At 45.7% G+C, this 72089-nt stretch overlaps 1 protein-coding gene across 2 annotated transcripts; it reads right to left on the bottom strand.

Moving 5' to 3' along the window:
- Positions 1 to 5347: 5347 nt before the first annotated feature.
- On the bottom strand, positions 5348 to 46638 carry DGKE (diacylglycerol kinase epsilon). 2 transcript variants are annotated; one of them, XR_004540948.1, is made up of 12 exons: positions 45840 to 46637; positions 43411 to 43564; positions 32596 to 32715; positions 30855 to 30998; positions 30501 to 30658; positions 25363 to 25411; positions 22605 to 22718; positions 22194 to 22265; positions 19167 to 19294; positions 11270 to 11381; positions 6831 to 7122; positions 5348 to 5667 (listed from the first exon to the last, which is right to left on the bottom strand). XR_004540948.1 is itself a non-coding variant. In XM_033961925.1 (11 exons), the coding sequence occupies exons 1-11, from the start codon at positions 46310 to 46312 to the stop codon at positions 6916 to 6918; spliced, it is 1731 nt and encodes a 576-aa protein (XP_033817816.1). In that variant the 5' UTR covers positions 46313 to 46638; the 3' UTR covers positions 5348 to 6915. The 2 variants fall into 2 exon arrangements, 1 of the variants encoding a protein (XP_033817816.1); XM_033961925.1 differs by having other exon boundaries at positions 5348 to 7122; positions 45840 to 46638.
- Positions 46639 to 72089: the final 25451 nt, after the last annotated feature.

The raw sequence follows: 72089 nt of genomic DNA on the forward strand, positions 1-72089 counted from the left end.
GTTTTCAGGATTTCCCCAATGAATATGCATGAGCTCTATTAGCATACAATGAAAGCAATGCATGCAAATAGATCTTATGCATATTCATTGAGGAAATCCTGAATACCCGACTGGATTGCAGCCCTCGAGGAGGGACTTTGACACCCCTGGTTTAAAGACAAAGATGATGCTACTTTGTGAAGTCAAACCCAAGTTGCAAGGACTGGATAAAAACTCTGAGCATTCTACAATAAAATTGAAAAGAATGATTTTTATTCTGACACTGGGTAGATCTCAGAGGCCGAGTCAGAGCTTGAATCAAAAATGTATATAGAACATTCCCATGGTCAACATCACTCTACTTGTTTGGTTTGGCAATCCACAACCCCTCAAGACCAGCGATAGAGACAAGCTGCATAGCCTGCTCACAAATTTGTATTGAGAATAAGGGAGGCATTCTGAACCAAAACACACACACATTGAAATTAGCAAGTTATTGAAGCTAAAGAGAACTTCTATCTCCTTAATACTCCCACACGTGTACATTTCTCCCTCTGTATCCGCGGTTGATGTATCTGTGGATTCGCTATTTTTCAGCTGCTGACTATGCCCCCCCCAAATTACATCATGATTAAAGTTCCTACCCAGAAACAGCGCATCATCTCCTCCGCCAGCCACTCTCACAGCACAGAACTGAAGAAGACAGCGAACGAAATGCAAGTGCCGAGTGCTTTGAAAACGGATGCGTCCTTCACGGAGGCCCCAACCTTGCCCCCTCTCATTGTGACACGGAGCGGAAGCAGAGCCTGCACGAAGCCCAGCGATATCGAGAGAGAGCTACTCATATACTTGGTATCCGGCATACTTCCAGGTACTTTGAGCTTTAGTTATTCGCGGTTTCAGTTGCAAAAACATTGGCTGGTACAAAACCCAGCGAATAACAAAGTTAATTGCATTTTTTTCATATTCGCGGCCATGGTCCGCCCGCATCCCCCGCGAATACAGAGGGAAAAGTGTAATTATTTATTGGCAGGACAGCTCTGGGCAAACTGATTGGTCATATCTGATGACAAGTAAACAACTATCTCCTCCTAAATCAAACACAATTGTCCACAAACTAAAAATTATATCTGTATAAAAGAATATATCAGATAGTTTCATCTTTGTGCCTCTGTTTATAAGACCCAGAATGTTTCTGCCAATTGGTTACATCACTGACCGTATATTCGATGGTCTAATCTTGTAAACACTTGAGTTTTCAGAAACGATACAATCAGATGCCACTGTTTTGTGTTTAAAACTTTTGCTATTTGAACAGTTAAAAATTAATTTGAAAGTCTAAATGCCAGGCAGGCCAAATCTACATAACAGAATCAGTGTTCCCTCTAAGCGGGCGGGTGTTGTGAGCAAACTTTTTTCACTGTGAGCTAAAAATATCGGGCGCCAGCAAGTTATGAGCCAAATAAATATGTTGTCAAAGTTGCTGATACATGAGGACGAGGTATTCAAAGGAATTTTAGGCCTACACGCTAAATTAAATAACGTTAAATAATATTTTTAAGAACACAAAACAACGCATTAATTCTTGAAAGTACAAAATTCTTTATTTTTTTTTTTTTTTACCAGAAAAACTCAAATTTATTTTTAAAAAGTCTACAGAAATTGTAGGGATGAAATGATATCTTAATAAATGTTTTACAACAAATGTAGTTATGTCTGTTACATCCATATGTGTAAACTGTAAATTAAAAACAGTCCAGAAGACAATACGTTTGATGCTTTCAATTTCTAGACAATCTATCAATTCCAGCTTCTACACAAAAGTATAAATACATTAAAACAAAATATTGAAAACCATTTTATTGGGCACAAAGTTTGCCTTCAGTGAGAAGAGTTCACTCAATATGTTGTAGAATAATTGTTGTGAAACTGGAATGGAATCAATTCTTCACTCAAGTTAGATATCATCAATATCTTCATCATCATCCCCAATATCATCAAACTGGATTTCATCGTCATCACCGGGGCCAAATGTGTCCGTTTCATTGATTTTAGCATGTTCTGGAAGTTCTCCATAGGCTTTTAGGCTCCAAAATTCTTTATTAAGATTGTTCTCTTCTGCCTTTTTCTGATTTCCAAAAATTGTAAACACTGTCTATGTTTACATTATTTCCTGTGGCTAAATAAAGTTTGATTCTAATTAGGCATTCCAAATGTTCTACTCTTAACTTATTACGAGTCTTTGTCTTTATAGCATTCATCAAGCTAAATCCTCTCTCACAATCGGCACTTGAAGCCTGAAAGGTGCCACACACGTCTAATAGAGCATTTAGTCCACTGAACTGTTTATGCTGCTGAGCAAAATTGTACATTTCCTGAAGCGTTTGTATAGCTCCTGCTTTTACTTTTTCAGCAATAATATATTTGAACTCCGAATATTCTGAAATAAGCTGCCTTTTGAAACAATGTTCATCATCTTTGTTCATTAACAGAAAATAACGGTTAGATAATCGTGAAAATTGTTCGTTTCCAAATGTAAATTCCTCTAAGTTGGACGGATTTGAGATACAGTCTTTGTCGAAAACACGCCAGTCCTCTAATTCATTGTCAGGAAATCTTTTGTCCATATGATCACAAGTTTGTGTAATAAATGTAAGAATATGATCTGTTTTAATTACAGAATTACAAGATGAAATGAGAGTTTCAACATTTTCATTGAAATGTGGTTTTTCTCCCAGATATTGAGATCTGAGTTTCCTTAATTTGGCTTTAGTGAACTGGAATGCATCCAAAGGTGCCAAACAACTCTTCTGAAGAAGCTTACACAGTGATCCAAGCTCCTCAAGAACATCGCAGAGAATAAATAGCGCAACTTTAAATTCCAGATTACTCAATTTAGTAAGGCAGTATTTGTGCACGAGATCATTGTCTTCTTCCACCTGTTCTTGACAATATTCTAACAGGATGTCATAATTTCTAACCACTGCACTTACAGCAAAGTGCCGAGACAGCCACCTAACATCATGTATAGCTTTAAATGAAATGACATCTGAGTCTGCAGCATTAGCAATATCCTCCAGTTTGGCTTTTCGTACGCTCGATCTACTGAAAATCGTATACACGGTGCGTATTAGAGTTTCGATCTCTTTCATGAATGGGATCGTTTTCCATGCAACGTCTATGCCTAGATCTTCGCGGTGAGCTACACAGTGTTGCTCTAGAAGATGAGGAACTGATTGACGTAACTTTGCAGCTACACCATTATGCTTCCCAAGCATGACTGATGCTCCATCGGACGTGAACATGACCATACGACTGAAATCTAAATCGTTCTCACTATAAAACTGCTTTATAGCATCAACTATAGCTGTGCTGTCACAAGCAGTTAGATGTTTGATGCCAGCAAAAACTGTCTCATGAATGTTGCTGCCACTTCTTCTAAATTTAATGTATATTATGAGCATTTTCGAAACAGAAATATCAGTACTTTCATCAATTATTAGGGTATGAAAAGGAGACCTCCGGATTTCTGTAAATGTTTCCCGTTTAACAATGGCATTTATGCAGTCAAGGAACTCGAAAGCATAGTTTTTGCTTCTCCAGCTATCAGGTATTTTTACGTATTTAGCCATGTGATTGTGAATTTCCTGGACGGATAGCATGGACGAATTCAACTTTACCGCTAGCAATATATTATCAATTAAAATGTTAACTTCCTCTGGACTTGATTTATATCTCTGTGCGTATTCGATTCTGTTGTTCCGACTATCGGGAGTTTCTTTCAAGAAATTCATTAGAAAACCTCGGCTTTGATTGTGAAGCTTTTGAACCGCTTCTAAATGAGAATTATGATTCAGATGACGCTTTAAATAATCAATTTTCCACTCAGACCAAGTCTTCCCTGTGCTCCATTCTCCGTTAACACCTGCTTTTCGGCATAGGGAGCAAATTAATGCGTTGTCCGTGTCGCTATATTCGAATATTTCTTTCATCGCCACTGTTTTCCGTCCACTCGCGTGCGGCAACGTGGTGTCAACCAAAAACTCGGTCAGCCATTCCTTCTTAAATTGGCTGCGCTTTTTCTTTGTGCTGCTACCAAACTCTTCATTCTCTTTACGCTTCGACATTTTCGAATGGATGTAAAAATTATTTGACTGAATCTATGGAAGATCGCAAAAGAAAGTTTATGCACATGCTTCAAACGATCGAAACTTGAAAAGAACTTGCTTCATGCATGTATAGATAAACAATGGCGCTCGTGCGGCCTCAGTTTTGTAGCGCATTACTAATTTACTAGTAGTAGTACCGTGTTTCCCCGATGATAAGGCAGGGCCATCAAATAAGACAGCCCCCCCTTTTTAGACAAAAATATAAAATAAGGCACCCCCGCAAATAAGCCACCCACCGATACCTGCGCTTACCCGAATCGAGTGGTACGGTGGGTGACTTCATGTGGTGCCTAGTGCAGGAAATCACTCGCGTCTGCTCTGACCGCCTCTTCCTGCACGAAGTCGGGCCTTATCCAATCAGGAGCTGCATGTCAAAGCAGCTCCTGATTGAATAAGACCCGGCTTCTTGCAAGAAGAGGCGGTCGGAGCGTACGCGAGTCCGGCTGCCTCTCCTTGTTGGCGAGCTGAGCGGACCGTCGGGATCGACCCCCCGCACCCCCTAGGTACGCCTCTGCAAGTCTTGCCTTGCCCGGATTTGCCGCTCTCTTCCGGTGTTACTCCCCCCCCCCACCCGACTCTCCTCTCGCCGCCCTGCCATCTGCCGTACGCCTCTTCCGATCGCCCCCCTCCCTGCTCGCACCCCCACCCCGACGTCCGATTCCTCCCCCAGCCTCCCCTTACCTTTGCGACGCGTTACATGGACTGCCAGCTCGCCTGCCTGCAAGCACGTGTGTGCGCTGTGACGAGAAACTTGTGCGCTGCGATGTAATATTTTGTGCGCCAGCGCACGCCAGCGCAGCTTAGCGGGAACACTGAACAGAATCCAAATCTCGTAACAGAAATACAAAGTCCATACCCAGGTGCTCCCCTGGTTAACTGAAAACTATTTCCCAACATCATTTTTAACTCATTTTCAGCAACATTTCACTGGCTTGATCTCTATACAAAACACAGGCACTGTGAAGTTATTCTGTTCTTTCCCTGAGACATTCCCATTACATTTAAACACACACAGAAGGTACAAACTGCAACAGAGCAGTGCCCTCTCCTGGACAGCTCAGTAAACTGCAGCATTCCCTGCCATCATCATTAACAATTACCACTAAAAAGACTAATAAACTACATTTCAACAATCAGCAAAACAGCTATTTTATATAGCCTTTGAGAAAAAAATCAGTTTACTTTTGGTTTTCAGACAGTTATACTATAACCAATAGAATACTTTATTAATTTACTCTCAGCAGTATGTAAACAGTACAAATTACCATACAGAATAAACAGAACTTGATATATATTGCTGCACTTAATCTAGAGGGAGTAAAAGTCAAGACTGCATGAAAAACATCATATTCTGACAGCATTACACAAAGACAACAATTGCACAGCATCCTACAAAGAAAGTTGTTAGGTTTCCTAGATATGCATATGTGCATTCTTCAACAAGATGGAATTCTTATTCATGGACGTGGCGTAAATAATAGGGAAACCCCACAATGCAGCACAGCAGTCTCATAATAATCTAAAAGACAAATTACAAAGAAACCTTAAAGTTTAGCATGGCAGTAATCAAATGTCAACTGGCTTGTTTGAGGCAACTGTTTCCTTAGCTGGCCTTATTCCTAGGTCTGCTTTCTTCTGTGTCCTAGTACAGATGATTTCTTAATTTTTAGCCATATGATTAGAGTAGGGTACACCCATTGCTCTCTTCTGAGAATCTGCTCTTTAGGGGGCCCTTTATAAAGCTGCAGTAAAAAAATAGCCTTAACACACCCTTAAGCGGTTCTTTCCCACACACTAAGGCCCTCCTTTTATGAAGCCGCGTTAAAGCTTTAAAAAAATAAATAATTACAAAAAGAACACTGGCCGTGGCAGTATTAGCTCTGAGGCTCACAGGAATTCTATGAGTGTTAGAGCTTTTACCGCCACAGCCAGCGATAAAAAAGCCTAATGCAGCTTCATAAAGGGGGGGGGGTGGTGGAGGGTGACTTTCCAGCACAATTGCAAAATGTTGTTGTTTTTTTACTTTTTGCAATTAATGGTCATGTGCTAATATTGTCACTAGTACATGGCCATTTTTGGAAGTTTCCATGTCAGCATGTGCCACTATCCATTTTGTAGACAGTAAGGACTCATTTGGTATCTGTGTGCTAACCAGTTAGCATAATGTAGAAGCACTAACTGGTTAGCGCAGGAATGGCCAAACCCACATCTGATACAATCCCTCGAAACAAACAAAAAAAAAAAGTTTAGTCCACAGTTAGCATGTGCACTTGGAAGTTATGGCAGGACACCTGAGCGTGTCCAACAATGTTCCATTTTTAGGTTCATTAGGCAGCTCAAAGTTCTTTCACGATCATGTGAATTTACAATTTTTGTATAAATGGGAGCTTGACATTTTGATAAACATTACCTATAGCAGAGCATATGCTTCCATCATAATGGTGGACCCTATTACACAGGAGGAACGTTCCAAAAAACTAAGCAAACAAAATAAATCACCAGCATATCCCCACTTAGAACTCAAGTTCTGCTACGGCTACTTAAGAACTATTAATGGAATCTACTGTCAGCTAAGTACACCAGTGCAAAATGTCTACCAAATATTTAATTTCATTTCCAGAGAGATAGACCTGGTTGTCCACCTTTGCCAACCAATCTATGAAACGATAAAGGAATACTCACAGAAATAGAACATTTACTGTGATGACTTATGCTTTTTCCAGAAATCTTAATAGAGGAAGGACAAAGCTTCTAGTTAGTGCTCTGTTCAAGTCTTCGTTTTTTTGTTTTCCTCTTCTGGATGCTTGGTGGGCTCATGCTCAGATATGCTAGAAGTATCATCATCGTCTGTTTGCTCACCCATGTGGTATAACATCAGTGCATGTGTTTTATGAGTTATGGTAATAGTGCATGGTCCCTGTGCCCACGGCTCACCGTCCACCTGCATCGGCATCTTTGAGCTCTTCAAAATCAGCTGCAATAAATAAGAGAAACAATGTTCACAACCAGACAACATTGAATTTCTTGCTAAAGAATGGTTTCAATCCTTTGTTCATATGGAATAAAATATCAGCTTACAAAGCCTGAAAGTATGCCAACGCTAGTCTCTTATCAAGCTGTTTCCAGCCTAACTAGACAAGCAAGGGGGGGGGGCGGGGGGGCGGTCCGCCAGGTCCGGAAAACTGTATCGGGCCGATCAGCCTGTCTCTCCCCTACGTCAATTCTGCCATCGGAGAGGAAGTTTGGGCCAGCCAATCGCTGCCTAGCTGGGCGGAACTTCCTCTCCGATGGCAGAATTGACGTCGGGGAGAGGAAGGCTGGTTGGCCTGACACAGGGAAGACGAGCTTGGGGTGGTAGCGGCTTTAGAAGGTGTCACTGAAAAAATAAAAAATGGAGGCCAGAACTGGGTCACTGAAGGCAGCATGTTTACTTCATTCATGCTGCCGGTGGCCCGAAGAGTTGCATCAGTGCTGCTGGAAAGAACAATGAGCAAGCACCGGATCCTGCCGGGGCGGGAGGGGGGGGGGGGAGGAATAGCATGGGGAGTGTAAGAGAGATGCTGGAATGGGGGGATGGGGAGAAAAGATGCCAGACATCCAAGGGAAACAAAGGAAAGGGTTTAATAGAGATGCCAGACCACGGGAGGGAGGAAGGAAAGGGGGGGGGGGAAGAAAGATTGAATGCACAGTCAGAAGAAGAAAGTGCAACCAGAGACTCACCAGGCAACAAGGTAGAAAAAATGATTTTATTTTAAATTTAGTGATCAAAATGTGTCTGAATTTATATCTGCTCTCTTTATTTTGCACTATGGCCCCCCTTTTACTAAACCACAATAGCGGTTTTTAGCACAGGGAGTCTATGAGCGTCGAGAGCAGCCCTGGGCATTCAGCGCAGCTCCCTGCGCTAAAAACTGCTATTGTGCTTTAGTAAAAAGGGAGGGGGGGTATTTGTCTATTTTTGTATGGTTGTTACTGAGGTGACAGTGCATAGAGTCATCTGCCTTGACCTCTTTGAAAAAACCCCAGAATAGGAATGATAATTAACATTTTCTCAGTGAACACTGTGCTTTGTGTTTTTTTTTTTAAATTTTATTGTTGATAGATCATTTTGACTTGGTCATTTTAAATGTAGCTCGCAAGCCCAAAAAGTGTGGGCACCCCTGAGCTAGAGCATTGAAGTTGCGTGTTTCTGCCGTAACGGTCATCTCTGATGCAACCAGAAGTTGCATCAGAGACAACCTTTACAGCAGCCATATGCAACTACAACACTCCGGCTGCTGTAAGAAGGCAGTTTAGACATCGCCGGCCACAGGGCAGGGAGATTTGTCGGACCGGGTTTGTTGTCCGGGCCGGGGGGGGGGGGGCGGAGAAAGCACCACGAAGGTAAGGAGCAGGGAGGGAGAAAGGAAGAAAAGGTGGGGTGGAGAGGAAAATAGGGTAAAACAGAGGGGGGAGAAGGACGCTGAAAGCACATGGGGAAGACGGAGGGGGGAGAAGTACGCTGAAAGCACATGGGGAAGACAGAGTGGGAAAAAGATGCTGAATGGAAATAGGGAACAGAGTGGGGAGAAGATGCTTAAGGGAAATGAGGAACAAAGAGTGGGGAGAAGATGCTGCAGGAAAAGGGGGAAGAGAGAGTGGGGAGAAGACGCTGAAGGGAAATGAGGAAGAGAGAGTTGGGAGAAGACTCTGGCAGGGAAGAAGACAGAGATGCCAGACTATGGGAGGAGCGGAGGGAAGAAGATGGGTGCCAGACCAATTTGGAAGGAGGGAGAAAGGGAGAGGCACAGTAACAGAGCAAATGGAAGATGCAGAGAGAAGAGGGACAGTGGATGGAAGGAAGAGAGCAACAAGAAGATGAGGAAAGCAGAAATCAGAGAAGACAAAGGTAGAATAAAAATTTTCTATTTATTTATTGCTTTAGGAGACCTGTATCACTGTTTCTGTGGTGTTGCATTGTATGCAGAGTCCAGCTTCTTGCTGGTTCAATTTAACCTTTGTCTATGTATTTCTATTTTATCCCCCCTTATACAAAACTGTGGAGCATTTTTTAGCGCCAGCCGTGGTGGTAGCAGCTCTGATGCTCAGAATTCTATGAGTGTTGGAGCTTTTACCACCTTGGCTAAAATTCACACTACAGTTTTGTAAAAGGAGGAGGGGTTAGTTTGTGATGACATATTCCATACTAGGCGAAGGTGTTTTCTGTGTGTTCGAATGACATGGTTTTCTGTTAGGATTGACAGTGTAGGATTGATATGTACTAGTCTGGCTTGTTTAGTTTTACAATGGGTGTATTGATGTTGTACTGCTCACTGCAGTATGTAAGATGCTGCCTTTTCCTAGGTGCTCATGTGTGACATGTGGCTTGTTACTAAAAATCATGTTTTTTGTAGATGGGGGGGGGGGGTGCCAAAAAATGATGGGCCCCGGGTGTCACATATGCTAGGTACGCCACTGCCGACAGGTCAATATTCAATACAACTATACCCCTGCCGGTCTGGTTTTGACAGATCTAGCTGGATAAAGAACTAAGGCATCCTTTTACTAAAGTTTAGAGTGTGCTAACAGACTTGGCCCACAGGTATAAAATAGGATGTCCAGCATTTAGCACATGTTAATTCTGTTAGTGCGTGCTAAGATTTAGTAAAAGGGCCCCTAAAATGATTAGATGAACATCCTTCAGCTTTACTGTCACAAGTTTCCACGTGCTCTATTTTATGTGGATTATCTTTTTTTCTAGGCTTTAACAAAATTAAAACCTTAGACAAAAAATTGTATGCATCATTTCAAAATTATGCCACCATGTTGAAATATGTGGCGGTGGCGGCAAAAAGGGAGAACAAAATGCTAGGAATGATTAAGAAGGGGATCACGAACAGATCAGAGAAGGTTATCATGCCGTTGTACCGGGCCATGGTGCGCCCTTACCTGGAATACTACGCCCAGCACTGGTCGCCATACATGAAGAAGGACACAGTACTACTCGAAAGGGTCCAGAGAAGAGCAACTAAAATGGTTAAGGGGCTGGAGGAGTTGCCGTACAGTGAGAGATTAGAGAAACTGGGCCTCTTGAAAAGGGGAGAAGGAGAGGGGACATGATCGAAACATTCAAGATACTGAAGGGAATAGACTTAGTAGATAAAGACAGGTAGTTCACCCTCTCCAGGGTAGGGAGAACTCTCTAAGGTTGAATGGGGATAGATTCCGTACAAACGCAAGGAAGTTCTTCTTCACCCAGAGAATGGTGGAAAACTGGAACGCTCTTCTGGAGTCTGTTGTAGGGGAAAACACCCTCCAGGGATTCAAGACAAAGTTAGACAAGTTCCTGCTGAACCAAACGTATGCAGATGAGGCTGGAATCATTTAGAGCACTGGTCTTTGACCCAAGGGCCGCCGCGTGAGCAGACTGCTGGGCAAGATGGACCACTGGTCTGACCCAGCAGTGGCAATTCTTATGTTTTCTGTCCCATTTTAATCAAAATCAAACTGTGAACAAATGTCAGCCAATATAATGTGGCACATCTTTAAATTTATAACAAAACAAAACAAAAAGAATGCATGAAAAGTTATACATGGAAAAGATCAAAACATTCACTTTAGAACAGGGGTGTCAAAGTCCCTCCTCGAGGGCCGTAATCCAGTCGGGTTTTCAGGATTTCCCCAATGAATATGCATTGAAAGCAGTGCATGCACATAGATCTCATGCATATTCATTGGGGAAATCCTGAAAACCCGACTGGATTCCGGCCCTCGAGGACCGACTTTGACACCTGTGATTTAGAATATCAATAGCCTTCAAAACTGTTTCATCAGCAATTTGCTTATAAGTCAAATCTGCTCTTAAGGTTTGAAATCTTTGGGTTGCTCTATACTTGCTGCAACCTTTCAACACACTGGAGCGGCAGGAAGCAGGAGGGAAAAAAGGGATACACTTCTTTGGAATTCATCCTCAATATAGCACCAATTGGAGGTGATATATAGTAAACAATTTTTTTTAAAAATCAGACTGTCGCTTCATTGCCTAGGTAAAGAGCACTTTTACAAAAGAAAATGTATTTTCTCTACTGATAAATACACATCTATGAAAGCTGAACCCGCTGTCACTCTTTAGTACTACATACCCGCACTGTGTGTGCTTGTCCTAGTCGGACAGGGTTTGCCAACTTTATTTGAATCTGAGCACAGTGGAAAGAGCCAAACACGCCAACAACTTCGAGCAGCCCATCGTTATGGCTATATTGGAGGAGGAAAGAATGTATAAAACATACAAATATTAGATTTGCCCCCACGGAAAATGTACTGAAAAACACAAGCCTACTAAATAGCAAATGGAATGCTATAAGGCCCATTGTACATAGAACAAGAGATTACAGGTCGGGACCAACAGCATATTACCAAAGGGCTCCTTTTTCAAAGGTGCGTTAGGGCCTTAATGCGCGGAATAGCGCGCGCTAAAATGCCATGCGGGCTAGACCTTAACGCCAGCACTGAGCTGGCGTTAGTTCTAGAAGCGTAGCGCGATAAAATCCTGTGTGTGCTAAAAACGCTAGCGCATCTTAGTAAAAGGAGCCCAAAGGCTCTACCAACGCACCTGAAGGGTTGCATGGGTATTCGGCAACATGTGCGGGAGCAGCCGCCATTTTACAAATATAAACGCCGAAAAAAAATAAGTGACCGGTGTAAACTCAGCAGGAATTTGCAGCTTCCACGTGTAAGTGGCACTGCCTCTATTCCTTTCTGAACCTTTTTACAAATCTAGATTTGTAAGTGCTACTAAGTAGCGAGGCTGCAAAATTTTATTTTTCTTCATTTTTGAGGGGCTCGTACAGAACTGTGTAAAGCACAGTTAATGTGTGCACGCCTCTGAGCTGGTGCAAAACCTGAAGAGGAATCTTCTCAATGAGTATTAAAATTGGGAATACACATGTAGATTTTTGTTCCCCCCCCCCCCTCTTAAGATGTATCCAAAACACATCCCCACAACTCTGTGAAATCTCAGCTAAATTCCCCATTTACACACACTTGGGTTCTAAAATAAAGGCTTTGTGTGTACAATAATAATGCAGAAAATAGCAAATGGTTGTTTACACAAACATAAAAAAAAAAGAAACCTCTACTGTACGAGTCTGAAATCTGGACATCTATGAACACAAAGCACAGTTACTTACCGTAACAGATGTTATCCAGGGACAGCAGGCAGATATTCTCACATGTGGGTGACGTCATCTACGGAGCCCCGACGCGGACAGCTTTTCAAGCAAACTTGATTGAAGTTTCAAGCTTGCTATGCTGCACCACACATGTGCATGCCTTTTTGCCCACTAGAGGGCGCATCCCCACCTCGTGGTCCTCAGTTCCATAGCCAGCAAAGAAGCCATCGCCGGGGAGGAGGGCGGGTTGTGAGAATATCTGCCTGCTGTCCCTGGATAACACCTGTTACGGTAAGTAACTGTGCCTTATCCCAGGACAAGCAGGCAGCATATTCTCACATGTGGGTGACCTCCAAGCCAACCAAAAAAGGGCAGGTGGGAGGATGGCAATTTAGGAAAACAGGTTAAGCAAAACCGACTGGCCAAACCGGCCGTCGCTCCTAGATAAAGTATCCAGACAGTAGTGGGAGGTGAAAGTATGAACCGAAGACCAAGTGGCAGCCTTACAGATGTCCTCCACAGGTGTAGACTGGAGGAAAGCAACCGAAGCTGCCATAGCCCGGACCTTATGCCCCGTGACTCGACCATGGAGCGTGAGACCAGCCTGAGAGTAGCAAAAAGAGATACAAGCAGCTAACCAATTGGACAAGGTGCGCTTGGAAACAGGACGTCCCAACCGATTAGGGTCAAAGGACAAAAACAGTTGAGGAACCCTCCGATGCAACTGAGTGCGTTGAAGATAAAAAGCCAACGCCCTCTTACAGTCAAGCGTATGAAGCGCCACCTCGCCAGGATGAGAGTGGGGCTTCGGAAAAAACACCGGAAGAACAATGGACTGATTGAGGTGGAAATCAGACACAACCTTAGGCAAAAATTTAGGATGGGTGCGGAGAACCACCTTATCATGATGGAACACAGTAAAAGGCGGGTCCGCAACCAAAGCCTGCAGCTCACTAATTCGCCTAGCGGAAGTAAGCGCAAGCAGAAAGATCACCTTCCAAGTGAGGAACTTGAGATGAGATTTGTCCATAGGCTCAAACGGAGGTTTCATCAGTTGAGCCAGCACTACGTTAAGATCCCAAACTACAGGAGGAGGCTTTATAGGAGGATGAACGTTCAAAAGACCCCTCATGAAACGAGTGACCAGAGGATGAAGGGAGAGAGACCTACCTTCTAGATGCTGATGGAAAGCAGCAATAGCACTGAGATGCATCCGAATGGAAGTCGTCTTCAGACCAGACTGAGATAAATGAAGCAGATAGTCCAGGACCGAAGCCACTGGAACCGAGTTCGGATCAAGACGATGCGAGGAACACCAGGAGGAAAATCTTGTCCATTTCTGGGAATAGCAAAGCCGAGTCGAGACCTTGCGCGAGGCTTCCAAAATCTCCCTGACCGACGGAGAAACCGGAATCGAAGTCAGGGGGAAAGGAACCAAGCCGTCAGATGTAATGACCGAAGATTGGGATGCAACAGCGAACCCCGACTCTGAGACAGCAGAGAGGGAAAAACAGGCAGAAGTAGAGGCTCTCTGACACTGAGTTGAAGAAGCAGGGAGAACCAAGGTTGACGAGGCCAACGAGGCGCAATGAGAATCATCGTGGCTCTGGCGGATTTGAGATGGACCAACGTTCGCAAGATCAGAGGAAACGCATAAAGGAACCTCCCTTCCCAGGCGAGAAGAAAGGCATCGGCCTCGAGACGATCCGTGGAGTACATCCGAGAACAATAGAGCGGGAGCTTGTGAGTCTCCGGAGAGGCAAACAGATCCACCTGATGAGTCCCCCAACGGTTGAAGATCTCGTGTAGGACTCGGGAGTTGAGCGACCATTCGTGCGGCTGCAGGAGGCGACTGAGTTTGTCCGCCAGACAGTTCCGCTACCCCTGAATATAAACCGCCCGCAGGAAGATGTTTCGAGAGACCGCCCACTCCCAGAGGCGAAGGGCCTCTTGGCACAAAGACCAAGAGCCCGTCCCCCCCTGTTTGTTCACATAGTACATTGCCACCTGGTTGTCCGTCCGCACTAGGACTACCTAATCGTGCAGGAGGTGGCAGAAAGCTCGAGCCGCCAGAAAAATGGCGCGAAGCTCCAAGACATTGATGTGACAAAGATGGTCCTCCGCCGACCACAGACCTTGAGTCAGCAAACCGTCCAGATGAGCCCCCCAAGCGTACTTCGAAGAGTCCATGGTCAGGACCTTGTGATGCGAAGGGGCGAGAAAGAGCAAACCCCTGGAAAGATTGGAAGAGTTGGTCCACCAACGGAGCGAGGGTCACAAAGAGGGAGTCACTGTCACAGGGGCGGAGACCGGGTCCCGGTCCCGATGCCATTGTGAGGCCAACGTCCACTGAGGGATCCTCAGGTGCAAGCGGGCAAACGGGGTGACATGAACCGTGGACGCCATGTGGCCCAGCAGAATCATCAGGCGCTGCGCCGATACCGCGGGCTGCAGCGCCACCTGACGGCTGAGGCGAAGCAGGGCCTCCAACCGCGGAGGAGGGAGGAACGAACGGAGTCGAACCGTGTCCAGCACGGCCCCGATGAACTGAAGGGATTGAGCAGGGCACAATTGAGACTTGGGAAAGTTCACCTCGAACCCCAAACGTTGAAGGAAGATGATAGTCTGTTGGGTCGCTAAGATAACCCCCTCCTTGGACGAAGCTTTGATCAGCCAATCGTCCAGGTAGGGAAAGACCTGCATGCCCTTGGAGCGAAGGGCCGCCGCGACCACCACCATGCACTTCGTGAAGACGCGAGGGGATGACGCCAAGCCAAAGGGGAGGACCCGGTATTGAAGGTGCAACTCCCCCACCTGGAACCGTAGAAACTTCCGGAAGGCGGGATGCACCAGGACATGGGTATAAGCTTCCTTTAGATCCAGGGAGCACATCCAGTCCCCCTCGTCCAATAGCGGGTACAGGACTGGTAGAGACAGCATACGGAACTTCTCCCGGACCAGGAACTTGTTGAGCCTCCGGAGGTCCAAAATGGGGCGCAGGTCCCCGGTCTTTTTCGAGACCAGAAAATAACGGGAGTAAAAACCCTTCCCCCGTTGGTCGGGAGGTACCCGCTCCACAGCCCGAAGACTCAACAAGGCCCTGGCTTCCGAGAGGAGAAGGGGAAGTTGAGCCCGGTTGGAAGGACACGCGCCGGGTGGATTGTCCGGAGGGAGTTCCTTGAAGTTGAGGGAGTAACCCTCCGAGACGACTCGGAGAACCCAAGCATCCAAGGTGATGAGAGTCCAGGCGGAATGAAAGGCCCTCAACTGACCCCCGATGGGTAACGGGGTCGAATGCAGCGCGGAGGGGGCCCGCCCCCTTCCGCTCAAGGCGTCAAAAAGACGGCGCAGGCTTAGACAACCCTGGCGCCTGAGGCTTCTGCTGTTGAGCCCTGGCCTGCTGAGGACGCCGCCGGGGCGGAGGCCTAGAGAAAGCCGGCGTAGACTTCTGTGGATAGCGCCGCGGTGGAGGCCGGAACGGTTTCGGGGCTGATGCCTTCGCCTTGGGGCGCACGAGAGAGGCGAAGGAGCGCTCATGTTCGGAAAGGCACTTGGTCGCCGCCTCCAGGGACTCATCGAAGAGCTCCGACCAGGGTAAATTGGCCAGGCGCTCCTGTAGATTAGGATCCATATCTACGATGCGCAACCAGGCAAGCCGGCGCATCGCCACCGCGAACGCGGAGACCCGTGAAGTCAGCTCGAAGGCGTCGTAAATGGCATGGAAAAGGAAAAGGCGCAGCTGGGACAGGGAATCCACGAGCCCGCCAAAGTCCACCTTATGCGAGTCCGGCATGACGCCCTGATAACGAGGCATGGACTTGACCAGATGGCAGAGGTACGAGCTAAATGTAAATGTGTAGTTCAGGATCCTATTAGCCATCATGGAGTTTTGGTAAAGGCGGCGCCCAAACTTATCCAGGGTACGCCCCTCACGCCTGGGTGGAACCGCTGCGGACACCCGAGAAGGCTGAGATTTTTTCAACGACGACTCCACCAGCAAAGACTGGTGGAACAACTGAGCCTTCTCGAACCCCTTACAGGGAACCGTGCGGTATTTAGATTCCATCTTGGAAGGGACAGCCGTCACAGCATAAGGGGAATCCAAATTCCGCAAGAAGGTCTGCAGCAGGACCTTGTTAAAGGTGAGGTGGGGAGACTCCCTGGGAGGAGATGGCAAATCCTGTTCCTCCAGAAACTCTTTGGAATACTGGGACCCCGCCAAAAGATCCAGGTCCAAAGCCTTCCCCATATCCACCACAAACCTCGAAAAGGAAGAGGGCCTCGAGGGAGGGGAAGGAGAGCGAGAGGGCCGCCCCACCAAGAAGGACGGAGAAGCCTCACGTGAGTATCTGGGCTCACGACTCGAACCAGCCTCCGATCCCCATGAAGCCGCCCCGAGGGACCGCGTCGGGGTTGGAGACCTCCGAAGACCCGAGGAGCCCCTCGGGGAAGACCCCGGGGTACCGAAGCCTTTCTCCTCCTCGGGGAGGACTCTCTCGATCCCTTCCCTGCCGGGGAACGTAACAGTCGCGGATTTGACAGGCTGAGTTCCGAAACCCTCAGAGCCTCCGCCTCCCGGGTCGGCGAGGAACGGCCGCGCCGCCGGGGCGACCCACGAGGTCGCTTAGACTTACGGGACCAGCGCTTCGCCCGAGGCCGACCCGAGGACGAAGACCCGCGGGAGGACCCCGCCGAGGATTCAGAGGAAGAAATCCTGCGCACCCGGCGCACCTTGTCCCGAGGTCGCATGCTCCGCACAGGCTGGTCCACGGCCGAGGCCGAGGCTAAGGTCGGGGCCGAGGCAGGGACCCCCACTGGGGCCGAGGTCAGGGTCGCAGAGGGAGCCGAGGTCGGCTGCAGGTGGGCCAGGGCACAGGACAGCTCCGAGGTGATGAGCGCTCGGAGCATGTCTTGGAACACAGGCACGGCCATCATGGCCGGCATGTCCGGTGCCGGCGGGTGCTCCCTCGAGGGCGACCTCGGCATCGAGTATTCCCGCAGAGCACCCGACTTCAACGCCCGGGGCGGGGCCGAGGACGACCCACCCGCCCCCGTCGAGGAGCCCGAGGACGGCTTCTTAGAGGACCCTGGAACAGAGGAAGGAAGCGGGGACTTACCCGGGGCCGACTTCGGAGTCGAAGATGCAGGCTTCGCAGATGAAGATATCCGCGGCGAGGTCGAGGTTGCCGAGACCGAGGTCAAGGCCGGGGCTGAAGCCGAGGCCGACGTCGAGGCCTTCCCCGCCGTGGGGTCAACACTGAAGAGCTCTACCATGCGGGCACGCCGGTGGCGGAGCGCACGAGACTGAAAAGTAGAGCACCTCGAGCAAGAGTCCGTCGGGTGATCCGCACCCAGGCAGACAAGGCACCACCGGTGGGGATCGGTGAAGGAAAGTAACCGATCGCACCGGGTGCACTTCTTAAAGCCCGACAGAGGCTGGGACATGAACGAAAAGAAGGCTGGGAACGAGCGAGGTTCCGCGGCCTCGGCTACTGGGAGCCCCCGGAGCCTGGAAGTATAATTTTTTTTTTTTCCCGACGATTTTTACAACACGAACGAAAGAAAACAACAAACAAAGCACAGCGACCAAGCAAATAAACCCAGGAGCGGTGACAGAAGGCAAATCAGCACGGAGCAAAAACTCAACAGGGCTTCTGGCTCCGCGGAAGAAACAGAACTGAGGACCATGAGGTGGGGATAAGCCCTCTAGTGGGCAAGAAGGCATGCACATGCGTGGTGCAGCATAGCAAGCTTGAAACTTCAATCAAGTTTGCTTGAAAAGCTGTCCGCGTCGGGGCTCCGTAGATGACGTCACCCACATGTGAGAATATGCTGCCTGCTTGTCCTGGGATAAAGGTCCTATGGAAATGAGTCTGTGATCATGGCAAGATTACATTTAGAAAGTCCCCCTTATTTAGTGCCTTTGAGTGAAGAAAAGAATTAGGACTTGTCTACTGCCTTTTTGTAGATCTACAAACACACTCAAAGCAGTTTAGATACAGGTACTTCAAGCATTTTTCCTACCTGTCCCGGTGGGTTCACAATCTATCTAATGTATCTGTGCTGGTGGAAGATTAAATGAAAATTGAAAGGAGAATGAGTTATATTTGTTGTGCATTTAATTTATATAATACAATGAACAAAGAGTTTGAGGAAGAAAGGGTGGGGGGAGGGATAGGTTAATGTAAGATTAATTGTAATATAGAAGAGAGATGTCTAGGTATGTATATGTTTGGATAGATTATTTTGTGGATATGGGGAGGGATGGGAGGTGGGTTGGGGGGAATTAAAATATGTATAATAACGTTGTTTAAGAATGTCAAGTGAGTTATGTGAATCATTTGTAATAATATTGTACACTTGTTGAAAGAAATAAAATGAATAAAGATTAAAAAAAAAAAAAAAAAAGAAAATTGAAAGGAGACAGATTCAGAACGAATGCTAGGAAGTTCTTCTTCACTCAGAGGGTGGTCGACACCTGGAATGCGCTTCCAGAAGGGGTGATAGGACAGAGTTCGATATTGGGCTTCAAAAAGGGATTGGATGATTTCCTGAAGGAGAAGGGGATTGGAGGGTTACTATACAGGATATTAAATGATTAGGGAATAAAAGATTTAGGTAAAGGATCACTTACAGGTCATGGACCTGTAAGGGCACAATGGACCCTTGGTCTGACCCGGCAGAGGCAATGCTTATGTTCTTATGCCCAGGATCACAAGAAGCAGCATGGGTGCTGAGGCTGCAGCTCTAACCAATGTGCTGGTTGGCATTTCAGTAGGGTGGGCTGGTCAAAAGCAGAGTTCTTATTCTGCTAATATTTAATGCTAACCCCTTTTTTTACCCAACAAAAACAAGCTTGCTTTCATACCTTGCTAAGGGGTATGGTTCATCTCCCATTCCTTCCCACAGTCTACATCCACCTCCCCAGAATCCGATATTCAGTATGATGATTCCTTCCAAATTTGGTAGTTGAATTCTCTCACCGTCCAGCTCCAACTTGATGAAAATGGATCACTGATTATTAATCATCATATAACGGCAGCTTACAATTTAAATGTTATTAAACAGAAAATCAGAATATTAAGTTTCATTTCAAATAACCTGATTAGATTAGAGAATATTTATCCTCTTGCAATTCTACTAAAAGTTGTCCACAGGGGATTGTTACTGCCACTGAGAGAATCACTGCAGACGGAAGCTGATGCATACTAGCTTTGCTTCCTTCTTTGCTCTGCCATGCATCCCAACCCAAACGCAAGTTTCCACTGTGGAAAGGCTGGATATGAGAGTTGCTCCAACAGAACTTGAAAGAGCTAGAGTGAAAGGGCAGCGATCAACAGATCTGTTTGCCATTGATGTCTTAACAGTTACCAGCGAATATACGAAGTACTAACCTATCTTTTGAGGGTTGTGCTATTATTCAGAAGACTCATCCTATACTCTACAACCAACGGATTGCAAATTTTAAACACATTACAATACAGACAAAATAAATCAATATATGATTAAGTTATAAGGGGTTATCTTTATTTCTTACTTAAAATTGAGATCAAGCCTTGGGTGAATCTCTTGAGCATTAAGGCGGTAAAAAATAAAATAACAAAATAAAATAAATTAAGGTCAAGCATCAGTTAACATAAAAAGATCCTTCCAATTTTTCCTCATCACTCTGGCCACCAACAACTGGTTTACCTTTTAGTTTAAATCTGTCAGACAAATATCCCCAACAACTGTAAAAATATACATACAACTGACTAACACCTCCCCACACACCTTTTACAAAACCGTAGCGCAGTTTTTAGTGCAAGCTGTGGCGGTAACAGTTCCAACGCTCATAGAATTCTATGAGTGCTGGAGCTGCTAAAACTGTAGCTGGCACAAAAAAAAACGCACTATGGTTTTGTGAAAGGGAGAGGGGGTAAAGTAATATACAGTGGTACCTCGGTTTACGAGTGCACCGGTTTGCGAGTGTTTTGCAAGACGAGCAAAACATTTGCAAAATCGGCGCCTCGGAAACCGAGCGTGCTTCGATTTGCGAGCGCCCCCCCTGCGTACCGGCACCCTCCCCCCCCCCGCGATCCGGCACCCCCCCTGCCGCCATCGGGCACCCCCCGCCGCGACCTGAGGTCCCCCCAACCCACCCGAACCCTCTTCTTACTTTTCTGTAGCCTCCGCAGTGGCACTGGCACCAGCATGTCCTGTGCGTGGTGCCGGTGCCTGAAGATCTGCTTCCTGTGCTGGGCCTGAGAGTTCACGTCGAACGTGAACTCTCAGGCCCGGCACAGGAAGCAGATCTTTAGGCACTGGCACGCACAGGACATGCTGATGCCAGTGCCGCTGCGGAGGCTACAGAAAAGTAAGAAGAGGGTTCGGGTGGGTTGGGGGGACCTCAGGATGCGGCGGGGGGGGGGGGGGTGCCCGATGGCGGCAGCGGGGGGGGGGGAGGGTGCCGGTTTGCGGGGGGCCTTCGGGGGGAGCAATGCCGGTTCTCGTGGGGGGGGAGCAGCGCTGCTAGCCTTGGGGGGGGGGAACCTATCAAAGCGAGTTTCCATTATTTCCTATGGGGAAACTCGCTTTGATAAATGAGCATTTTGGATTACGAGCATGCTCCTGGAACGGATTATGCTCATAATCCAAGGTACCACTGTATTCCTAAACTTCCCCCTTTTATCTTCCCAATGACAATGTACTTACTACACAACAAAAGTGCCCATTGCACTGGAGTTAGAGCAGAGGACTGAAGACCAGTTCATATCCCACGGAAGCTCCTTGTGATCTTGGGAAATTCACTTAACCCTTCATTGTCCTAGGTGCTAACTTAGATTGTGAGTCCTCGAGGGACAGAAAAATACCTACTGTACTTGAATGTACACTGCTTTTCATAACTATTTTGGAAGCAAAAAAACACTATACCTCTAAGAGCTCACCCCCAGACTTTGAGAAATTGTTTTAAATGAGCCAATTCCACTTGTCCCACTATCATTTTCTCCATTCCAAATAGTCCATGCATACGACTTCTTCACATTGTGCATTTATTTATCGATATACTACTTACAGCCTAAGTGGTTTACATTCAGGCACTCAAGCATTTTTCTCTATCTATCCCAGTGAACTCAAACTCTTCATCTAATGTACCTGGGGCAATGGGGGATTAGGTGATTTGCCCAGGGTGGGTCACAAGGAGCAGTGTATGAACCCCCTACCTCAGAGTGCTAAGGCTATAGCTCAAACCACTGTACCACACACTCCCCTATGGGGTGGAGTTTCCTCAATCCATTCGACCAGAACACACCTGTTAGCTACCAAACTCATCTTTCTAACAAAAAAGTCTGTCAGCTACACTGACTAGTAAAAGAGTGTCTGATATCCAGATATACTTGTTTGGTTGGAACCACTTGTTTACCTCTTTTTTTAAACAGTCTCCTTATGACCATTTGATTGCCAAGTACAGGATGAAAGCACTGTCAAGTCTCATACAGATCCAATCTTGGTACCACATAGCATTCTTTTTACTACTTTTCAGGCTGCCATCAACATATCAAAATATGCTTAAAGAAATGTGAACCATACTTAAGTTTGCTTCTTCAACAATTTGGACCAAGAATCTCCATGACACAAAATGAACTAATATTTTTCCTTGGTCATTGCTCCACTGCACCTTTTTAATTCTGTCTAGTTTTACTGCAAGAGTGAACGGAGGCAAAACCCTCACTGAACTGCACACTGACCCTTAAAAAAGACATACTTTTACTCACAGAATGTAATAAACCAAATTTTAGTTGCTGCTATCTTCCAAATAAAACCCAACCACAACGAACGAAGGTTATCAAGGCTAGGAGCCATTCTACTAACTCAGCAACTGAAAGGCCTCAAGAAAAAGAAGCTGGTGCCTTACCTCCACTTTTTTATCAAGGTCCTTGCACTCTTGAACAAGACAATCTTTGGTGCCATAGAAAAGATAAACAGCCTAAGCAAATAAAAAAAAAAAAGCATAAAGGTATAAAAATGAAATACTATGACTTGATATTAATTCACTCATTGGTGCTGTCCTTCAAATTTCAATTTTTCAGAGCAATTTTACCTGCGAGAAATTTTTATAGGATTCCCGCCAACCACTGCAGGGATATTTTCTCACTACTTAGCTTGTAAATTAATTTTTAAAGAACTAGAAATCCTTCATAACCAAACACTATTTCACTGACAGTTTAAACGAACTACAAAGAGATCCTGTAAAGGATGACAATTGTCCTGCTGTAGCTACAGCATTGAGACAGCCTTAAATTTGTTCACACTGATACCAACAAACCTTATTAAAGAGTCTGCTACTGAAGAGAGAGGGAGTCTTCTCACGATGTACATGGAAATTTAAAGCCATAAGAGCATCAGGCCCAACAGAAAAATAATTGTTCATGGATAACACCTGAAAAAATTACAGATAATTGCTTCAGTCATTCTTATGCCTTGACTTTAAGGAACCTAATATGCAAAGTGATATGTCATGGAAAGGTTGTATTATTACTTTTATATTTCTAAATAGTCTGGACATAGGGAAAAAGAAAATTAAACCTAAGAGCTCAACATCGGCTGTATCTGGTCCTATGGACAGACATTTGATATTATCAACCAATAATCCTTCTCAAATACCACTTAATAAGGATTCTCCTAGCTCAGGAGCTTCAATCAGTCCTCTTGAAAGGACTCCTCCCCTTCATCCAGTATCAAGTGATAATAGGAATATAAATCCTATTATTTCCTCCGAATATGTGGTATCCTCCACTCAGACAAATAAATTAGTTTATACTGCAATACCTAAACCATTTGATTTTTCGAGAGCAGTGGAGGATCAACCACTAACGGAGGAAACGCAAGATATTACCCTTAAAGATTTGTGGCTAGGTATTTCTAGGTTTGAAGGGTTTCTCAGGTCAACAGTGAAACAAACAGTGGATTTTTCACAGTCTGTTTCTCATAAGTTTGATAATGTGGATTCCAATTTAGGCTGTTTGGATAAACGATTAAATGTGGTGGAAGCTCAATGTAATACACTTCAAGCTGTCCCAGTATCTGCTGTTAAGGATTCTACGGTGATACATTCTAAAATGGAAGTAATGGAAAATATGTACAGAGGGAGGAATCTTTGCTTGGTCAACTTCCCAGTAACTCATTTATTATCTTCGGAAATCTTAGTAAGGAAATTTCCAATTAATAACTATTATTACGTTCCTCAAAAGAAAAAAGAATCCGCCCAGGAGGTGGACCACTTGGTGACAAATGAAATTAACTTGCCAGAGTTTCTGGAAGATAGTCAGAATGTGATCCAGAGTAGGTCCACTCTGGCGATAACATGCATGAATGAGATAGATAAAATGTTAATAATTAAACTTTATTTTAAAAATAGGTTAACGAAATTTTGTGGGGATTTGGTTAGAATTTTTCCTGATGTCTCTAGAGCTACGCAATAGAGAATGACACGGTGACAAAATTCATCACTGTTCCCGTCCCCGCGGATAACTGCGGGAAATAATCCCATGTCATTTTCTAGTGTCTATTTCAACCTCGGTCCTTCTACACCAGCATTCTTCAAAGCAAAGCTTGCGGGTCAGTGGTTGTGGCCATTCATACTCTGATTCTTTCCTCTCTCCTTAAAGAATGACATGAAGATGGTTTCCCGCGGTTATCCGCAGGGACGGGAAACATAGAAACATAGAAATAGACGGCAGATAAGGGCCACGGCCCATCAAGTCTGCCCACTCTAATGACCCTCCCTATTTATCTTTGCGGATAGATCCCACATGTCTATCCCATCTGGCCTTAAAATCTGGCACGCTGCTGGCCTCAATAACCTGGAGTGGAAGACTATTCCAGCGATCAACTACCCTTTCAGTGAAGAAGAACTTCCTAGTGTCACCGTGCAGTTTCCCGCCCCTGATTTTCCACGGATGCCCCCTTGTTGTCGCGGGACCCTTGAAAAAGAAGATATCTTCCTCCACCTCGATGCGGCCCGTGAGATACTTGTATGTCTCGATCATATCTCCCCTCTCTCTAAGTTCCTCGAGTGAGTAGAGCTGCAACTTCCCTAACCGCTCCTCGTATGGGAGCTCCTTGAGTCCCGAGACCATCCTGGTGGCCATTCTCTGGACCGATTCCAGTCTCAGCACATCCTTGCGGTAATGCGGCCTCCAGAATTGCACACAGTACTCCAGGTGCGGTCTCACCATGGATCTATACAGTAGCATAATGACTTCTGGTTTGCGGCTGACGAAACTCCTGCTTATGCAACCTATGATTTGCCTTGCTTTGGATGAAGCTTGCTCCACTTGGTTTGCAGATTTCATGTCTTCCCTGACAATCACCCCTAAGTCTCTTTCCGCTTCAGTTCTTGTCAGGATCTCGCCATTTAGGGTGTAAACCTTGCATGGATTTCGGCTCCCCAGGTGCATGACTTTGCATTTTTTGGCATTGAAACTGAGTTGCCAGTGATGAATTTTGTCACCATGTCATTCTCTACTACGCAACTAAGAAGGAAATAATTTTTGAAACTAAAAGTTAGAGTTCTAGCTCTAGAGGCATCTTTTTACCTAAAATTTCCATGTAAATGCTTTGTTAAGTTACAAGACATTGAATATGTTTTTTGGGATCCCATTCAATTGCAACAATAATTGAGTTAAATAATAAAGAGGTTTTTAGTTTCACACTGGGAAATAAGAGGATATAATTAAGAATCCCTATAGAGTAAGGAATGGCTTAGGATTCTCGAGGATGAATCCGTGAGGCGTGAATCATTTCTTTAGTTCTTTCTTTATAATTTGTCTATTTGAAATAGTATCTTGTTTCCCTTTGTTATGGGCTTGGAAAGGAATTTTGTATGAATGTTTGAATTTTGTAAAAACTTGTGGAAGATCCTTTTTTTTTTCTTGGTATCGTCTGATGTTGTAATTATTAAATTTATAAATTAAAAAAAAAAAAAAAAAATTACATATAACTGCTTCAGTCACTCTTTAAGGAACCTAACATGTAAAGTGATACGTCATGGAAAGCTGCTACTTAAGATTGCGACATATTACCTTTTTACTCCTCAAACTGTATCCCTTCTTTGCGATCTGAACCTTCCACCTGAAAAAAACCCACAAACCACACATGATAAAAAAACAAACAAAAAAAAAACTTGCTATCTGTGTACAAAACATTCTAATAGGAAATTAAGAATGACCATACTGGGACAGACTGAAGGTCCATCAAGCCCAGCATCCTGTTTCCAAAATTCCCAAGCACTTAGGCTAGATCCCAAGTAGTAAAACAGATTTTATGCTGCTTATCTTAGGAATAAGCAGTGGATTTCCTCAAGCCATCTCAATAATGGCCTATGAATTTCTCTTTTTAGGAAACTATCTAAGCCTTTTTTAAACCCCGCTAAGCTGATTTCACTACATTCTCTGGCAACGAATTCCAGAGTTTAATTATACATTCTGTGAAGAAATATTTTCTCCAGTTTGTTTAAAATCTACTACATAGTAGCTTTATCATATGCTCCCTAGTCCTAGTATTTTTTTGGAAAGAATGAACAAGCGATTCACATCTACCCTTTCCACCTCACTCAGTATTTTATAGATCTCTTATCATATCACCTCTGAACCATCTCTTCTCCAAGCTGAAGAGCTCTAGTCACTTTAGTCTTTCCTCATAAGAAGTCATCCCATTCCTTCACTCTTCTCTGTCCTTTTTCGAATTCCGCTACATCTTTTTTGAAATATGGTGACCAGAATTGCACACAGTATTCAAGGTGTGACCATACCATAGAGCAATACAAGGGCATTATACCATTTTCATCTTTGTGTTCCATTCCTTTCCTGATAATTCCTAACACTCTATTTGCTTTCTGTAGCCGCCGCCACACATTGAGCTGAGGGTTTTAATGTATCTTCAACAATGACACCTAGATCCTTTTCCTGAGCAGTGACTCCTAACACAGAACCCAGCATCATGCAACTATAGTTTGGGTCCCTCTTTCCCACATGCATCACTTTGCACTTGCTCACATTAAACGTCATCTGCCATTTTAACGCTCAGTCTCACAAGGTCCCCTTGTGATCTAAAAATTTTGTATCAGCAAATTTAATTATCTCACTAGTTATTTCCATCTCTAGCTCATTGATAAATATATTAAAAAGCAGTGGACCCAGCACAGACACCTGGGGAACCCCACTATTTATATTTTAAAAAATGCAGGAGAGTAGGTTCTCTTCGATACCAAAAAAAACCATATACCAACTCTATTCTTAAACACTTTAAGAGATGTCGTCTAATAAAGTACCTATAAATACCTAAAGATATTAAAATATAAATAGCGTTATCAGAGACTCACTAAGGCAGGTTCCTAACACAGAGAAAAAGACCTCAGTGTTTCCTGGGGGGTCAATCTTGTATTAAGAAAGCTTATACACATGCATTATATAACCAAAGGGATCTTTTACTTCAATACGCTGAACAGAAACCTGAAAATGATACAATAGTGTGTGTATTAAGACATTCTCAACAAGCACGTTATTTTGGTAAAATTTTAAGGAAGTATTGGAACTGTTTATCCATTCAGGGATATTCAGATAACTACAGCATATTCTAGAAATGGAAAACTACAGGAACTCATTTGTCCTACTAGCAGTGGAGCGCTGAAGTCAACAGTTATACAGAGTGAACAGGATGGGAGGGCAGGACATTTCAAATGTGGGCATTGCTCGATCTGCTCAGTAACAGTGGATTGTATGTCATTTATAAATCCGACTGATAGAAAATAATATTTTCTGAAATCCTTTTCCACATGTGAGACGTGGAGTAATTTATGCAGTGCAATGCCCTTGTAAATTATTATATACTAGTGTTTAAGCCCGTTAGATTAACGGGTGCTAGATGTCTCCTGCTTTTGAACTTGGGCAGGGGCAGAGGCAGAGCCGGGGCGGGAGGGAGTGACGGTGGGAGAGCAATTTCAAAGCCTCAGCAGCGGCGGCTCCTTGACCAATCCGCGCTTACAACGTCCCCACACTTGCGGTCTGGCTGGCTCCCCCACCAAAGCCCTTCGCAGCGGCAGCCCCTCCCGCACCCGTCCCCACGTCCCAAGCCTCTCCGAAGACCGGCTCCCACGAAAATGGTACCCCTCTGTCCAAAGCCGTGGCAGCAGCCTCCCTCAAGACACATTTCAAATCTGACATATTGTAATCACAAAACAGAAAATAAAATTATTTTTCTTACCTTTTGTTGTCTGGTCATTATTCATATCATGTAGGGGTCCCAGGCTATGGTTGGCTTTTGATAACTCGCTTGCCAGGGCCCCTTCTTTCTTCTTCCCTCCCTCCTTCCCGGCAGCTGAAGACAGGCACCTCCCCCCAGTGGTCTGAGACAGGAGGGAGCAGTTAGGAGAGGGTCTGAGGTCAAAGAGGGGCTCAACAGCGCACAACCACCTTTCCTTCCCTCCCTCCATCAAGTGCAGTGCAGCTCCACCAATGTTAAAAGGAGCCGCGTCGAAATCGGAGGCTTGCCACTGCCGTAGCACATTCCCCTCTGCCTTGGTCCCGCTCCTTCTCTGACATATGGGACCGCGGCAAAGGGAACGTGTTACGGTGGCGGCAGGGCTTCAATTTCAAAGCAGCTCCTTTTAACATAGGCGGAGCTGAACTGAAGGGAAGGAACGGTGGGGCCGGGTGAGGAAGGCCGCCTGCTAGGTAGGGGGACAACAATGGCGCTTATGCTCAAGCCCCGCCGCAGCTCCTCTCTCGATCCTGGTGCGGTTCGAGAGAGGAGTCGTGGCGGCGGCTTGAACATAAGCGCGATTGTTGTCCCCCTACCTAGCCGCGAGGCTGCGGCGGGGGTTTCCATGGCAACCCGATCGCGGATCTCAGTGTAGGGCCGGGTCTGGCGGCGCCGTGTAGGGCGGAGGCGGGACCTCAGCACTGCACCGCCGGGCGGCTCACGCCGCCGGCCCCCAGGAGCTCGAGGCCGGTTGCGGACATGCCTGGCATGGCATAAGTGCAGGAGGAGTGATCGGTGGCGCGAGGTAGAGAGCAGGTGATGACAGTGATTGGTGGCGCAAGGTGGAGAGTAGGTGATGACGTAAAACGCGCGCATGCGCACTCGTGTTTTCGGGACGGATCAGGGAATACGTTTTTTTTAGTGCGCAAGCGCGGCCTAGCATTTTATTATATTAGATAGGACAGACTTCAAGACCTTTCAAAACAAGAATTATTGAACATAAATCTTGTCTAACCTGCAATAAACTGGAAGCACCTATGGTACAACATAGTTTGGACTTACACCATTTATTCGATGAGATGCCATGTTGGATAATTGAGAAATTTATTCCAACACAGAAAGGAGGGGACTTTAAATTGTTTTTAAGGCAACGCAAACAGAAATGGATTTTTAAATTGCAAACTTGTATCCTGAAGGGTTTGAATGCCCGTGTAGAATGGCGAGCCTCTTTTTCCGGTTCAAGATCTTTTGCCTTCTGATCCTTTTTGGACAAGTTCGCTTGCCGTTTCCCTCTCTGTTCGACTTAGGTTGACATCAACATGCATCGTTTTAAATCCAGGACAGATGCCGAGTCGCCATCTTTTGATAGAAGACTTTGAAGCAGTAGCTCTTTTTCAAAAGTAATTAGTAGTTTTGCTTTATTAGATGTAGTATTGATTTAATGCACAACTAATTGTGATTTTTTTCCTCAGAAATTCCCCTGATACAGCGTAATGGCGAAACAGGGCCTATCGGGAATAACGAGATAAATCTTTAAATTCAATTGAAAATTGCACCGAGAGAGTGTATTTAAAATTGACAACGGAGGTGTGGTGATCTTTTCCTTATCAGAGGATATAAAGAAGATAAGTGCGGGTTTACTACATGTTTGTCTTAAAGTGTTTTTGAACAATTTATTTTTGAATGATTCTATCAACATAACAATACTGTTAGTAATTTCACGGAGATTTTTTATGACCTATGTTTCCTATGACAACTTAGTATTTGTCATAGTAGTTTCCTGGATTGACCCCCAGGAAACACTGAGGTCTTTTTCTCCGTGTTAGGAACCTATTTATCTTTGAATATATTTAGGTGTTTATATATATTTTTGATATTCTGCTTGTATTGCATTTTTTTGTCTATAAAGTACTCCAGCTGTAAATACTAATACAAGGAGGAAAAAGCCTCAGAACCCTGTCTTCAGACAAATGAAATCTTGCTGAAAGAATAGATAGGGTAAGCACCTCACTGGCTTGTAAAAAACCTCCTTGAACAGTGTTGTTAAATGTTTACCCTATTTAGTATTTCAGCAAGATTTCATCTGTCTGAAAACGGGGTTCTGAGGCTTTTTCCTCCTTGTATTAATATTTGCAGCTGGAGTACTTTATTAGATGACATCTCTTAAGTGTTTAAGAATCGAACCCCACTATTTACCCTTCTTCACTGAGATAATTGACCATTTAAACCTACTTTCTGTTTTCTATCTTCCAACTAGCTCTTAATCCATAATAGGATGTTACCTCCTATCCCATGACTTTCTAATTTCCTCAGAAATCTCTCATGAGGTACTTTGTCCAATGCCTTTTGAAAATACAAATACACAATATCAACTGGTTCACCTTAATCTATCTACCAATTTTTTTTTTTTTAACAGAGTTGAAGATCTCTGCTTAGTTTTTAGACAGTTTTTGTTCTGCTGGATTCTACTGGACTCTTACTTGATGGAAGAATATAGAAACCAATTTATGACTTCCTTTACAAACTGCTAGGGGATGTAGTGCAGTGATCAGGATCCCTTTGGCTATGCTCTATTTTATGAGACAGATTTAAAAATATGGTTTCAATATGCACGAGACGACTTCTGAGGCCCTTTCACAAAGCCACAATAGTGATGCTGCAGCAGTAAACACACCAAAGTCCATTCAATTCCTGTGGTTTTCTGTGTGTTAACTGCGGCAGCATCGATACTGGGGAAATGTAAAAAAGGTCCTTAGCCTTTAAATTCTCTTTTTGCTTTGAGGCAGAAGCAATTCACATTAAGTTCTTTTTAACACCGATTCCATAATGAAACAGCACCATCAGTTTGATGTTTTCATGTGTAAACTAAATCCTTGAAGATCATTCTGTAGGTCCGTATTAATTGAATTCTTTTCTTGAGTTTTCATGAGAAGAATCTTTAACATTAAATTATTCTACTTACCTGTCTAATTTAATTCCATCTGCCTCCATTACATTTCTCAGAATCTGTTCCACTGCAAATTCGCCAGCATAACTTGCCCCCCAGCCTAATGTATTTGCTAAGTCATTGCCAGTTCCCAGAGGCAAGATTGCAACTCGAGGAATGTATCGTTCTTGTCCCTGTAAAATTATAGAAAGATTCTGGGTTGCTTGCATCCTACTGGTTCTGGTATTTCATATTGATAAAAGCAATTCATCAAATACTTTCTACTGAGATAATGATAATGCACTTTGAAAAAAAAAAATGGGTCCATTGTTTAAAGGAATGATAAAGGCTTATACAAATTGCATGATAAGTATCTAAAAACTGGAATACCTTTATCTTCATTTCATCAACGGCATCCAAGACCCAACCTACTGTGCCATCTCCACCACAAACAAGCACTCGGGCTGATTTATCAGGAAGGAAAGTGCAAAGCTGTAGAGCTTTGTAGGGGGAAATTCTGCTCAAATCAAAAACCTATAAAGAGGAAGGCGTGAACTAGTTCAGTATAACTTATTTAAGAAAACTAAAACGTATCCCAATTTGGAATGCAAGAACTTTCCAACTAGCTTTAAACATCATTAACACATACCAACTGCACTGCATTTTGATCTTCATATCTCAGCATGAATTATAAACAATTTGACAGACCAAATGGCCCTGCTGTGAATGACTATTGAAAATGTAAACTATGAGTATTTAAATTAACTTTTTAAATGATTATTACTGAACAAATAAAGCCCAAATGATCCAACTATTATTTCATATTTCATTTTGATGCTATTTGCTTTTTCTACCACTTTGGGTAATTTGAATTGCTGGTTATAAATAGGTCTTTGGATTTTTGGTTATGACTGGGGAAAAAAGGAGGGGAAAAAATCAATACACCTCTTTCCCCCATTAAATAGGGAACTTGGGGTTTTCAGTTAGAACCTAAACCCTGAAATTTGCTCTCCTCCACTAGATTTGATGACATTATTCAGCAGCTACTAAAATGACTAATGACAAATAGTCAAAGAAAGGGCAAGGGTCTTTTCAACTAATGATCAATCTTTATTACAAACAATGGTTCCACCAAGGATCCCAGTTTTGGCGAATGTATGACGCCTTCTTCAGGGGACACTTTGCTTAAAAGATGCTATAATTTATTGCACTAACGCAGACAAACCGAGCTGCTAGAGACGCTCCACAAGCTTTTGGAGCGTCTCTAGCGGCGCGGTTTGTCTGTATTAGTGCAAAAAACTACAGCGTCTTTTAAGCAAAGTGTCCCCTGAAGAAGGCGTCATCCATACGCCAAAACTGGGATCCTTGTTTGTAATAAAGATTGATCATTGGTTGAAGAGACACCTCTCTTGCCTTTTCTTTATTTGACTGTCTGTATACTAGGGCGAGGTGTCCCGTTTGCCTGTCTAGATGGCAAACGGAATGGCCTGCTGCTGCAGCTTCAGTGCAGTGGCAGGTGCTGGCGCTTTTGCTGGTCTGTGCTACTTCATTGGAAAATGCAAGTCAGGGACTTTCTCTTTCTTGTGAGAAACAACGAAATGTCTCTTCTCATCCCAAATCTTCCAGAGGCTACTGGAGCAGCAATGCACAGATGTGGTAGCAAAGGTACCAGCTCTCGCTACTCTGTGTAGAAGAGGGGGTTGGAGCTGGGGACAGATGTCGTTACTTGGGCTGAAAGAAAGAGGGGGGTTCTCTTGCTGTGGCTAAGAGAAGTGGGGGTTGGTTGGGGAGCTGATGCTCTTGCTGGGAAAGGGGCTTGCACTGGCAAATTTGTGTTTCGGGTAGCTGAATGGAATCCACTTTTAGAAGTCGTAACTTTTTTTTCAGGGTGCAAATACACTAATAAACCTCTATTTTTCTGTCCCAGGAATACACCCCCCCCAAATTTCAAACCATTAAAGCCTAGGATCAATATGCACCACTAAAATTCCAAACTATCAAAGCCTAGGATCAGAAGCCCTGATTATAATTTCAGATTTTTATAACAAGCCATCGAAGTCATTATAATTACTGGGCTACTAATCATTTTAAAGACATGATCATAAGAAATGTTAAGCAGATACACAAATACCTGGACTGGATTGAGCAAGATTTTAAATTCCCCTAGTAGTATTTCAGCCATATTGCTTCCGCTTCGAGTGTTAGCCAGAACTATCAAAGGCATCCAGTGTCCCCCAATGGAGGAAGCTAACTGTAGAGAGAAAACATACACTTAAGTCAAACAAAGGAAAAACAACTTTTTAAGTGAGTGGCAGGTTAGATAAAGTTTAAATAAAAGCACAAGAATACAAATTAGTTTATTATATACCCCTTTTTTACCTTTAAATAAATTGTATGTATGCCGTACTCTCTCAGAACTACATTTTCTCTACAAACCTCTCTGCCAATGCTCATTTCTGACTTACACTGCTTCAGGGCAGGGAATGCCAAGTCAAAAAGTGGTCAGAGAATCATTAGAGATATCAGTGCTAATAGCTCCCAATGGCTAAATAGCATATCGCAAGCTATCTGCCGCTGAATAGCTCAGATTACAGCTAATATTCAGACCTAAAAAGCAGGTCCCTCTTTGGGTGCCAAAACTTAGCTGGTTAGCCGATGAATATCAGTTTAGAATGCTACGCCTCGGTCAGCCAAATGTAAATCAGAAATTCAATGCCTGTCACTGGATATTACATTTGGGATTTCTATTCCGCCATTACCTTGCGGTTCAAGGTGGCTTACAAAAGATTTATAAATGGGGGTTACAAAGGGAGAACAATTGATTTACTAGAGTAGTAAAGAGTAGGTCTTTTGACAATTCTCGGATTGTTGAGATTAGAGGTGGTTTACAGGAGATTTATGAAAGGGGGTTATAATGGAAGCAAAATTATCATAACTAGGGTAGTAGAGAGTAGATCCTTTGTCAGTGTTTGCGTTGTTAAGAGTACGTGAAGTTAGGGTTGTTTCAGGAATTTTTTGAAAAGTATTGTTTTTATTTTTTTTTTTGAATGACTTGTAATCTGGGGTGGTCATCAGAAGGTTGGAAATCTGGTTGTCTAGCCTTGCGGCTTGAGTGGCTAGGAGGCCGTCGTGTAGTTTAGATCGTTTTACTTCTTTGATCGGGGGAGGTATGAATGGGGAATGCGTTTTTCTGTGTCTGGTTGTGGATGCTTGGATAGCACAGTTACTTGCCGTAAAGGTGTTATCCAGGGACAGCAGGCATGATATTCTCACATGTGGGTGACGTCATCTACGGAGCCCCAGCGCGGACAGCTTTTCAAGCAAACTTGATTGAAGTTTCAAGTTTGCTATGCTGCACCACGCATGTGCATGCCTTCTTGCCCACTAGAGGGCGCATCCCCACCTCGTGGTCCTCAGTTCCATATCTAGCAAAGAAGCCATCCCCGGGGAGGAGGGCGGGTTGTGAGAATATATGCCTGCTGTCCCTGGATAACACCTGTTACGGTAAGTAACTGTGCTTTATCCCAGGACAAGCAGGCATGATATTCTCACATGTGGGTGACCTCCAAGCCAACTAAACAAGGGCAGGTGGGAGGATGGCAATTTAGGAAAACAGATTTCGTAAAACTGACTGGCCAAACCGGCCGTCACTCCTGGATAACATATCCAGACAGTAGTGGGAGGTGAAAGTATGAACCGAAGACCAAGTGGCGGCCTTGCAGATTTCCTCCATCGGAGTAGACCGGAGGAAAGCAACAGAAGCTGCCATCGCTCGGACCTTATGTCCCGTGACCCGACCATGCAGCTCGAGACCAGCCTGAGCGTAGTAAAAAGAAATACAAGCAGCCAACCAGTTGGACAAGGTGTGCTTGGAAACAGGACGTCCCAACCGATTAGGATCAAAGGACAAAAATAATTGAGGAACCTTCCGATGAAACTTGGTACGTTGAAGATAAAAAGCCAACGCCCTCTTACAGTCAAGCGTGTGAAGCGCCGCCTCCCCAGGATGAGAGTGGGGCTTTGGAAAAAACACCGGAAGAACAATGGACTGATTGAGGTGGAAATCAGACACAACTTTAGGTAAAAATTTAGGATGAGTGCGAAGAACCACCTTGTCATGATGGAACACAGTAAAGGGTGGGTCCGCAACCAAAGCCTGCAACTCACTAACTCGCCTAGCTGAGGTGAGCGCAATCAGAAAAATCACCTTCCAAGTGAGAAACTTAAGATGAGATTTGTCAATAGGCTCAAAAGGAGGCTTCATCAGCCGAGCCAAGACCACATTAAGATACCAAACCACAGGAGGAGGTTTCAGAGGAGGGTTAACATTCACTAGACCTCTCATGAAACGAACCATTAGAGGATGAAGAGAGAGAGATCTCCCCTCTAGATGCCGATGGAAAGCAGCAATAGCACTGAGATGCACCCGAATGGAAGTCGTCTTCAGCCCCGACTTGGACAAATGTAACAAATACTCCAGAACTGAGGACACCGGAACCGAACTCGGATCCAGATGGTGCGAGGAACACCAGGATGAAAATCTGGTCCACTTCTGGGAATAACAAAGCCGAGTCGAGACCTTGCGCGAGGCTTCCAACACCTCCCTGACCGACTGAGAAACAGAAACCGAAGTCAGGGGGAAAGGAACCAAGCCGTCAGATGCAAGGACTGAAGATTGGGATGCAACAGCGAACCCCGACTCTGAGACAGCAGAGAGGGAAAAACAGGCAGAAGCAGAGGCTCCCTGACACTGAGTTGAAGGAGCAGGGAGAACCAGTGCTGACGAGGCCAACGAGGCGCAATGAGAATCATAGTGGCTCTGGATGACTTGAGATGAACCAATGTCCTCAAGATCAGAGGGAAAGGAGGAAACGCATAAAGGAACCTCCCTCCCCAGTCTAGAAGGAAGGCATCGGCCTCGAGACGGTCAGGGGAGTACATCTGAGAACAATAGAGGGGCAGTTTGTGAGTCTCCGGGGAGGCAAACAGATCCACCTGAGGAGTCCCCCAGCGATCGAAGACCTCGCGCAGAACTCGGGAGTTTAGCGACCACTCGTGCGGCTGGAGAAGACGACTGAGTTTGTCGGCCAGACAATTCTTCTCTCCCTGAATGTAAACCGCCCGCAGGAAGATGTTCTGGGAGACCGCCCATTCCCAAAGGCGCAGGGCTTCCCGGCACAGGGACCACGAGCCCGTCCCCCCTTGCTTGTTTACATAATACATTGCCACTTGGTTGTCCGTTCGCACGAGTACAACCTGATCGTGCAGCAGGTGGCAGAACGCTCGAGCCGCCAGAAAAATGGCACGAAGCTCCAACACATTGATGTGACAAAGACGGTCCTCCGCCGACCGTAGACCATGAGTCCGCAGACCGTCGAGATGAGCCCCCCACGCGTACTCCGAAGAGTCCGTGGTCAGGACCTTGTGATGCGGAGGGACGAGAAAGAGCAAACCCCCGGAAAGATTGGAAGAGTTGGTCCACCAACGGAGCGAGCGTCTCAAGGAAGGAGTCACTGTTACAGGAAAGGAGAGTGGGTCCCGATCTTGACGCCACTGGGAGGCCAAGGTCCACTGAGGGAGTCTCAGGTGCAAGCGGGCGAACGGTGTGACATGAACCGTCGACGCCATGTGGCCAAGCAGAATCATCAGACGATGCGCTGAGACGGAATCTGACGGCACAGTCGAAGCAGAGCCTCCAACCTCGGAGGGGGGAGGAACGCACGAAGGCAAACCGTGTCCAGCACGGCCCCTATAAACTGCAGGGATTGAGCAGGGCGCAGCTGCGATTTGGGAAAGTTCACTTCGAACCCCAGACTTTGAAGGAAGGTGATAGTCTGTTGGGTTGCTGAGATAACCCCCTCCCTGGACGATGCCTTGATCAGCCAATCGTCCAGGTAAAGAAAGACCTGAAGCCCCTGAGACCTCAGGGCAGCCGCGACTACCACCATGCACTTCGTGAAGACTCGAGGGGACGACGCCAGCCCGAAAGGAAGGACCCGATACTGAAGGTGCAACTCCCCCACCTGGAACCGTAAGAACTTGCGGAAGGCGGGATGCACCGGAACATGAGTGTACGCTTCCTTTAAGTCCAGGGAGCACATCCAATCGCCCTCCTCCAACAGAGGGTAGAGAACTGGAAGCGATAACATACGGAACTTCTCTCGGACCAGGAACTTGTTGAGCTTCCGGAGGTCCAAAATGGGGCGTAAGTCCCCGGTCTTCTTTGGGACCAAAAAGTAACGGGAGTAAAACCCCCGCCCCCGTTGATTTGGGGGGACCAGCTCCACTGCCCGAAGGTTCAACAAGGCCCTGGCCTCCGAGAGGAGAAGGGGAAGCTGGGCTCGACTGGAAAGAGAGGCCCTTGGCGGTTGTTCCGGTGGCGAGGCCGAGAAGTTCAGCGAGTAACCCTCGGAGATGAGACGGAGCACCCAAGCGTCTGACGTGATCATGGCCCAGGCCGAATGAAAGGCCCGCAGCCGGCCCCCGATGGGCAGGGGGTCCGGCGAGAGTGCGGAGGGGGCCCGCCCCCCATCCGCTCATCACGTCAAAAAGACGGTGCCGGCTTAGACGCCCCTTGCGCCTGAGGTTTAGGTTGGCCCCCTCTGCCCTGCTGCGGAGGGCGCCGGGGCGGAGGCCTAGAGAATGCCGGCGTCGACTTTTGAGGGTATCGCCGCGGTGGAGGTCTAAATGGCTTCTGTAGCGGTACCCGTGGCTTAGGACGGACCAAGGAGGCGATGGAACGCTCATGTTCGGACAGGCGTTTGGTCTCCGCCTCCAATGACTCATCGAACAATTCCGATCCAACACATGGCAGGTTGGCCAGGCGCTCCTGCAAGTTCGGGTCCATATCAACCGTTCGGAGCCATGCAAGACGGCGCATGGCTACTGCAAAGGCGGAGACTCTGGAGGCCAACTCAAATGCGTCGTAAACGCATGAAAAAGGTATAGACGCAGTTGTGACAAGTCGGTCATAAATTTGCCAAAGTCCCCCTTATTGGAATCCGGCATGACCCCATGATAACGGGGTAATGCCTTCACCATCTGCCTCAGATACGATGAAAAAGTGAAAGTATAATTTAGGACCCTGGCCGCCATCATGGAATTGGAATAGAGGCGACGACCAAACTTGTCCAGGGTCCGCCCTTCCCGCCCGGGAGGGACCGCAGCGGAGACCCTCGAAGGTTGAGACTTCTTTAACGCCGACTCCACCAGCAACGACTGGTGAGACAGTTGCACTTTCTCGAAGCCCTTGCATGGGATGGTACGGTACTTCGACTCCATTTTAGATGGAACCGCTGTGACTGTAAGAGGGGAGTCCAAGTTCCTCAGGAAGGTCTGATGGAGGACTTTATTAAGAGGCAGACGAGGAGTCTCCCTCGGGGAAGAAGGTAAATCCTGCTCCTCCAAAAACTCCTTGGTATATTGTGAACCGGACACCAGATCCAGGTCCAAGGCCCTCCCCATATCAAGCACAAATCTCGAAAAGGAGGAGGGTTTGGACGGCGGGGAGGGAGATCGAGAGGCTCGCGTCGCCAAAAAGGAAGGGGAAGCCTCACGGGAATATCGAGGTTCCCTACCAGACCCCGAGCCCCACGAGGCCGTGCTAAGCGACCTCGACGGGGTCGGGGACCGCCTATGCCCTGGGACCCCCTGCGGGAAGTTCCCGGGGTACGAGGTAGAGATCTGCACGGGAAAGGGGACGACAGGAATCCCGTGGGACCCGCGGGTTCCCCCTTCGGGTCACGGAGATCCCGTGGGGATGCCCCTAGGGTCGCGGGGATCCCGTGGGGACGCCCCCTAGGGTCGCGGGGCTCCTGCGGGGCTGGATGTACTCAGTCGCGCGGCTCTTCTTCTCCCTACCTTCTCTGCTTGCAGCACAGAGCCGAACGGAAGTCTTCCCGATGTCAGTGCTGACGTCGGAGGGGAGGGAGGGCTTAAACAAAGCTTAAACAAAGCCCTCCCTCCCTCCGACGTCAGCGCTGACGTCGGGAAAACTTCCGTTCGGCTCTGTGCTGCAGGCAGGGCAGGTAAGGAGAAGGAGAAGGAGAGTAGCCTCGTGGTTCGAGTGGCTACCAAGGGAGGGGGGCGGTCCGCCCTGCCCCGCCCCAGTTGCAGCACAGCCGGCCAGGTCCCCTTACTTTTGTGGCACTTCCCCGACCGACAACAGCCCGGGTCCGACAATCCTCCCTGCCCTGTAGCCGTGAATCTAAATTACCTTCTTACAGCAGCTGTAAGAAGGTAATTTAGATTCGCGGTTAAGGGCAGGGAGGTTTGTCGGACCGGGGCTGTTGTCGGTCGGTCGGGGAAGTGCCACAAAAGTAAGGGGACCTGGCCGGCTGTGCTGCACCCAGGGCGGTAGAGAAGGAGGGGGGGGAGAAGGACGCTGAAAGGCCATGGTGAAGACAGGAGGGGGGGGAAGGACTCTGAAAGCACTTGAAGACAGAGGAGGGAGAAGGACGCTGAAAGGCCATGGGAAGGGCGGGGGGGGGGGAGAAGGACTCTGAAAGCACTTGTGGAAGACAGAGGGGGGAGAAGGATGCTGAAAGCACATGGGGAAGACAAAGGGGTGGAGAAGGACGCTGAAAGGCCATGGGGAAGACAGAGAGGGAGAAGGACGCTGAAAGGACATGGGGAAGATGGGGGGGAGAAGGACATTGAAAGGAAATGAGGAAGAGAGAGTAGGGAGAAGACGCTGGCAGGGAAGAAGACAGATGCCAGACTATGGGGGGAGCGGAGAGAAGAAGATGGGTGCCAGACCAATTTGGAAGGGGGAAGAAAGGGAGAGGCACAGTAACAGAGCAAATGGAAGATGCAGAAGGAAGAGAGACAGTGGATGGAAGGAATTGAATGAGAACATGAGGAAAGCAGAAACCAGGCAACAAAGGTAGGAAAATAATTCTATTTCTTTTTTTTTTTTTTTTTTGCTTCAGGATAAAGTAGTATATTAGTTGTGTTGATAAAAATTTATAAACATTAGAGGCTCTGGTAGAAACTTGTTTACAAAGTATGTATTCTTCCCAATTAATATTTTCAAATTAATAAAGTCTTTTTGCTTATTTGTAAATGGGTTTCTACCAGAGCCTTTAATTCAGTAGCATAATTAAATGAAATAACTATTTCTGAAGTTTATAGGGACGGGCGGGGACGGAGGGGATTCCTTGCGGGGACGGGTGGGGACGGAGGGGATTCCTCACGGGGACGGGTGGGGACGGAGGGAATCCTCACGGGGAAGGGTGGGATTCCGGGTGGGGACGGGTGGGATTTCTGTCCCCGCGCAACTCTCTAGTACGAGGCACCGAGGTCTGCCCCTTCCGCTTCGGCGAGGAGTCCCTCGATAACCCTCCCTCGGAGGAACGGAACAACCTCGGATTATCGAGGCGGAGCTCCGAGACATGCAGCGTCTCAGCCCCGGTCGGCGAGGAGCGACCGCGCCTCCGAGGAGACCCCCGAGGACGCTTGGGCTTCCTCGGCTGGCGCTTCGCCCGAGGCCGACCCGAGGGCGAGGAGCCCCGGGAGGACCTCGACGAGGAAGAAGTGGAAGAGATCCTCCGAACTCTCCGCACCTTATCCCGAGGCCGCACACTCCGCTCCGGCTGGTCGACCGAGGTCGAGGGCAAGGTCGGGGTTGAGGCCGGAGCCACCCCGGGGGCCGAAGTCGAGGGTACCGAGACCGAGGCCGCCAAAGCCGGGGCACTCGAGGCCGAAGCCGGCTACAGATGCGCGAGGGCGCCGGACAGCTCCGAGGCAATGAGGGCACGGAGCAAGTCCTGAAAGACCGGAACCCCCATCATGGCCGGTAGATCCGGGGCTGTTGGGTGCTCCCTTGAGGGCGACCTCGGTCTCGAGTATTCCCGCGGGGCTCCTGACTTCGACGCTCGGGGCGGGGCCGAAGACGACCCACCCGCCCCCGTCGAGGATCCCGAGGATGGCTTCTTCGAAGGTGGAACTGAGGAAGGAAGCGAGGACTTACCCCCCGTCGACTTCGAAGTCGAGGACGCAGGCTTCGATGAAGCAGGATGTCTCGGCGAGGTCGAGGGAGTTGAGGCCGAGGTCAAGGCCGGGGCCGAAGCCTGTGCCGCGGGGTTGACAGCAAAGAGCTCCGCCATTCTGGCACGACGGCGGCGGAGAGCTCTTGGCTGAAAAGTCGAGCACCGAGAACAGGAATCGGTGGGGTGCTCGGGACCCAGGCAAAGTAAGCACCACCGGTGGGGATCGGTGAGAGAAAGTAGCCGATCGCACCGAGTGCACTTTTTAAAGCCCGTCAAGGGACGGGACATGAAATCGAAAAAAAACCGGCCGGGAACGTAATGAGGTCCCGCGGCCGCGGCTCCCGGGAGCCCCCGGAGCCGATTGAAAAAAAATTTTTTTTTTTTTCCGACGATAACCGAACACACTAACGAAGAAAAAAAATAAAGCAAGCACAGCGACCGAGAAAAACGACTCAGACGCGGTGTCAGAAGGCAAAAAAGAGCACAATTTCCACAGGGCTTCTGGCTCCGCGGAAAAAAACTGAACTGAGGACCACGAGGTGGGGATGCGCCCTCTAGTGGGCAAGAAGGCATGCACATGCGTGGTGCAGCATAGCAAACTTGAAACTTCAATCAAGTTTGCTTGAAAAGCTGTCCGCGCTGGGGCTCCGTAGATGACGTCACCCACATGTGAGAATATCATGCCTGCTTGTCCTGGGATAAGAGGCGGATGTTCAGATAGGATGGGCTGTCTCCATTTACCGTATTTTCACATAGATAACGCGTACCCGTGTAAAACACGCACACGGGTATAGCGCGCGGGAAACACACATTTATGTAAAGAAATTTTTATATACCACGCATGCCGCCCCGACTCCTCTGGCTGCCCCGACTCTCCTTTCACCCGCCCCGACTCTCCGTTCGCTGCCCCGACTCTCCTCTCTCTGCCCCGACTCTCCTTTCACCCGCCCCGACTTTCCGTTCGCTGCCCCGACTCTCCTCTGGCTGCCCCCCCTTGAAGTCCTGTCCCCCCTTGAAGGTCTGCCTGTCCCCCCTTGAAGTCCTATCCCCATCCTGAAAGCCTGATGCCCCCCCCCCCCGACGCCCGATTCATCATCCGGAAGGACCGCTCGCACCCCCACCGCTCGCACTCCCATCCCGATGGACCGCTCGCACTCCCACCCTTAGAACCACTCGCACCCCCACAGCCTCACCCCTCCCCCATGGAGAAGCTGTCTACCTTGTTTCCGGATGCCAGTGAGCCCAGCTGCTTCCTCTGCCGGCGGTCCCGCTCTTTCTCTGAGCCCTGCACTACGCTGCTTCCTCTTCCGGCGGTCCCGCCCTTTCTCTGATGTCAGAGAAAGGGCGGGATCGCCGGAAGAGGAAGCAGCGCAGCAGGGCTCAGAGAAGGGGCAGGACCGCTGGCAGAGGAAGCAGCTGGGCTCACTGGCATCCGGAAACAAGGTAGACAGCTTCTCCATGGGGGAGGGGGGGAGGCTGTGGGGGTGCGAGCGGTTCTTCGGGTGGGAGTGAGAGCGGTCCATCGGGGTGGGGGTGCGAGCGGTCCTTCCGGATGAATCGGGCGTCGGGCGGGGTGGGAACTATAAAAAAAATTTTATATAGCGTGCTCACGCGTATAACGCGCAAGGTTATGCACGGTTTGTAAAATCGTGTATAACACGCACGTTATATGCGTGAAAATACGGTAGTGTTTTAAATAACATGCAGTAGAATTTAAATTGAATTCTTTCTTGGATTGGTAGCCAATGTGATTTGATATAAGCTTCTGTGATATGGTCATGTTTTCTTAATGAGTAGATGAGTCTCAAAGCTGTATTTTGGATTGTTTGTAGTTGTTTGGTCATAGTAGCAGGGCATGGAAGGAAGAGGATGTTGCAGTAGTCTAGCATACCTAGGATTAGGGATTGTACTATAAGTAGGAATTGTGTTCTTTCAAAGAATTTCCGGAATAGTCTCAGGTTTCTCATGATTGCCAAGGATTTCTGTATTGTCTTATTTATTTGCGGTTGCATGGTACAGCATCTGTCTATAGTCATTCCTAGTAGTTTTATGGTGGTTTGGATGGGGTAGTTGATTGAGTTCAGTTCTAAGTTGGTTATGGTTTGGACTTTGTCATTTTCGAGGAGGATGAATTTGGTTTTGTCTGGGTTGAGTTTAAGTTTGTGATCTTTCATCCAGGTCGTAACTTTTTCTAGTGTTCTATGTAGTATATTTGTGGCCTTTGGCTGGTCGTATGGTATGAGAATGGTAATGTCATCCGCATAACTATAGGAGGTTATGCCTAGATTGTCCAGATGTGTTCCGAGGGAGGCGGTGTATAGGTTAAAGAGGGTAGGGGATAGAGGGGATCCCTGTGGTACTCCGCAGGGGTTTGACCAAGGTTCTGATTTTTCTTTGTTTGATTTTACACTATAGGTTCTGGATTTTAGGAAGCCTTCAAACCAAGAGTATACTTTGTCTGAGATACCTATTGCATCCAGAATTTGCAGAAGGATATTATGGTCAACTAGGTCGAATGCTGCAGACAGGTCCAGTTGTATGAGAAGCATTTTTTTCCCTGTTCTGAGGTGTTGTCTGATTGTGTCCATAAGGGAGCCTAGTAATGTCTCTGTGCTGGCATCGGCATTGAATTTCCGGTTTCACTGCAGACTATGGAAGACAGACAGCTAACTCCTATTGTCTGAATTTTGGTCAGAATCTGTATTACATTTCAGTTGTGGCACCATACTATGCCAATCAATTTGACATTACTCTTGGTCTGAATTTTGATTGAAATATGTCCTTAATTTTCTTCTACACATTTTTCTACATTTTCTTAGTAAACTATTTAACACAGGATGCCTGAGATTCTACTTAAACACAGTTAATCATCTTATATAACTACTATTATCATCTCAAAGAAAAAGTCAGACAACTTTTTCCCCAAAAATTATTCCCCAAAATAAAGCAATAATTACCTTCCTATAATCAACTGTTTTGCTTTTCCGCATCTCACGAACAGCAGATAGGTAACTTGGTGGAATAATTAAGATTTTGAATTCTCCAAAATCACACTTGTTTTCATATGTCTGCATACAATCGTCATGTACTGTCCTCTGACACCAAATGCACCTGTGAAAATAAGTTTTGCTTAAAAATCAACCTATCTTATTTTTTCTCTCCTGTTTACTTCACACATTATGTACATTTATTGACAAACCCAAGGTTGAATTCTTGCATATTTCGGCTGGCATTGCTAAATACCCTACTGTGTTAGAACACATTCATACTGCTATATTTTATGCAACGAGACCTATTTAACTAAAAACATGCTAATGAAGTAGCACACATTAATAACTCATCTGGAGCATAATTTAAATTCAGAAGTGCTTTGATTGTGTCTTCATTTATAAATTCTGAAAAGGCTATAAAGTTAAAGAATACAAAGACAGCTTGATAATTTCACTTACAGCTCCATTTTAAAAAGGACATAGAAGTAGGAATTGAGACATCCCAAGTCAGGATATCTCAAGTTTCATTAGTATTTTAATCTGTTGATATAAAAGCTGTTCTAAAATACAGGATAAATGGATGTTTTTCATCATGTATGTGTATGCAACAAAAAGATCAAGGGCCTATTCTACAAAGGCGCGCTAAGCGTTTTAGCACAGATTTAGCGCACGCTGAATTAACATGTGCGCTAACCGCTAACGCGCCCATAGGATAACATGCACGCATTAGTGTTTAGCGTGCGATATTTACCGCATGCTAAAAGCATAGCGCATCTTTGTAAAAGAGGGGGCAAATTTAGAAAGAAAAACATTGAAAATTCAAATAAATGTGTTTGATTTGGCATTTACACATTTATGTTGTAGAACAACACAAAATGTGTGTTTGTGCCAGGTACAGACACTGTACTAAAAACTGGTTCACCTTGCTAGTTTGGCTTTTGGAAGGGGGGGACCACTGGGTGATTAAGGGACAATTTCCGCTAATCCCTCCAGTGGAGTACTGCCCAATTGAAACAGTTTGCCATTACCTAAACACATTGCTCTGTTAGGGCATCCACATTTATTCTAATTACATTTTCTAATTATATTTTCTAATTACACTACAGTCCAGCCCCAAATCCCTCCATACCACACCCCTTAAGACATTTACGCACACAAGTTTTTGACATGCATATCCCCACTTTGTAATGTGAACTTTGATGTTCATGCAAGATAAAATGTGCACAGCTCAAATGCAAATAGCCCCTCTAAAATAACTGCCTTAACTAATCATCAATTTGAAATTCTGTGTGGTGAGCTACAATTAATAGAAAAATAAGCAAGCTGGTCCTTCAACAAATAGAATTTTCAGACACACCAGAACTTGTGAAATAGAAAGAGTCACTTTTAAGCAGTAAACAAGCTGTTGAGTATTGCCTACTCAGCATTTCTCTGCTCACTTGCCCATCACTATCATCAGCGAGGGGCACATGCAAATTTAGCGAATCTTTGCTGCCATCTGCCGACCTCATTTGCATGTGCGATTTTTAAAAAAAATGTCTTGGGTTATTAGATTTGGTATCAAAACGGCTGCGTTAGCAGACTTTCGCTTTTTAACGCAGGTTTTTGAGAATCCTAGCCTAGGTGATGACTGGAAACTGCTTTTCTAGAGGAAACAGAAGTGGAATCAATGCACTTTAATTGTGTGGCACCGTGGTTAGAGCTACAGCCTCAGCATCCTGAGGTTGTGGGTTTAAATCCCATGCTGCTCCCTGGGCAAGTCACTTAATCCCCCATTGCCCCAAGTACATTAGAAAAGAGTGTGAGCCCACCAAGACAGACAGGGAAAAACACACTTTAATTGTGTGGTGCCGTGGTTAGAGCTACAGCCTCAGCATCCTGAGGTTGTGGATTTAAATCCTATGCTGCTCCCTGTGATCCTGGGCAAATCACTTAATCCTCCCATTGCCCTAGGTACATTAGAAAAGAGTGTGAGCCCACTAAGACAGACAGGGAAAAACACTTAAGTACCTGAACTATAAGTGGTATATAAATACTTGAATAAAAATAAAAAAATCTGAAGACAGGTACGATCTAATCTCAGTTCAGTTAGGCCATTGCGCTCCCAACATCGCTACATTAGCGGTACAGTATCTGGATCTGCTGTTGCATTATTTACTAGAGACGTAGGGGACTCTCTTACATGCTATAGGTGGGTCATTCAGGTGTGCTAGAGTAAAATTTTAAAAAGCATAAGCCGTTCTCCCTCCCCTCCCCCTTTTAACCTTGGCAAGAGGTCAGAGATGCGCTGTGGCATGCACATTTAAAAGAGAGGGGATAGGACGTCAGAAAAAGGAGGCCATCCGGGTTTTAAGGGGGCCAGTAAAGGCCGGACGTCTCAATCCGCCCCTCCTCACCTGTAGTCACAGAGCCGGGGCTGGGTGCCGGTCTGCTGCTTGCAGACGGCGCAGTGGCTGCAGAGCGGCAAGTTGCCCCGGGTCCAGTGGTGCTGCTGCTGCTGCTGGTGGTGGTGGTGGCCGCGGGGCCGCTCGCCTCCCTGCACGATCTCCTTGCAGGCGAAGCGGCGCTCAGCGCGGCGCAGGCAGTCCTCGTCGGCGCACACGCCGCAGCAGCTGCAGAAGGCGCCCTGCAGGATGTGCTGCTCGCAGACGCTGCAGTAGGTCGGCCGGCCGAACAGGTCCGTGAAGCGCCACCAGTGGCGGCTCTGGCGGAAGAAGCTCTGCCTCAGCAGCCGCCGGCGCGAGCGCCGCCAGCCGCAGCAGAGCGTGAAGAGGACGGGCGCGGCGACGGCCAGCAGCGTCCACAGGGCCAGGCGCCGCCAGCCGACCTCGGAAGCGGGGCCGGCGGGCGCGCCCTCGTCCTCGTCCATCGCCGGCTCTAGCGCACCTTGGCTGCCCGAGCGCTGCGACTGGGGCGCCTCAGGCCCGCCTCTTCCATGCGGGGCTGGAGGAACCGCGGCGGACCCCCGGCCTTCCTCGGACGGCGCATTCCGGGGGGCGGCGAGCCGACTGCCGAATCCCCAGCGCCGCGCGCTCCTCTGTCGGACGGGAAGCGGAAGTGGGGAGGCATCCGGAAGGGTTGCCTGGAGACGGGCGATCTGGTGTGGTTACGTTGGCGCGCGAGCTAAAAAAAAACAAACCCAACACCTTTAAAGTTTAAAGGATAGCGCGAGCTCCTTGACGAGGGCCGCATTGGCGACGTCGGCTGTGACGTCACCCACACGCGAGGCCGTCGTCCGTGGCGATACGCGGAGACCCGGAAAAGCTTTGCGAGGGCTCGTTCGATCTGTTAGGTAGGGATGGAGTCGCGCGTGTGGCTTCAGAACTTGGTAGACCCGGATTGATCTGGGGAAAACTTGTCTCTAAAGGTCTAGGACAGGGGTCTCAAGGGCCGTAATCCAGTCGGGTTTTCAGGATTTCCCTAATGAATATGCATGAGATCTATTTGCATGCACTGCTTTCATTCTATGCTAATAGATCTTATGCATATTCATTGGGGAAATCTTGAAAACCCGACTGGATTCCGGCCCTCAAGAAGGGACTTTGAGACCCCTGGTCTAGGAGTACCCAACTTTAAAAGTAGTTCTCCTTGGACAGATGGTCTTATATAGGGCTTCCAGATTATAGGATTGTAAAATCCGGATATATGGCCCCCGCCCTCCAAGGGGCCGTGAGTAGGGTTTCCAGATTTTGATGGCCCCGCCCCCCCAGGCCTGCCCAGTTCCGCTCGAATCACGCCCCATTCTGCCCCAGCCCCGCCCCCCTCAACCTGTTCGCTTGTCCGGAGGGCATGTGCGCATGTGTTTGTGTTGCATCCGTGCATGCACAGATGTCCTCCAGACTTTTCAAAACCCAGACAAAATGCTGGGAAAATCCGCACCCATCCTCTTTCTAGAGGACTGTCCGGATGCCTGGAGGGATTTTCAAAACCTAGCAGTTTGGCTGGGTTTTGGAAGTTCCCAACCTCAGGGCTGCATCCGGAGGGCGTCTGTGCATGCCCAGATGTCAATGCATTGATGTTACATGTGTGCATGTGTGTGACTTAGCGTCAGTGTCTGCGCATAGGGTTACCAGATTTTACAGAAGTAAATTCCGGACCCATGGCCACACTCCCATGCCTGCCCCATTCTGCCTGGCCCTGTCCCACCCCCTCAACCTGTTCACTTGTTCGGAGCAGCGTCAGGAGGGCATCTGCACATGTGCAGGTGTGACGCAATGATGTCACACATGCGTGCATTTGTGTGACATCATTGCTTTGCATCCGCGCATGCTCAGATGCCCTCCCGACGCTGCTCCCAGCTGGAAGCTTTTTAAAAACCGGACAAAGTACCGGGTTTTGAAAAACCGTCCGGATGCTTGGACATGTCCTCTAAAAAGAGGTAAATCCGGATGTTTGGTAACCCTGTCTGGCAGCAGCTCTGAAGGGTGGGAGGGTGTGTGTGGCTGTAAATAGTCTTTTTAGAGGACTGTCCAGGTGCCCGGAGGGATTTCCAAAAAGCACCATTAAAAGCTAATTAAAAAATAGTTTAAAAAAATTTGGTACCACTAGGCGTCTTCTGGGAGCGGTTCCTCCATTCCTGGCACCTAGCAGTGCCTAGTGATGCCTAATGCGGAAGTAGGCATGCTTAGGGGTGGGCTCTGGACTTGAGTGTCACCAGGTACCACTATGAGCGATTCTCTGATGCACTTAGGCACCATTACCGGCACCTACATTTTTTGTTAGGTTCAGGTAGCTGTGATTCTCAAAAGTGGCACCTGACATTTTAGGAGTCACTTTGAGAATCTGACCCATTATATATAATTTAGCCCACAGAGTATAAGAATGACCACAAATATCATTGAAAACATGGCAAAAAAACAGAGAAAGTGAAGGCAGGTAAAGACCTTATGGCCTGTCTAGTCTGCCTAAATGTGCCACCTACCATCCCCTCCTCTCCCTTAGAGATCCAATAGAAACAGAGAAAAATGAAGGTAAAGACCATATGAACTAAATATGTCTTATTTCCTTTATCATATTTTTCTTGGTATATGATGTAATGCATTGCAATGTCTTTTGATTTGAACTGCAAATTAAAAAAATATATATTCAATATCAGTGTCCTGAAATAATAGAGCCCTGTAGCTCTGAAGTTACTGTGAATAAGGTATGAGCTAATTACAACATCTAAATAGGCTTCAAATGCAAAGAGCAGGATTAGCATAATTAATACCAGTGCAAAATAATTATAAAGCTTTGGTGAAAGGGTTATGAAGTTTCATTCTTTGCACAACCTGAGACAGTTTAATTAGATGCTACCTTGCAGAGCTTTCAGTGTGGGTGTTTTTATAGACTGGATGACTGAAGTTTTATTGTTGAAGTGCATTCTTGGCCTTTTTCTTTTCAGGTTTCTCCCTGTATGTGTAAGAGGAGGCAGTCTATGATTACCTTGTGTCGACTGAAGCTCATCTCTTTCTGCTACATGTTGAATTGTAGGCTTTCAAATTTATGAGCATGAAAATACAGTGCAGTGCTCTGGAGTCTTGATATACTTCTCAGTAATTCATCTGTATAATCTGTTCTGGACTTGATTCACCCAAATTCTTCTAGGCCCCTGGAGGTAGAATAGCAGGAAATTCTGATATTTTACTGAATGGCAGTTATCTCAAAATGAGACATTCATGCATTACTCATCACAAAAGAGAACGACAGATCTGAAAATGGTATGAAGTTGAATTTGGAGGGTAAGATGTTAGTCTCTCATGTTAAGATTGGGGCACAAATGCTGTCTGTAGCAGGTGCCAAGCTTTGGAATGCGCTGCCTGGTATTCTGCGATTTTGTGGTGGGAGACTGAATTTGAAGAAAATGTTAAAATCACAATTATTTGTTAATGCCTTCGTGTGCTAATGCTATTTGCTGCTGAAGCCTTACCGTCCTGTAAATGTTTTTATGGGATTTTGTCTTTCCATCTTGTTGGATGAATTTGAAAAAAGGTTTTAATAATGATACTGTTAGTTAATGTTTTATTGTGTTTGTTCTGTCGAAACATGTTTTAGCATTTTTAATATGTATGCATGTCATTTTGTAAACCGCATAGTTTTTATGCGGTATATAAATTTTTAAATAAATAAAAATAGATGAACCATGGAAACCTTCACTCTGCTTATAGCCATGACCAGAAATTTCTCTTTCCCCAAGCATAGAGGCACCATTTACTTGCCTTCACGAGCTGCAGATAGAAATCGCCCTTGCTCTAGAGCAGTGGCGTAGTAAGGGTGAGTGGCACCGGGGACGATGGCGCCTTTTCCGCACCACCTCTGCTACGCACGTGCCCCCTTCCCTTTCCCTGTACCTTTTGTAACTTCTCTGGCTTGAGCAGCATGCCCACGTTGGTGTCGGCTCGCCTTTTGACGTCACTTCCCAGAAGCGAAGTCAGAGAGAGCGCTGATGCCGACGCGGGAAGTAAAAACAGATATGGGGGAAAGACAAGGGGCGTGCACGCGGCAAGGAGAGGAGCAGGAGGGCAGAGAGGAGGAGCAAAATGGCGCCTGGGGTGGACTGCCCTCGCCCTCACTACACTACTGCTCCAGAGTAGTATAAGTCTACATAGATTCAGCACTTACATTTTATCCACGAGTTTAATGCGCCATGGCCTTCAAACTTGGTATGAGGGTCGGATGACAGCGGCAATGGGCGGATCCCCGATGAAGCTGTTGTGAAACATGCCGGGTCTAGCCGCTCAATCTGCTAATAAATATTAAAAGATCCAAACAAAGTTTTAGATGGTTGCAACTGAAGCAGGCCATTCGGGCGGGGTTCCCTGAATGGAAAAATCTTAAGAATCAATATAGTTTAGAGTTCTTATGCTTTCGGGTGGACTTCCTGGGACACCAGGCCACACAGTGGTATAAATTGATATCTGAATTCATGAAAAAAAAACCAAAAACTGGTCTTAGGGACATTTGGAGCATTGAGATTAAGCATCAAATTACTGCATCTCAATGGCCATGAATTTGGTCTTGAAGGATGAGGTGTACAGTGTCTGCATTTATGAGAAACTTGGTTTTTTTCTTTTACATAGAGCATTCTGGACCCCTGTTTGTCTACAAAAATTGGATAGCTCTAAGTCTAATAGATGTTGGCATTGCCATCTTGAAGCAGGGACTTTAGATCATTTATTATTCTATTGTCCATTTATTTTGGCTTTTTGGAAATCAATATGGGGCCAAATAAATTGTTTGTTAGAAAATCCGGTGGCATTATCATATGATACTGTATTATTTGGCATGTCAATGAGGGCTAAGAGCCAAATATCTTCAAAAAATAATAAGCTTTTACTTATTATGACAGGAGTTACCATACAGCAGATTACATGTAATTGGAAGAATTGGAATAGATTGAACTATAGTTTCTGGTGGAATTCTTTATGTCATATATATAAAACTAGTATTTTAGCCCGTTACATTAATGGGTGCTAGAATATATATCTGTCTGTCTTTATTTCTGTTTCTTTCTCTGTCCTGCTGTCTTTCTTTCTGTCTGTCTCTCTCCCTGGCCCCCTTTGTCTGTCTTTCTTTCTGTTTCTCTCCCTACCCCTGTATTTTTCTTTCTGTCTCTCTTCCTCCTGCTGTCTTTCTTTCTGTCTCTTTCCCTCCCTGGCCCCCTTTGTCTGTCTGTCTTTCTGTCTCTCTCCCTGCCCCTGTCCCTGTGTCTTTCTTCCTATCTCCTTCCCTACTTCCCTGTGCAGCAGCCGCAGCATTCCCTCTCCCTCCATTTTCCTGTGCATCATCATTTTTCCCCCTCAGTCTAGCTTCTCCTGCCCCTCCTACACTCAGTACTTTAAACTTCGGCCCGGCCTGTAGGTCAGGGGTTTCTCGGGCTGACCGCCACCCACTGCTGGTGGTTCCGTGCTTGGCCGCCACGGCCTGCAGCCGCCGCCAGCCACCGCGGCCTGCAGTTGCCGCCAGCCGCCGCCAGCCACCGCGGCCTACAGCTGCCGCGGTCTGCAGCTGCCGACAGCCGCGCGGCCGACATCCGCCTCGGGGGGAAGAGAGAAAGAGAGAGAGATTTGCGCGCATGCGCACTCCTACTTGCGGTGTCCTACAGCTCACAGAAAATGGGAGCACACAGGTGGGAGTGCTCATGCGCGGCTTAGGGTTTTATTATATTAGATGGAAAGAACATTAGCCACACAGAAAGGGAATTTTAATAAATTTCAAGATTTTTGGAGGCCATTAACAAATTATTGTAATGAATAGATACCATTTTCCCCTTAATAGTACAAATGTAAGAGTGGGGGAGGGGGGTAGTTTTTTGGTCTTTCATTAATAGTTGGATTGGTAGGAAAAAATTCAATATATGGTGTATGTGTAATGATAAGGGTAGGAGGGAGGGGGATAAACTTTATTAATTTGATTACTGCAGAATATCAAGTGTTGTATCCAAGTTAAAATGTTGTTCTTTCTGATGCACTTGTAAGTTATAATAATAATAAAAAAAAAGATCCAAACAACCACTGAGATAAGTAAAAGTGTATTTAAAAACTATTAATGAATGAAGAAATGAATTAAAGATGTAAAAAACATTGATTTTGGGAAACAATAAAGAAATTAGAGAAATTTAACAACCAAGACCTATGAGGATCGAACACATAGGGCTCCTTTAACGAAGGCGCGTTAGGGCCTTAACGTGCGGAAAAGCGTGCGCTAAATTGCCCCGCGCGCTAGCTGCTACCGCCTCCTTTTGAGCAGGCAGTAGATTTTCGGCTAGCGTGTACTATAGCGCGCGCTAATCCGGTGCATGCGCTAAAACGCTTAGCGCACCTTTGTAAAAGGAGCCCTAAGTAAATATTACATTTAATTCAATTCTCTGTTCTTTCTACAATTCTTCATACTCTCTTAACCTCTGAAACACCACTCCAATGCCCTATATATGATTTTTCTTAGCAGAGAGAATTATGGGCTCCTTTTACAAAGGCACGCTAGCGGGTTTAAAAAAAATATTTTTGTTATAATTCTATATTCATTTTTTCATCTTACATCAAGTGTATAAATAATAAAACATTTAAAAATAATATTAAAAATTGAACTAAGGCCAGTACTGGGCAGACTTGCACGGTCTGTGTCTGTATATGGCCGTTTGGTGGAGGATGGGCTGGGGAGGGCTTCAATGGCTGGGAGGGTGTAGATGGGCTGGAGTAAGTCTTAACGGAGATTTCGGCAGTTGGAACCCAAGCACAGTACCGGGTAAAGCTTTGGATTCTTGTCCAGAAATAGCTAAGAAGAAAAAATTAAAAATTTAAATTGAATTAGATTGGGCAGACTGGATGGACCATTCGGGTCTTTATCTGCCGTCATCTACTATGTTACTATGTAAAATTGAATACATCACTTGAATTTCTTTTATAACATTCAATACATAAAGTTTACTCCCTTCCATCCCCCCCATCCCTTAACTAAATTAATCAAAAATATCATATAAATAAAAATATTCTTTTCTATTACCGTAATCCAGACATTTAATAAAATATATAACCCCCCCCCACCCTACATTTTCAATTTTACTTATAATGGAAAAATGTTATCTATTCATGGCAATAATTTGTCAATGGCCCCCAGATCTTTTAAGCAGGCGGTAATTTTTCGGCTAGCGCGCACTTTAACGCACGTTAATCTTGTGTGTGCGCTAAAAACACTAGCGCACCTTAGTAAAAGGAGTCCTTAGAGTGAAGATATGTTAGCATTATGATTTAAGGCTCTAAGTAGAGAGAGCGAGTTTGCATTGACCATTTTAGAGGCAACTGCAGTTAAATATAAGGATGACATGAGCCTCTTTCCTGACTGTGTACAGAGGACACATGCCAGTGATTTTCTGTTTCATGATCTGTACAGAGGTTGGAACATTGCCCTATGAATTCAGTGGTGTCTTGGGTTCAAGACCACCCTTGGGCTCTTGTGTGTGACCTTGGCTAAGTCACGTTATCTCCCTGTGACTCTAGCTCTGCTCTGAAACAAGGCATTTATCTTAGTCGGGCTTCATGATTATAAATCCTGTCGTATCTTCTAGTATATCTACTACAGTCCCCTGAGCAAAGGCCAACTTTAGATCAAGAAGATCCTTGTTAAGTAATGTCGGGGATAAAGACTACAGGTCTCAAGTGCCCGCGGCCAATTACCAGAACTAATCTTGGTTACTTGGCCTACATGCGGGCTATCGTTGATCCGAGTCTTTCCCCGCTATTTATGCATTTTTTACATTTATTTTATTGCTATTAAAACTATTGTTCTTAATATTTAATAATGCTGTATAATACTTAGCTCGGGTGTTGTTCACGTCTTCATGTCCATCAATTATTTAATGCACTACAAAAAAAAAAAAAAGGTTCTCTGACAGCAATTTAGTTTCTTAAGTGTCATATAGAAATGTACTGATGATATTATAATCAAAGGCAGATGGAAATGGAAGTTATCGCTTTGTACTTAAACACTGCACATTTCTCTGTCATGTGTTAGGGTGATATCTCCATATTTTACTGTACACTTTGATGACGCCCTCCTTGTTCTTTGAATATCTTTTCTCATATCTTAAGGGCAATAGATTCATGCAGCTGTCGTTTGTGATTTGCTCACACTGAGGAATCCCTCGTATCGTGCATATTTTATTCAGCTCTTCTATGGAATACAAAACAGATGCCTCTTTTCAGAACATTATTATTTACTATTATTGTGTGGGACACTTTCAAGGCCTGGTTCGTCAAACCTTTTTCCCCATAGACACAGGCTCAGTAAATCAGGTCTTTAGTGAGCCTTATCTGCTGAATTCATCTTTGCTAACTTGTGCCCCTTCTGAGGATAACTTTGTCAAGGGTTTATTGGGTGTCAAGGTATTTATATGCGTGTAAAAGAGCTCTTTTAAAATTGCTCCGGGAGTTACCCATATAAAAGCGTATCCAGTCAAAAGCACGCGAGACAATCGCGCGTAGACAAACCTGCCGAGACAGGGATTAAGTGACTTGCCCAGGAGCAGCATGGGTTTGAACCCACAACCCCAGGGTGCCGAGGCTGTAGCTTTAACCACTGCACCACACACTCCCCTAGTAGGTAGGGGTTAAAAGATGCAAAAAATACGACTAAATGAGGGAAATTGCAAAACTATGATTGTACAGAAAAAAAAAAAAATCGATGTCCCAGAAATTCCAAAGAAAGACAATTTTATCGTGAACTAATAATGAGCGCGACTACTAGGCAGACTGGATGGTTCTCCCCCCCCCCACCCCTCCTCGGAGCGCTTTAAAATACTGTTTAAATCCAGCGCGCTGACATCCTGCGCACGATTGCCTAAGCGCAGTCTTGCTTGGCGTGCTGGCACTCCTCCTCTCCACCCCCTTCCTACTCTTCCATCTGCTATACGTACGCCCCTTCCCTCGTACCTTTTTTAACTTCGGCGCGAGCAGTCACCAACTTGCTGCCCGCGTCAGTTTCGGTGCTCTCTCTGACATCACTTCCGGGATCCACACCTAGGAAGTGACGTCAAAGAGAGCCCTGAAGCCAACATTGGGAAGTTGCATGTGTGCATGGCAGGGGGGTGTGGAAGAGGATGTGAGAGGGGTGTGACTGCCTCACTACGCCACTAGGGGAGGAGGGAGGGCATCCACTAAAGCTTTTTCAGAACTTCACAGGTGGTTAATGTGGCCATGTCTAACTTACAGTGTTTACAAAGACTAAGGAACTCAAAATTACAGAGTAATACTTTTAAAATCAATAGGAGGAAATGTTTTTTTCACTCAGAGAACAGTTAAGCTCTGGAACATGTTGCCAGAGGTTGTGATAAGAGGGGTTAATGTAGATGGCTTTAAAAAAGGTTTGGACAAATTCCTGGAGGAAAAATCCATAAACTGCTGTTGAGGAGCCACTGCTTGTCCTGGGTCATGGATCATGAAGGAGGGGATGGAAAGGAAGAGAAGTACATGGTGGGGGCCTTCCTCCCACAGAGCAATACTTTTAAAACCAATAGGAGGAAATATTTTTTCACTCAGAGAACGGTTAAGCTCTGGAACACGTTGCCAGAGGTTGTGGTAAGAGCGGTTAACGTAGATGGGTTTAAAAAAAGGTTTGGACAAGTTCCTGGAGGAAAAATCCATAAACTGCTGTTGAGACACACATGGAAGAAGCCACTTCTCCTAACCAGCATCTCGGGGCACCCTTGGAATTTGCCGGGGCACACTAGTGTGTGGCGATGCACAATTTGCGATACACTGACCTAGGTTATAAAATTGCCCCCCCCAATTTTTATGTCCTTATGTCAACAAATAAACACTGACCGGCTGCTCTCCTGAGTCCCCCACCCAACCTCTCCATTTGCACCTCCTCAATTTACTCTTACAAGTCTAGTTTCGTCCTCGTTCCACACAACATGTTGGAATTTTGATAAGCCATAAAATGTGTTTAAATATGGAACAGACGTTGAGGTCATTAAAGGCCTTTGTTTTATGAGGTGATTTTTTTTTTTTCTGGGCATCATTTTTTTCACATCTCTGAAGTTTGAAGAAAAGATTCCCTTAGTGAATTAAAAAAAAAAACTGTTCACCATCTAATCAGGTACTCTAAGGGCTCCTTTTCCGAAGCCACGGAAGCGGCTTTAACGCACGCGACTTTTAATCACGCGCTCCCCCGCGCTAGCCGAAAAACTACCGCCTGCTCAAGAGGAGGTGATAGCGGCTAGCGTGGCCGGCGGTTTAGTGCGCGCTGTTACGCACGTTAAACCACCACCGCGCCTTCTTAAAAGGAGCCCTAAGTATTCTGGTGAGCTCACAAATGTATGGTACCTGGAGAAATGCTGGGATTGAACCTTCAGCCTTAGGGTGCTGAGGCTGCGGTTCTAACTAGAGAATGACACGGGGACAAATTTCTCCTTGTACCCGCAGGAAGTCAATTTCCCCGTCTCATCCTCTTGAGTTTTGTCGCTGTCCCTGCCCCTGTCCCATTCCTGTAAGCTCTGCCTTAACCACACAAGCCTCAAACACTTATGATTTAAAAAATGTTGGAGGCTTGTGCAGATGAGGACGGAGCTTGCAAGAATGGGGCAGGAACAGGAAAAGAACGCGCAGGGATGGGACAGGAAAATCAGTTCCTGCGGGGATGGGGATCAATTTGTCCCCGGGTCATTCTTTACTCGGGAGAACAGTATAGAAAACTGAATAAATAAATAGTGTGAAAACCAGAGCAGGTATTATGACATCATAATGCCTCATTCCACCAATAAGAGCCAACCTCATCAGTGATGTCGCAGTGGCTGGATTGTCCTTTACTTGGCTCACTTTTTTACAACATTTTGATTTCTAGAGTGGTGCAGTGTAGAGAATGACATGGGGACAAATTTTTCCCTGTCCCCGCAGGAACTCAATTTCCCCGTCCCGTCCCCGTGAGTTTTGTCACTGTACCTTGCCCCTGCCCCATTCCTGTAAACTCTGCCTTAACCGCACAAGCCTTGGACACTTATGATTTTAAAGTGTTTGAAGCTTGTGCAAATGAGGGCGGAGCTTAGGCATTGGTGGAATGAGGCATTATGACATCACAGTCTGAGCTCTAGAATGTTGCTACTTAGGATTTTAAAGTGTTTGAAGCTTGTGCAAATGAGGACGGAACTTGCAGGAATGGGGCAGGGACAGGAAATGAACTCTCAGGGATGGGATGGGAAAATGAGTTCCTGCGGGGACAGGGAAAAATTTGTCCCCGTGTCATTCTCTAGTTCTAACCATTAAGCCACTCCTCTCCTCATTGTTAGCATTTGTTACTAGGTAGCTCGTGACCTGGCCATTTGAAACAACAGCAAAAGAAAACCTCAATTATTAATTAACACCATGAACAGCAGAACCTTTAGTATATCCACATATTAATTATATCCACAATAATTTATATGATTTTTCAGTAAACAGAAATATGCAAGAAATGATTTGTGAAAAAATGGCATTACATTGTGTTTACCAATTTTAAAGAATGTTTCCCAGTGGCTGTATAGCCAATGAAGAAATTTTTGAGAAGCTGCAAAACACGTGGGAGCTCATTAAGAACTCTCTGTGCCCAGCTCTGTCTATCAGCTGGAAGTTCAGAACAGATAATTTGGTCTGTTCTCACAGTCTTCTGCGTGAGAATGTACACTACTGTGCATTTAGGATTTTAATGGCAAACGCTGAGGGTGGGGAGTGCATGGAGACGTCTCCCAGGGGAGGTGGCGAGGGTACAAAGGCTAAAAGAAATCAAGAAGGCCTAATCAGAGCACGGAAGATGCGCAGTCATTGAGAAATAAGGCTAGCACCAGAGGGAAAATGGGCAACTGGATTAACAGCTATCACCCAAGTGTACCAACTGTTATGGTGGTGAGTTTGTAGTAAATGTGCACCAATTTGTATGTTAAGTTCTTTTTGTGTTAGGAGGAGGGAACAAGGCTGGGCATGGATGGAGAATGGCATAGATAGCATATAGCAGAGTCCAACAGGAGGCAAACCCATGAAGGTAACGGAACCTATGAATTGCCAAAGTGGGATAGACTGAAGGTCCATCAAGCCCAGAATCCTGTTTCCAACAGTAACCATCCCAGGTCCCAAATACCAGGCAGAAGCCCAAAGAGTAGCAACATTCCAGAGCTGAGATTGTGATGTCACAATGCCTCATTCCACCAATGCCTAAAAGCCAGCCTTATCAGTGATGTCACAATGGCTTGATTGTCCTATACTTGGCTCATATAAGAACATAAGAATTGCCATACTGGGACAGACCGAAGGTCCATCAAGCCCAGAATCCTGTTTCCAACAGTGGCCAACCCAGGTTCCAAGTACCTGGCAGAAGCCCAAAGAGTAGCAACATTCCAGAGCTGAGATTGTGATGTCATAATGCCTCATTCCACCAATGGCTAAGAGCCAACCTCATCAGTGATGTCACAGTGGCTTGATTGCCCTATACTTGGCTCACATAAGAAGATAAGAGCTGCCATACTGGGACAGACCAAAGGTCCATCAAGACAAGTATCCTGTTTCCAACAGTGGCCAACCCAGGTCCCAACTAAGTACCTAACTAGATCCCAAGTAGCAAACAGATTTTATGCTGCTTATCCTAGGAATAAGCAGTAGATTTCTCCAAGCTATCTCAATAATGGCCTATGGACTTCTCTTTCTGGAAATTATCCAAACCTTTTTAAAACCCCGTTAAGATAACTGATTTCACCACATTCTCTGGCAATGAATTCCAGAGTTTAATTAGATCAACAAGGAGTGGGATGGGACAATGGACTTTCCACAGTAGACAGAGCCAGAAGGATCATATACAACAATAGTGCTGACGCAACACAGCACTGTGTTTTGGCGTAAAATATGCCTGCCTCAGGGGCCACATATACTGAGCGAAAATGCAAAGATTAAAATTAGCTCTACTCATAAAGGAGTGGACCAATAAAGTTGTGGCACACACGAAATTCAATAAAAAAGCAATCTCAATATGTGTGAGCTTATGAGCTGAGTTGCTTTTAATCTTTGCATTTTCGCTCAGTATATGTGACCCCTGAGGCAGGCATATTTTATGCCGAAACACAGTACTGTGTCAGGTCGACCCCATTGTGTATGGGCATAATAAATATTTACCTATTAATATTAACCCGCACAAAATGATTTTCCCATGCACACCCTGAGATTTTGCAGAACAGTGACCGTGCGACTTGAGCTCTAGTCTGAATATTTCATAGGTCTGTGCACTGAAAACTGGGCTACAGCAATGGGTTCTTGCCCAAAAATAAGTTTATGAAACGGACAAAAGTTCCAGCACACTTTCTTTGCACCAGTTTGTGTTTACATTTCTCTTCCAGAAGTTTCAGGAAATACAATCTTCAGACAAAAGATGCAAAAGATGCCAACAAATGGACAGATTTCACAATTATTATTTTTCCAGTTATTGGGGACCAGTCACACCTGCATACAGGCCACCAGATGGCACCATTTTTATACCTAAGCAGAGCTGGAGGACCATGCTACATGCAGCGGGAGGAGATGCTTTTAAGAAAACCTTACATCAGTTTTCACATTTTTTGGAAACTGCCTTTGAATCACTTATGTACCTTCTTTTCCAGACAGGAGATTTACATCTGAGCGGTTCTAGTATCTTAGAAAATAATCAGGCTTTCGATATAAATATGTTTCCTCTTTTCCTTTGAAAAGTATGCATGGATGGACCTGCCGTGACTTCCCTTTTGTGTTGGTTGGTTATTGCTGAATGTTAAGTCAAGGACTTGGTGGAGATCTGGATTTTGAATCATTAAGCTTGTCATGTGGTTTGTATCAAGAATTGGATTTGCATAATAAAAGGTCCCAGGATCCCAAGTTTTTCAAAACTGTTGTTACCAAGAGGGGAGATATCAAAATCATATGCTCTTTCTGTCGATGCTTTGTAGTCACCCCCAAATTCTGTAAATGGCGTCTTAAGTTGTACACGCAAATCAGTGCGCAGAGCTGGTTTGTGCGTACAATTTAGTTGATAAATTGGCGTAATTGGTGCTGATAAATGGCAATTAACATCTCATAATTGATACTAATTGGCACTATTTAAAAGTTATTATGCATACAACTAGGAAAGCGTGATTCTATAAAAAGTATGCACCAGTTGCAGTGCGCAAATTTGAAAAAGGGGCACGGAGGTGGGTCATGGGTGTTCCTGGAAGTTATGTGCATTGTAATAGAATATATCCGTTCCATGCAAAACTTAGGCGCAGGCATTTTGGTCTAGTTGTAGCTGGCTTAAATGGGAGTGCCTAAAAGTTATGCAATGCATAAAGTCGCTAAGCGCAATTCTATAAAAGGAATATGCACCTTGTAAAATCATGGTAAGTGCCATTCAAGTGGTGCTGATTTTTTTGGCACTACAGTAAAATCTTGGATTGCGAGTGTTTTGCAAGACGAGCAAAAACATTTTATAAAATTGAAACTTGATCAACAAGCGTCTTGCAATACGAGCATGTCGACGCGTGCCACTTACAAGTACGCACAAATGCGCGTCACATCGCTGAGCACAGCTGAACGCAACACAAGCATCGCAACTGAGCACAATATATGCACGACACAAGCACACACAACATACGCGCATCGCATCACTGAGCGCAGCTGAACGCAAACTTGGGTAAACCCCTTAAATTGGAATGCACTTGTAACATAGGCCAATACCTTTTGACAATCTCGCACACTTTGTGACTGTTGACCGAATGTGGTAAAGTGCACACAAGGGGGTTCCTCTCCCGAGATCTAGTTCAAGCACGCACAACATACGCACATCTCATGCTGAGCGTGGCTGAACGTAATAAAAGCATCACGCCCAATTCACCCGCAGTTTAAGCGCACTGTACAAGTGCACATATCTTTTGCACTGTATTTTATATAGTATAGAATTTTGGGTTGTGGAATGAATCATCTGACTTTCCATTATTTACTCTGGAGAAATTCGCTTTGATATAGGCGTGCTTTGCATTACAAGCATACTTCCGGAACGAATTATGCTCGCAAACCAAGGTTTGACTGTATATATAATAATCTCATGTCATTTTCTAGTGTCTATTTCAACCTCAGTCCTTCTACACCAGCATTCTTCAAAGCAAAGCTTGCGGGTCAGTGGTTGTGGCCATTCATACTCTGATTCTTATGTGAGCCAAGGATAATGAAGCCATTGTGACATCACTGATGTGATTGGCTCTTAGGCACTGGTGGAATGAGGCATTATGACATCACAATATCTGCTCTGGATACCAGAGGCTGTCATTCTTTAGTGTCTGTTTCAACCTCAGTCCTTCTACACCAGCATTCTTCAAAGCAAAGCTTGCGGGTCAGTGGTTGTGGCCATTCATACTCTGATTCTTCCCTCTCTCCTTATAGAATGACATGAAGATGGTTTCCTGCAGTTATCCAGTGATGAATTTTGTCACTGTGTCATTCTCTATACGGGACACAGATCATTTAAGTCTGCCCAACACTGACTGTAGCTCTTCACAGCTGGAGTTACCATCTAAGCACCACTTGAGGCATCACACATGCAGAGGGTTACCAGATTTTCGTAAGCTAAATCCCAGACAAATGGCCCCACCCCTCCAAACCTCTTCTCCTCCTCTTGCTCGGAGCCGCGTCTGGAGGGCCTCAGAGCAAGTGCATATGCGATGCAATGATGTCAAACACATGCGTGTGATGTCATCGCATCCCACCCGTGCATGCTCAGAGGCCCTCCAGATGCGCCCCCCCCCCACCCCGTACTTGAAAACCTGGATGGACTGCTTTTAAAAAATCCATCCGTCCGTCTGTGTATCCCCACCCAAAATCAACCCTGTTGTCACCCACTTTTTATGCTCCAAAATTGAAGAGTTTTCTGAAATTTTGAGTAAAACTTTTTTATGCGCTTGGCCCAATAAATTTTCAAAGCCTTTGGAAATCAGGCTTAAAGATTTCTTTGCAGTGCTTATGGAGTCCCTATGATCGACTGAATTACACTTTCTGGTGGGCAAACCTATGTTCCAGTTACAAGTATGAAAGAATGAACGCGGGATGTTTGGGATATAGTAACGCATTCCAAATGGCGTGGAACCCATTGACTGCATTTATTGAGTCACAATAACTGACATGTACCTTTCCTTTTATTTGACTTCCTTAAACATCCAGGGTGGGGAATGTATTATTATCTGCTATACTTAATTATCTATATTATTGAAATTAAATATGTACTTTTTCTATTAATTATGGGGAGAAGGGGGGAGAAAATGATTTTTTTTTAATTATTTGTGTATTTAAAGTGCGTTCTGTGTAGTGTTTATGTTTAAATTCATTGTATCCCAGACCCTAATATATGTTAGTCAATAACCCACATATCTTCACAACTCATTCATATCTTATTTTAAAGAGCAGTTTCAGCTCGATCCTCAGCAAGGCCACCTTCTCACTCAGTGTTCACTCATAGTGGGCGGCTTTATGCCTCAACTCGTCATTGGATCCTACGTTCTTCATTTTTTTGGTTTTTAAATTTTTTCTTTCCGTTTTCATTTTGTTCTTGGCTTTAGTCATTATAAATTAAAATATCAAACCTTAAATGGTTATACTTAGCTTCTGGTCTCAATTCAAGAAAGGGGAGATAACCGACATGTTTCACCCATGTGTTACCAGCGGTTAACATTTGAAAATTAATAAAGTTTTATAATAAAAAAAAAAAAAGCACATTTAAGAGAAGATCATTTGAGACAGGTGCCCTGTGCAGAAAAACGAATATAAGAGACATCCATTACGACAAACTGCAGTTTGTAACTGCAGCTGTAGATCTTTTATTCATTACAAAGATGTCTATGTGTGTGTGGGTAGTCAGATAACTGCGGCTTCAGAAGTGAGGTAACCCTTAACCCCAGACTGACTTAGGACAAGCTAGCAACACTCCCTGGCAGCTACTTAAGGAAGCAGAAGCTTAAGTTATGAAATGGCCTTTCTTCTGGGTAACATCTTTCTCAGTGTCTAGGTCACTCATGGCCTTACCCAGATTCAGAAATACAGCTCCCTGCAGAGTTTCCATGTAGAGAAGGGAGGTATATGATTTGCTTCATTTCATCTTGTAACAGCCTGAACTATTTTGTTTAATTTGCACTAAATGGCATAGGAACAGATTTGCAGAAAAATACAACAGATAAAGAGCGTTTGGCTCATCCACATGGACTACTAAAGCCTACAATCCCTTCCTCCACCTCAGAGATCCTCTGTGCTAGTCCCAACTTTTCTTGAATTCCAATAAAAATCTTGTTTACACCAGGTCTGCTGGGAGGCTGTTCCAAGCTTCCATCATCCTTTTGGTATAGAAATATTTCCTTAGATTACTTTTCAGTCTATCCCCTTTCATTCTCATCCTATCACACTTTGTTCCAAAGTGGGGTTACCAACTGGCTGGTTTTCAGCTGCTTTGTCCAGTTTTTTAATCGCCAGGCTGGCTGCTAGCAGAACCTTAAAACTGGCAATAGAAAAACTGGTTTTAAAAAGATCACTGGTGACTCTCAGCTTACTGACCCCATGGTCTGGCATCATGCTCTCTCTTTCTTGTAAAAAGGGAAAGTATTACTAATAGGGGATTTTAACATGCCAGATGTTGATTGGGGCATCCCTATTGCAGGGTCTTCTAGAAGTAGGGCAATCCTGGATTTTCTACAAGGAGAACTGTTCCAGAAGTTTGTGCTTACAAATAGGGAAAGTGTTTCTGATGTTACAGAGGTCACCACAGGGTGTGGTAAGACAAGTGTAGAGAGGGCTTATTCGGAAGTAAAGGTTCTAGACTTAAAAAAACAACCCAACAACCTTTATTGAGATGGGGGATTATTCAAGGAATTGTCTGGATAGGAATATCGGGAAGAAATAGGAAAGCAGTGGGAAAGGAGTTATTGTGAGGTCAACAAATTATTTTGTAAGGAAAAGAAGGCTGCTTTGGGTATTAAAAGTAGTATCTGAAAAGGTAAGGAAAAAGAGATTAGCTTTCATAAACTACAAACGATCGCAGAAAGAGGAAGATAGGCTAAAATATCTGGAAAAGTTAAGAGTGTGATAGAATGGTCAGGAAAGCAAAGATGCAAATGTTAGAAAAAATTGCCAACATAATTAAAAAAAAAAAAAGGGCGGGGTATATTAGTGATAGGAAGAAGGGCAAAAGTGGCATTGTGAGACTCCAAGGTGAAGGGGAGAAATATGTAGAAGCTGATAAAGATAAGGCTAATGTTCTGTGTTCAAAGCTGAAGAGCCAGGAGCGGGACCACAAGTAGGGATGGAGGTGAGGTAGACCCTGATAGATTTTCAGAGGATTGTGTTCATGAGTAGCCAGGTATACTAAAAGTGGAGAAAGGGATGTGGCTGGATGATATACATTCGAGGGGTGCTGAAGGAACTTTGGGTAGCTCTTCAGGCTGACTTTTTCAATGCTTCTCTAGAATAGGGATGGCACCGGAGGACTGGAGAAAGGCGGATGTGATACCTCTCCACAAAAGTGGAAGTAAAGAAGAAGTAGGGAACTACAGACTGGTAGATCTGACTTCTGTGGTAAGCAAATTAATGGAAATGATTAAAAAAAAAAAAAAAGAATAGTAACATTTCTGGAATCCTGTGGATTACAGGACCGGAAGCAACACAGATTCACTAGAGGCAGGTCATGTCAGACAAATCTGATCAATTTCTTTGACTGGGTGACCAGAGAATTGGTTAGAAGGAGCGTGCTAGATGTGGTATGTAGATTTTAGCAAAGTCTTTGACAGTGTTCCACACAGACATTTAATAAATAAACCGAGTGCCCTCGGGATGGGTCCCAAAGTGAAAGGTTTGGTCAAGAACTGGTTGAGTGGAAGGCAACAAAGAGTAGTGATCAATGAAGATCGCTCTGAGGAAAGGGATGTTACCAGTGGTGTGCCTCAAGGTTCGGTTTTTGAGCCTGTTGCCTCTTTGGGGATGATACCAAAATCTGCAATAGAGTAGACACCTCTGATGGTGTGAGTAACACGAGAAAGAACCTAGCAAAACTTGGTCTGAAATTTGGCAGCTAAGATTTAATGCTAAGAAATGCAAGGTAATGCATTTAGGGTTGCAAAATCCCGAGGGAATGGGACAGTTTAGGGAGGGGGGTGAAGAATTTTTTTGCATGAAAGAGGAGCAAGACTTGGGTTGTGATAGCAAGTGATGATCTTAAGGTGGCCAAACAGGTTGAAAAGGCGATGGCGAAAGCTAGAAGGGTGCTTAGGGAGCGGTATGGTCAGTAGGAAAAAGTATTGATGCCCCTGTATAAGACTCTGGTGAGACCTCATTTAGAATAGAGATCATAACTTCAAAAAGATATAAACAGGATTGATTCAGTTCAGAGGAAGGCTACTAAAATGGTCAATTTTCTTAAGAACGTAAGAATAGCCTCACTGGGTCAGACCAATGGTCCATCAAGCCCAGTAACTCGTTCTCACGGTGGCCAATCCAAGTCCCTAGTACCTGGCCAAAACCCAAAGAGTAGCAACATTCCAACATTCCAGGATTCCGGAATCGCAGAGAGTAACAAGATTCTAGAATCCCAAAGAGTAGCAACATTCCATGCTACTGATCCAGGGCAAGCAGTGGCTTCCCCCATGTCTTACTCAATAACAGACTTTTCCTCCAGGAAATTGTCCAAACTTTTCTTAAAACCAGCTATGCTATCCGCTGATACCACAACCTCTGGCAACGTGTTGAGCTTAACTATTCTCTGAGTGAAAAAAACATTTCCTCCTATTGGTTTTAAAAGTATTTCCCTGAAACTTCATCATAAGACATATGGGGACAGACTTAAAGATCTCAGTATGTATACTTTGGAAGAAAGGCAGGAGAGGGGAGATATGATAGAGATGTTTAAATCCAAAAATCTCAACAAAAAAAAAAAAATTACTCACCAGAGATGGGCTGAACACTCCCGATAAACATTTCATCCAAAAGGTGGAGAAAAAGCCTCAAAATTCAAATAATCAGCAGCCAACAATCAAAAAGTGATAAACGTTCAATACTGCTTCATTTCCTATCAAAGGCAAAAAACTGTATGGTAATCCTCTATCTATACCCTTCTATCCCCTTTTCCTTCAGGAAATCATTCAATCCCTTCTTGAACCCCAATACCGTACTCTGTCCTATCACACCCTCTGGAAGCGCATTCCAGGTGTCCACCACCCTCTGGGTGAAGAAGAACTTCCTGGCATTGGTTCTGAATCTGTCCCCTTTTAATTTTTCCGGATGCCCTCTCGTTCTTGTAGTTTTCGAAAGCTTGAAGAATCTGTCCCTCTCCACTTTCTCTATGCCCTTCATGATCTAGAGAAAGTGGAGAGGGACAGATTCTTCAAACTGCTGCCAAATCAGTACTGACCCTCAACCTTTATTTGAAGTCTGTGAAATAAACAGAGAATGTATATACATGTTTTTAATTCTGAGGTGGTAACCCAGTGTGGCTGTAGAGGGGCAGAGCAAGAGAAGAAAAGAATGCAATAGTAAACGGCAAAGGGACTGGGGCACGGGGACAAATTTTTTCCCGTCCCTGCAGGAACTCAATTTCCCCCGCCCGTCCCTGTGAGTTTCGTCACTGTCCCTGTCCCTGTCCCATTCCTGTAAGCTCTGTCTTAACCACTCAAACCTCGAATACTTATGATTTTAAAGTGTTTGAGGCTTGTGCAGATGAGGACGGAGCTAAGGCATTGGTGGAATGAGGCATTATGACATCACAATCTGAGCTCTAGAATGTTGCTACTTATGATTCTAAAGTGGTTGAGGCTTGTGCAGATGAGGACAGAGCTTAGGCATTGGTGGAATGAGGCATTATGACATCACAATCTGAGCTCTAGAATGTTGCTACTTAGGATTTGTTTGAGGCTTGTGCAGATGAGGACGGAGCTTAGGCATTGGTGGAATGAGGCATTACGACATCACAATCTGAGCTCTAGAATGTTGCTACTTAGGATTTTAAAGTGTTTGAGGCTTGTGCAGATGAGGACAGAGCTTGCAGGAATTGGGCAGGAGCGGGAAAAGAACTTGCGGGGACGGGAAAATGAGTTCCCATGGGGATGGGGAAAAATTTGTCTCTGTGTTATTCTCTAATCCAGATGAGCCCTTGAGTTAGCATTGACTCCTGGTGACCCCCCCATTGTGGTTTTCTTGACATGATACAGGAGTGGATTGCCATTGCCTCCTCCAAAGGCGTAGTGGGTTAAGTAACTTGCCCGAGGCCACAAGGGGGTGCTGTGGGAGTTGAACTTGAGATTTATGGTTCCCAACCTGCTGGTTTAACCACTGGCTACTCCTCCACTGCCTATATGAGTATAGCATATAACAGTCCTCTTCCACTTGTAATACCGGCTTCACACACAGGAAAAACTTTATAAAATGACCTCTAATTGTCTCTGTCATGTTTCCCTTCTCCCGTCTTTCTTCAAAAGTGCTTTTCAATGACAGTGTGTGCTACGATATGCACAGAAAGCAGAAAAGGACACAATTATATTCTGCCTGATTCCTCTAGTACATCTCTCCTTTGTCCCTTAAGTGCGCATATCGTTAATTAAGCAAGAATTTGCTTCTTTATTCTCTGCGGGGAGAAAATTCAGATTGGGGGTGCTTCCAGGAAGGCGTGAGCCCTCTGGATGCAATTCCCTCTCTCCATCTTCTGCTGCCTAACAGTATGTGCTCTTTCACCCTCCTTACCGGGACAGGCAAACACACTTGGAGCCGAACTGTCTGCCTGCAGCGCCCTGCGTTTAAAGAAGCAGATCCACACATTTCTCACTAAATAACAGCTAGGTAAACAAGGACATTTCATGGGAAGCCCTGCTCAGCCCACAAGGACTCTCTGAAACGGGGAGAAGTGACAGCTCTGCACATGTAGGGAATCTGGACCTATTCCCGAATTTAGAAGGGTATTAAAAAGAGCCACTGTCACATTCGGGCAAATTCTGACACTCCTCATTCCCGGATGTACCCAGGCACGTCCTCTTTTTAGGGAACTGTCCGGGCGTACCGGACAGCTTTTCAAAGCCCGGCACTTTGTCTGCTGAGATCGGGGCCGAGTCTGGAGCGCGTCTGCGCAGGCAACGCAGTAACATTGCACGCGCACGCCACAATGTCATCGCGTCCGCATCTGCGCATGCGCAAATGCCCTCCAGACTCGGCCCAAAGAGGTGAGGTTTGCGTGGGGCTGGGGTTGGGGGCGGAACATGGCAGAATGGGGCGGGGCCACGTGTCCTCTTTTTCCAGATGCAAAATATGGTAACCCAATGTACACATTAGGGTAGTGAAACAGTAAAGAGGGGCGAGGGAGGCGGACTGCCCCATGCGCCTTCTCAGCGAGGGCGCCAACACCCGTCCTCTTATCTGCCCCCGCTCCTTCCCCATCCCCTGCTATCACGCATGCTGCTTCCCTTCTCCCTACCTCTTTAACGTTCGCAGCATGAGCAGCGAACCCAGCCCGCTGCTCACGCCAGTGTCGGCTCTTCCTATGACATCACATCCTGGACCTGTGCCTAGGACGCGACATCAGAGGAAGAGCTTACACTGACGTGAGCCGCGGGCTGGGGTCGCTGCTCACGCCATGAACGTTAAAGAGGTGTGGGGGAAGGGTCGAGGCATGCACATGCGTGGCAGGATGGGGAAGGGAAGGAGCAGATGGAAAGGAGGGTGGGGGAGGGACACCACCGCCCTGGGCGCATCTCACCCTCGCTACACCACGGCATTAGGGGCCTGATTCTATAAATGGCGCCTAACTTCTAGGCACTGTTAACGTGGCGCTGATTATAGAATCATGCTGAGCAGCGCCTAAGCACTCGTAGCCACTATTAGACATCGAATCGGGCATACTGCCATTTAAGCAAGGGTTTTCTTGGTATAAATGAGTGCACCTATGCCATGGCGCAGTAAGGGGGGGTACCCCTCCTCCTCTCTGCCCCCCCACTCCTTCCCAATGTTAATTCTGCCGCGTGCGTGCACCCCTTCCCTATCCCACACCTCTTTGAACTTCCCCAGCGTGAGCAGCGTTATCAACTCGTTACCCGCGTCGGCCACGGCTCTAACCTCTGCTGTCACTTCTGGGTCCCTCGCCTAGGAAGTGACATCGGAGGGATAGCCGACGCCGATGTGGGTAGCAAGTTGGCAAATGCCGCTCGCTCTGGGGAAATTAAAAAAGGTATTGGTAGGGATGGAGTGTGCGTGCATGGCGGGGGGAGGGGAGGCTGTGTGGAGAAGGCAGGGGAGGGGAATCACCCTCACCCTCACTATTCCACTGCGCCTATGTCAAACCACGTCGAAAATACATAGTAGCATACATAGGAACATAGTAGATGATGGCAAATAAAGACCCGAATGGTCCATCTAGTCTGCCCTGAATCTACCCCGAATCCACCCCTACTTGCTGGTAGGTACCTCGGTGTAGACGCCTTCCGAGTTAGGTGCCTATCGGCTAATTAATTGTTTTTAATTGCACTTTCAATTGCAACGATTAAGCCAATTAAGAAAATTAAGTTAGGCGTCTAGATTGGCTAAACTTGCCGCTAGGCGCAAATCTGATGCCATTTATGGAATCAAGACCTATATGCAGGTACTTTCTTTGTCCCTAGTGGGCTCATAATCTAAGGTGCGTTTTTTTTTTTAATACCTGGGACAATGAAGGATTAAGTGACTTCCCTTTGGTCACAAGGAGCAGTAGTGTATTTGCTTGTGTTTTGTAGCTGTGTTTGTGCACATTCATTAAGAGGATCGACCTCTGATGCAGGCACATTGTTGCCAAAACACAACCGTGTCGGGTCCCTTCCTTTATGATATTATACATTGAGTTGAAAAAAACCACCAACACAGTTCTGCATTTTGCTGTGTCCGTTGCTTTGCTTTGTTCAGTCACGCAATGAGGATCTAGCTCCCCAGGATCTCAGCTCTCTGCAACAACCATTAGGCTACTTCTCCCTTCCAATTCAGCAAAAAGTCCGAGCATTTATTTATTTATTTTGGTTTACACTTCTCCCTCCGTATTCACTGTGATAGGGGATTAACAGACCCGCAAATAACTTTTTCATACGTTATTCACTGTTTTCTATTAAAAAACCATCGTGAATATGGTGAAACTGCGAATAACATGGTGGGAGACCTGGCCTGTTCCTAAAGGAGAGGCACAACACGGTGAAGAAATTGCCAGGAATTGGCGATTTTCTCTGTAAACACTTGGAATCGGCGATTTCTCTATGCAATTTGATGTAATTTGGGAGGGAGGATCCAGCAAGCTAAAAATCGCGAATAATCAAAACCACGATTGCTGAAACTGCGAATATGGAGGGAGAAGTGCACAATAAAATTATATACACAAAATATTGACACAGGTCAGAACAGATAAACACAAAAAGCAGTAATATATGTGTAAAAATGCAAACCTGGTGACAGTCATGTCATCAATTCATCTGGGATTTCCACCGAATTGAGGCATATTACATACAAGGACAACTGGTATCAGTGGCGTAGCGAGGGTTAGAGGCGCCCCTCTCCCACCCTACCCCCCAATCCCCCCTGCCGCGTATGCCTCCCTGCCCTGTATCTCTAGTTGTTCACTGCCACGAGTAACAACTTTGACGCGCTCCTTACGACCCTGGCGACTCTCACTATGACGTCACGTCCTATGCATGGCACCTAGAAGTGATGTCAGCGGGAGTGCTGATGCAGTTGTCGCTCGCGGCGGTGAACAACCAGAGGTACGGGGAAAGGGAAAAGAGGAGGACTAGCATGTCACGAGTGCAGGAGTGGGAAGAGGCAGAGGGTCGGAGAGGAGGAGGAGTTCCAGCGCCTCCACCAACATGGCGCCCAGGGTGGACTATCCCCTTCGCCCCCCTTACTACGCCACTGGCTGGTATTAATCTAAATACTGTACTTGAAGCAATGGAGAGGTGAGTGACTTGCCTAAGGCCACATAAGTGCTCTAATCATGAGGCTTCTATTAAGAAATGATAGAAATTCCCTTAGAAAATATAAAGAAATTAGCACATTTTAAGCACTTGTTACACCTCCTGGCATCTCTGTTAGATGCTCTTCAGTGAAAGTCTGACCGCTGGCTGGCTAAGTCGAGGGGCCAAACCAGGCTGCTCAAATAGCTGGTCCAGGGTTACCAGATTTTCCAAACGGAAAATCTGGACCTCCCCCATAGACTCACCCCCAGGCCTGTCCAGTTCCACCCATCCCTGACCTGTTATGCCCCGATCCTGCCCCCCGCTGTCTGCTCTCGTCGGACATGCGCAGATGCCCTCCTGCCCGATGGCGATTTGTTGGAAGCTTTTCAAAACCCGGACAAAGTGCCTGGGTTTGAAAAGCCGGCCAGATCCCCGGACATGTGCGTGGAAATCCGGACGCCTAGTAACCCTAAACTGGTCTATCTTTGGCCTCTATAAACTTAACTGACCAGTGTTGAATATTGACATAGTTAAGTTTATAGAAGCCAAAGATAGACTGAATATTCAATGACAGTCGCCAGAAACAACCTGGCATTGAATGTCTCCTTCCCCCCTCCTACCTGCTTGCTCGATGGGCAACACACGGGCCTCCCAGCCCCGTGTTACCATTCGCCCATCGAGACAAGCTCCCAGGCTACACTTTCACTGTAATTGCCAAGAAAATTCTCAACGACGTCCTTGAATGCTTTCCAGGTGATTTTCTCTGGCCCGACTAACAGATCTTCAAATCTCTCGTCATTGATAACATGTCTGATCTGTGGACCAGCAAAAATGTCTTCCTTAATCTTAGCATCAGTTATTAATTATTAACTGCATTAGCCTGAAAGTGTAACATGAAATTGTAAAATTGTACTTTTTTTTGTTAAAACGGTATGTGATACGTAATTTTAAACGTGATTTTTGTGATCAGTAGCCAGAAACCTGTACGATGCACCCGAAAGTGTTGAAGAAGCAAAAACTTTGTTGTCCAATGTACCAATGAGGTACCAAATGCCCATGAAAATAAAATTCTTTTCACTGGCTTTCTAAAAGCGAGATAATTCATCAAAGTCCTGATTACAGAAGGCAAATCATTCCCTTGAAATGGACCAAAAAATCTAAATTCTGTGCTCCTAGTGATAAGAATTATATGATTAATCTAATGCTGTTTACCCATAATAGAAACATA

This window comes from Geotrypetes seraphini, chromosome 10 (assembly GCF_902459505.1).
Source record: "Geotrypetes seraphini chromosome 10, aGeoSer1.1, whole genome shotgun sequence".
NCBI classification, from domain to species: Eukaryota; Metazoa; Chordata; class Amphibia; order Gymnophiona; family Dermophiidae; genus Geotrypetes; species Geotrypetes seraphini.

Excerpts from the sequence above, each read along its gene's own strand:
- DGKE (XM_033961925.1), bottom strand. The coding sequence starts at position 46,312 with ATGGACGAGGACGAGGGCGCGCCCGCCGGCCCCGCTTCCGAGGTCGGC. Across the intron at positions 30,999-32,595 it reads TCTTGCTCAATCCAGTCCAG|GTTTTTGATTTGAGCAGAAT; the intron begins GTATTTGTGTAT and ends TCCTCTTTATAG. Across the intron at positions 30,659-30,854 it reads TTGATGAAATGAAGATAAAG|GGACAAGAACGATACATTCC; the intron begins GTATTCCAGTTT and ends ATAATTTTACAG.